Source organism: Anopheles cruzii, chromosome 2 (assembly GCF_943734635.1).
Source record: "Anopheles cruzii chromosome 2, idAnoCruzAS_RS32_06, whole genome shotgun sequence".
NCBI lineage: Eukaryota > Metazoa > Arthropoda > Insecta > Diptera > Culicidae > Anopheles > Anopheles cruzii.
In genome coordinates, this window is record NC_069144.1 from 61,585,961 (window position 1) to 61,653,780 (window position 67,820).

General features: G+C 48.7%; 9 protein-coding genes across 11 annotated transcripts; 4 read left to right on the plus strand and 5 right to left on the minus strand.

Moving 5' to 3' along the window:
- Positions 1-16,465: 16,465 nt before the first annotated feature.
- On the minus strand, positions 16,466-21,719 carry LOC128267197 (TBC1 domain family member 31). The gene is made up of 9 exons (XM_053003987.1): positions 21,646-21,719; positions 21,459-21,578; positions 21,255-21,403; positions 20,054-21,174; positions 18,643-19,786; positions 17,467-17,669; positions 17,031-17,261; positions 16,638-16,829; positions 16,466-16,567 (listed from the first exon to the last, which is right to left on the minus strand). Exons 1-9 carry the CDS (start codon positions 21,717-21,719, stop codon positions 16,466-16,468), a joined length of 3,336 nt encoding a protein of 1,111 aa, XP_052859947.1.
- A 372-nt stretch (positions 21,720-22,091) lies between these two features.
- LOC128278250 (uncharacterized) lies at positions 22,092-25,048 on the minus strand. Its single transcript, XM_053016933.1, has 5 exons — positions 24,543-25,048; positions 23,663-23,790; positions 23,310-23,597; positions 23,113-23,236; positions 22,092-23,042 (listed from the first exon to the last, which is right to left on the minus strand). Exons 1-5 carry the CDS (start codon positions 24,583-24,585, stop codon positions 22,897-22,899), a joined length of 729 nt encoding a protein of 242 aa, XP_052872893.1. The 5' UTR covers positions 24,586-25,048; the 3' UTR covers positions 22,092-22,896.
- A 242-nt stretch (positions 25,049-25,290) lies between these two features.
- LOC128268519 (protein SGT1 homolog) lies at positions 25,291-26,375 on the plus strand. Of its 2 annotated transcripts, XM_053005639.1 has the most exons (3): positions 25,291-25,373; positions 25,532-26,017; positions 26,108-26,375. In XM_053005639.1, exons 2-3 carry the CDS (start codon positions 25,655-25,657, stop codon positions 26,294-26,296), a joined length of 552 nt encoding a protein of 183 aa, XP_052861599.1. In that variant the 5' UTR covers positions 25,291-25,373; positions 25,532-25,654; the 3' UTR covers positions 26,297-26,375. The 2 variants fall into 2 exon arrangements, with proteins under 2 accessions (XP_052861599.1, XP_052861598.1); XM_053005638.1 differs by lacking the exon at positions 25,291-25,373 and having other exon boundaries at positions 25,499-26,017.
- Positions 26,376-26,416: 41 nt separating this feature from the next.
- On the minus strand, positions 26,417-27,590 carry LOC128268516 (deoxyribonuclease TATDN1). The gene is made up of 4 exons (XM_053005635.1): positions 27,542-27,590; positions 27,292-27,471; positions 26,637-27,234; positions 26,417-26,553 (listed from the first exon to the last, which is right to left on the minus strand). The coding sequence occupies exons 1-4, from the start codon at positions 27,588-27,590 to the stop codon at positions 26,454-26,456; spliced, it is 927 nt and encodes a 308-aa protein (XP_052861595.1). The 3' UTR covers positions 26,417-26,453.
- Positions 27,591-27,904: 314 nt separating this feature from the next.
- LOC128268517 (uncharacterized) lies at positions 27,905-28,744 on the plus strand. 2 transcript variants are annotated; one of them, XM_053005636.1, is made up of 2 exons: positions 27,905-28,062; positions 28,137-28,744. In XM_053005636.1, the coding sequence occupies exons 1-2, from the start codon at positions 27,941-27,943 to the stop codon at positions 28,585-28,587; spliced, it is 573 nt and encodes a 190-aa protein (XP_052861596.1). In that variant the 5' UTR covers positions 27,905-27,940; the 3' UTR covers positions 28,588-28,744. The 2 variants fall into 2 exon arrangements, with proteins under 2 accessions (XP_052861596.1, XP_052861597.1); XM_053005637.1 differs by having other exon boundaries at positions 28,140-28,744.
- Positions 28,638-29,748, minus strand: LOC128268515 (DNA repair protein RAD51 homolog 4). The gene has a single exon (XM_053005634.1). The coding sequence runs from the start codon at positions 29,746-29,748 to the stop codon at positions 28,747-28,749; it is 1,002 nt and encodes a 333-aa protein (XP_052861594.1). The 3' UTR covers positions 28,638-28,746.
- Positions 29,749-31,305: 1,557 nt separating this feature from the next.
- Positions 31,306-50,618, plus strand: LOC128267198 (helicase domino). The gene is made up of 17 exons (XM_053003988.1): positions 31,306-31,404; positions 31,476-32,205; positions 32,269-32,395; positions 32,457-32,628; positions 32,712-32,922; positions 33,320-33,421; positions 34,119-35,458; positions 35,541-36,508; positions 36,928-37,114; positions 37,521-37,657; positions 37,722-37,908; positions 37,993-39,459; positions 39,751-40,677; positions 40,984-41,208; positions 46,264-46,299; positions 46,508-49,753; positions 49,821-50,618. The coding sequence occupies exons 1-17, from the start codon at positions 31,306-31,308 to the stop codon at positions 50,616-50,618; spliced, it is 10,959 nt and encodes a 3,652-aa protein (XP_052859948.1).
- A 1,343-nt stretch (positions 50,619-51,961) lies between these two features.
- LOC128267199 (protein PTHB1) lies at positions 51,962-55,104 on the minus strand. Its single transcript, XM_053003989.1, has 6 exons — positions 54,770-55,104; positions 54,234-54,707; positions 54,028-54,161; positions 52,851-53,953; positions 52,605-52,780; positions 51,962-52,547 (listed from the first exon to the last, which is right to left on the minus strand). The coding sequence occupies exons 1-6, from the start codon at positions 55,102-55,104 to the stop codon at positions 51,962-51,964; spliced, it is 2,808 nt and encodes a 935-aa protein (XP_052859949.1).
- A 2,965-nt stretch (positions 55,105-58,069) lies between these two features.
- Positions 58,070-60,216, plus strand: LOC128267200 (odorant receptor 4-like). The gene is made up of 7 exons (XM_053003990.1): positions 58,070-58,420; positions 58,483-58,761; positions 58,831-58,991; positions 59,043-59,139; positions 59,691-59,792; positions 59,863-60,018; positions 60,117-60,216. The coding sequence occupies exons 1-7, from the start codon at positions 58,070-58,072 to the stop codon at positions 60,174-60,176; spliced, it is 1,206 nt and encodes a 401-aa protein (XP_052859950.1). The 3' UTR covers positions 60,177-60,216.
- The last annotated feature ends 7,604 nt before the right edge of the window (positions 60,217-67,820 follow it).

Below are 67,820 nucleotides of genomic sequence, written 5' to 3' on the forward strand. Positions count from 1 at the left end.
GAATGCTGCTCGCAGAGGTGAAAAACACTAATATTAAAAGATTACCAGATACTTCATTAAGATGTGGTAATCCAAAAACCATTAGTAAAATATGCATAAGGTTCTCGTCTGAGCAAAATATGCAAACGTCAATCCTCCTTTGGCCATCGTTCCGTTGACCTTTTCACTGTTGCTAATATTGCATTTTTAATGAGGCAGTCACTTCTACCGACAAAAGTCCGCTTGTTTCCAGCGATCAAAAACTCAAGAGCATACGCAACGAATGCAAACGACCATCGCCCATTCTTAGCTATTGTTCCACATTCTCCGGTAACTCAATTTCAGCACTGCATACCTCATTAAGACGAATATTAAACCGTGCAGCTCGACCAGAGAGAGATCTCGGTCTCGGGCTGGGCCCTAGTTTCCTCTGGACCAATCACACGAACAAAGCCACACTGGCGTCAATTTGAGGACTGTCAGACGCAAATCCAATTACTGCAGCCCACGGTACATTCACTCCGGAAAAAGATGACACCGGGATTCATTTCGGAGCCGCGAGAGTTCTTATGCTGGGCGGCAGCGGTCCAAATTGTACATTAAAAACATCCCGTCATCTATCTCTTCTTGGTCTCCAGGGGTCATCAATGGACTGGAAACTAGAGACGGAAAAAGTGGAATTTGAAGTGCAAAACCCGCGTAGCTTCGGCATTCTGGAGGACGTTCTGTGGTTGGCGCTGAACACACTTCAGTGGCGGCTTCGCTTTCGGGCATCTCTTCACAAAAATGGCGCGTACCAACTTGAGTGTTTCTCTGGCCTCGAAGCGCCGATCTCCTGAGAATTACGCAAAACGCAAAGTAGCGCGGAACGAATTTATTTTCACGCCACTACATTCCGCTGGTACCACATGCCTGCGATGGAGGGCTGGTTGTTTGACACTTCACTCCAGCTTGTCCGCCAAAGTAACTGACAGTTCGCGAAGGTTTCGCTTTTTGGCCAACACTTCCGGAGTATGGAAGGCGACGGCCGTTGAAATTAGCCTCTAAGATATACGCTTTTTTGTTTTACAGTTTCGGTTCTTACGGTCCCAAGGATATGAATCTTGCACCATTAGCACCAACCAACCCCGGTAGGTCCAAACGTGCTCCATAACCTAACTTGCGTTGCGTTGTAGTTTTTATTTCAAATACATCCAGCACCAGGTAGCGACGCCTTAACACAATGCCGCAATGGCATGAAAGCAGTTTTTGGCCTTGGCAATGAGCTTTAGCCCCGCGAGCCACCATAAACCGGCACTGATTGAACCAACCTAAAGATCTCTTATCGCCCAGGACACACCGCTAGTGTTCGAAATTAGCGTGTGGTTCTTACCCGTCACAGGACAACCAAGGGCAGCTTGGTCGCTTTAATTCCCTCTGTCAGCAGCGGTGGAACCAGGAGTTCCCGGCGAAGTGTCTTGATGCCACGAAGCGGATCGGTAGGCCAGATATTGAGCATTCGCGCGCTGTATATGTTAAAATTGAAAGTCCCCACCCTCATCATAGCTGTCACCCCGATGCCATTAATCATGGTTATGCTGGACGAACGTGTCGAGCATACTGCCTGGAACCGCGACAACGATTTCCCACGACATCTCGCGGAAGTGGTGACAAATGAGTGTGGAGTCGTTTATCATGCTCCATACCTATTCTGCCCCACGTGTTCCGCCACTCGCATTGGCGGATCAGGACCGGAAGACGTCGTGGGGCGAAGTCGTGACTCCAGCGGAACGTTTGGCGGATGGCTTCCGCTTGACTTCCAATATGCTAAATGACACGATGACGGAACTACCTTTGCAGTTGCGGCATCGGAATGCAAATTTATTTCGTCCGGAGCGGGCAGTGAAATCCAGTGCATGATAATTAAGTCAACGTGCACTCGCTTCCGGTTTTCGCGAACCGTGACTTGGTTACCGGGTCCTGGAGGACAGGGGTCCCCGTGAAGATGAAAAAGTAGTCCAGAATACGCATAGTACATTTACCGCACTTAAAGCCAGCTCATCTTATAGTTTATACATCTTGTTTACAGTCCAAGAAGGCGTTGGCAATAATCACTGTGACTTTTTATGGTGCATGGGGTCGATGGCTCAGAAAGACATCAAAAGATCAAAACCTTTAACGATAAGCTTGTTGAATGCCGCTGCCGGTTTGAATTAACATGCGTGACCAGCCTGTTTTCTCAGTAAGTACATCCGGCTTCTCGATGGATCGAATGTTGCTCTCCAGGTCCGGCACTTTGCGCCGGAAGCTACTGTCACGCCGCAGAAATTGTCCCAGTTTTGGAAAGCTCGCCAACGACAGTGCGGCGCACGCATCTGACACGTGGCATAGGGCCACACTCGTTTGTGCCAAATGTTGGCTGTGATTTATTGCTAATGAAGTAGGAGAGCTGCAGGCACCAGCCTGTACCCATTAGAGACTCTGCAGCCACGTGTAACATTGTCCTGGGACATTCCGGCCCGCGATGATGGGAGCTAGTGGACCAAAAAGGAAATGGATAAAAAATCGTTTAACTTTCCTTTGGCGACGCTCCACAACCGGGCTGGGCCACTCAAAACCAGCTCAGGTGGTCAGGAATGCTGATGCTGCTGCTGCTGTGCCCAAAACGTATCCTCCATGATACTATCCGGGTCTCTCCTGGATGAGGAAATCCCCAAGCAACGCCGGACCCAGTGCATGTGGCGTGAAAAAACCAACCGCCCCACGGTGGGCAGTATCCGGCCATTACAGCAAAACGATTCTTGCGCGAGGCAGGTGCAATGGTCTAGTCGACATCCGTTCTAGACCAAAAACTACACCAACATCTAACTCTCGACGGAGTTGACCTATTTCCTCTCCCACAACGCTACAAGTTTTCTATTTTGTTTTAATTCATTATCTCTTCTGGAAGACAAATTTTACACCCCTTTTGCACAGTAGCCAAATTCTTTGCTTTCTATTGTGAATTAATTGTTAATTAGCGAACAATGATACGTTCTGCTTATGTGGCTATAGATGTTCTCGTAATGTGAAATGGATTATAGTCGTTTCAATGCTTTTTTTTGTCAAAACATGTATTCAAATAACTATTAAATCTCCGTTTGCAATTTATTTTCCTTTCTCAAGCTCATGCGGCGACTTTCCTACTTGTAGTTGTTCCATACCATCCATTTTTCTTATGTTTCCCCAATTTATTTAACATTTGTGTATGGGACAAGTTTTTAGTAGCCTTGAGAATGCTTTTCAAATACACATTAAATTCGTGATGTCTTTCACCAGCACAGTACACTACCGTACTATATCTATAAATTCATTTTTCTTCTCGAGGTACGGTACGCTGTAACAGGTTACAAAAACTTCTCTCGTCCTAAACCGACATGAAAGCATCAAACATGGTGTCCGAATTCAAATTTGCTGTTTCCGCCGAATGTGTCACGCGCGTCCTATCGGTTGATGATAAATGAACGTATTCATCACCTTCCGCGAAACGGAACATCGTGGCCCCGTGCGCGTACATCAGGTGCGAGACGAATATATGCAATAATCCACGATTTGAATCGTTGATGCCCTCGTCTACGTAGTGCGCGGGGCCAGCCGTTCTCGTCCGTCGAGTTTTTCGTTTGCGGTTGCAAGGGATGGCTTCGAGCAGAGGTTTCACGCGTGACGGCCCCGGTTGCGGTGCTTCATCTTGTTTGACGGGCGAATGACAGACGAAATCCATCACACGGCGCCGCTGCTAACATGGAAACTATGGTCAGTACCTGTTGCCAGGAAGGACGTGTAGTATCGACGGCGGTCCCTTCAGATGCTCGAAAATTGGCAAACCCGTAATGGTGTTTGGATTGCCAGCACTGTAACTTGGCCTCGGACAGCTGAGGCGAGTTTGCTGTTTATCTTGCTACGTTCGCCACAACGAACTAGAACTTTCAGCTCCAGTTTGAGCAGATCTGCGGAGTACAAGCGATGCTGTGATGCTGATTTCGTCTTTTGCGTTGACTAGTACAAGTATGTCCGGTTGATAATATTAGAGTTTGTTGGCAGTAACTTGGGTAGAAAATTCGTTATTGATGGCTTAGACACGCCCGTTTCGGTGTGACATTAATGAATATTACCGCGCGGTGTTTAATTCGTTGCCGATCGACCGTAATCGTATTATTCCTGGCAATCCGCAACCCAGGCCAATAAAACCGGTTTCTCGATTAATCTGTTTGCTCCGGCCAGGCGTAAAGCGCGTATCCGTTTATCTCCTGTGAGTCGACACCTGCCGTACCGTAATTAAACCGCACACCAAATTAGGGGTGCGGCCACCAGGTAACCCGCTCAGCGCGGCATTAATGCCACTCGACTTCCTGGTCGGGTGTCACCGCCTTTTCGATTCGCCTTTGTCAAAACTATCGAGAAAAAAGCGCACCCTGTGTAATGGTAGGAAGGTGTTTGCCCGTGAACCGTGTCAAACCGAGTCATTCATGTCCTCCAACAGCCGGTAATCTAATTGACTTCCGACGGGCTCGATAGTTGCTCCACTGCATCGCATCTGGCCCGAGCAAAAGAAGAGCACAAAACGAAAAAGGAAAAAATGTTGCGCCCAGTTTTCTCGCAGTTTCCACAGTGACGATAAAAACAGGAAACTTCTGTCACAGTTAACTTACCGGAATCTCCAGTCCTTGGAACAGGTCCGAGCGATGTAGCGAAGAATAACAAGAGGCAGAGTGGAAACCCTCCGTCATCAAGAACAGCTTCTGACCGTATGCGCCAGCTGGCTGGATGCCAATCCGGAAGGGCCAAGATTAAAATTACCTTGCTCCGTTGCTCTCTCTCTCTCTTTCTCTGCGGTGCAACACATTGCTGAGCGGATTCAAATCAAAAGTTTTTCCCATCAAAACATCTTTTCTCGATCCGTCGGCCCCGGGCCCAGTTCCGGTGTAGAAAGTTTTGCACAGTGCCAGTGCTAAAGAGTTGACCCCTCGGTGGCGTCGGTTGTTGACAACATCTTTTTTACCACGATCTTACACTCCGGCGAGCATTGAACGCATGAAACATGATGCGTATCCGTTTAAATCGAAAAGAATTGAACCGTTCACCAGGGGACGGTTCATGTGATTCGCCGGGAAGTGCCACGGTTTAGTGGCGGAAATCGGACAACGCCCGTTGACCCGTGCTGCTACGCGCGACCCTTTGTGGGTGTTTGGAAAAGTTTCTCAGGAACTTGGATCCCTTCCGACTACCGTTTGTGCGTTTCGCACCATACACCAGGCGTCTCCATCGATTTTCCCTCGCAAAGTTGCGACAAATCCGTGCAAAAAAGCGAACCAAACCGAGCACACTCGAGTGAAAAGTTGAGTCGTAAATTGTTTTTTACGGGACAAATATTACTTTTCCCGGCGGTTTGCGGTGGTAGCCTGTTCCGCAATCCGTTTCCGGCGACCGGTCGGACCGTTTGCGTTGCAAACTGGCACGAAACCTTCTCTGGGTCTGGCTCGGGGTTCTGGTGGTTGATTACGATTTGAATTTATTGAATTGACCTCATTACTGCATCCGACAGTAGAACTGAGCGATTTCGGACATTCATTTCTCCATAAAAGCTTCATATGGAAAAAAGACCCATTAGCCTGTGGCATTCCAATTCCCGGAAACGACCACTTAAGTCACTGCCAATATTGCTGTTTTCGTTTCCATTTTTTAAAGGCACTTTAGAGGGCAACAAACCCACGCACCTGGCGTAAATGGATCACAAAGCGTTTGCGGTTTTAATGTTAATAAATCATCTTATTATCGCCGCCCAATCAAGCGCGGTGCAAATGAAACAAATTTAATTTAATCGCTCATTAACGCCCATTAAATGTCAATTAGTTGACCGATTCAGTGACCCCACTCGGCGAATGGCGCGAGTTGCAGACCAACGGCTTGCCGTACTTGATTTCCGTTACGAAGTAAAACGCATAAAATCACAATACTAAAGATTGCCACGCCAAAACTTAGTTTCCGGTAAACAAATTAACGAACGCGAAAGGGATCAATTCGCAATCTAATTACAAGTTTCGCTTTTTCGTTCTCTAAAAATCGCTTCTGACAGCGAGAGGCTTACAGCGTTTTTTCCAATCATCCATCGATCCCACGAGGAACTCGATCGAGCTCCGAGCTGCCGGCTGCTGGAACCCTGGAAGCGGATGCCAGGTTTTTCCCCGGTTATCCGTTTACGAGTGTAATGCAATTTTCTTAGGTGTACCTGGCAGACCGCCATCAGGTGCTCAACAATCCCCGGGCGGGGCAGAACTACCATCCTTCCGGTCAATTTTCAATTTCCGACCGCAGCTGGTGTGCCAGCCAGTTGACCGGCGACGGTTAGTTGCCAAAGCTAATATGGGAACGAGGCGCACCGTGGACACCAGTGGAAGCGATATTCAAATGCCGCAAAAAATGTTGTCGAGCTCTACATCATAAAAGGGCTACTGGAAGTGGAGTGCCCAGCGTGGATGTTTTATGTATACCTTTTCTTCGACGCCCGGTGCGATGAGGATGAAATATTAATCAGATAATAGCATATCTATTGGCTCAGTAGACACCATCGTCATTCGATGGGCTGGAAAATTGACACTTTGCTCATAACGACGCTGGATCCCATGACAAGATAATTGATGTTCTGCATTGGCGTTTACCAGTTGCCAATGTGTGACTGAAAGTTGCTTGTGATGTAACAAGATCCGATTTGGATATTGCTCAAACTAACTACTGTTTACATTAGTACAACCAGTGCTGCCATCCGCTTACAGGCGGCTCAAGCAGACCTGACATCCGGAAGGAAATATGTAGTCCGACAGAGCGGAAAACCCAAGAAACCTCCCCAGGGTGTTTTCCATTATTGGCCCCATATGACGAAGCAGGATGTGTCTGGCGCTCACTGGCCGATTACTCAGTGCACACGATAGTCTTCCGCGTACAATCAATTCCATTTCCGTAACTCTATCGTTGTGCACCGTCGGCACGATTTTCCCACGACCCGCTGGCCACGACCTCGAAGGACCGGTGGTGGGGCGAATCGAAAGAAATTGAATTTCCTTTCGGATTAATCTCAGACAGTAAATCTCGTTTCCCGCCAACCCGTACGGATTGTTCGCAAGATGGACAATAAATTTCCCATTGTTTCGTGCCCGAGCCATTGCGCCACTGCTCGGACAGCGAGATGAGCCATCAGTGCAACGTCGAATGCAACGTCCGAGGCGATCATTGATCGACCGGGTGAGTATTCCCAGGCCAGATCTGTGGGAGATATCCAAGAACCCACCAGCTTCTGACTGACATCGCGGCATCGGTGCATCGGTCGGTTTGGAAGGCAGTGCCTGAAGCAAATTCGAGATAGACCGTCGGTTATTACAAAGTTTCCCGTCTTTCAATCAACTCCATCAATCTGACAATTTACAGCTTCTCGGTTCCAGGCAATCTCGCCTTCGTCTAGTCGTTCGACAGCTGTGCGTAAAATTAGGGACAGGATACACGCCATCCGGCTATGATTAATCGCGAAACATGTCTTAGATGCAACGAAGACAAAAAGGAGCTCTTCCAGTCAAGCCAACGGGATCGGGACCATAATTGACGGAATTGATTGCACTCAGATGATGTCTTGCTTAGCGCGGCCCATAAATGCAACCCAGAACCGAACCGCGGGAAAAGAACTTCACTGAAGCCGCGGCCTCGGTCGGGGCTTTCAGTCCGAGCATCTATTGAGACCTCTGGCCCACCAGACCCGCTTTCGGATCGGTTCCATTAGATCTAAATCAATCAAACGAACCCGTGCCAACAGAGCAGCGTCTCTGTTGCGCTGCCCGGAACGTTATGCATTTGAGCCATTTTTATTCTCGCCAGCCGTACGGTGCCTTATCAAGACAAATCGGTTTCATGCCACGCGCACCGCTGGCCCAGCAGCACCGAGTTGCAGCTCCGAGCTGTACCGCTCTCGTTTTTCATCAAATATGCCCCGACAGATGTTCTTCGTTTTTCTTTACATTAAACCCTTTCATCGAACATTTGTTTATCTTTCCCCATTTCGAGGGATTTCCATCGGGGTTTTCGAGGGATTGTTGGAGTGAAATTCAAAGCGACACTTTTTCTAAAACCCGGACCTAGGTTATCAATACGTTTTGCAGAGCCCAAAAAGGTCGCACAATCTGGCAATGTTGGGCCCCACAGGCCCAGACCGTGGGGCCTCGTCAGCAACATTGTCCCCACGGCCAAGTGTACGTTGTGACATCATTACTGTCAGCTTAACGGAGAGCCGCTGCTAAATCAAGCGATGATTCTTTTTCTCGCACAAATCCGTCCAATCAGCCAATCCAATTTTATGCGATCATCCGCTCCGGATTCCTCGGATTTGATAACGCGGAGCGTGTGAAGGAACCGAGTAAAAAGGGCAACGTGTGTGCAAAATGTGAAACCATCTACCGTCGATTGACGGGCGCATTACCCTGGAGCGGGTTACGAACCGCCCCAAAGCTAGCACACAAGTTAGGCCCATGAACAGCCGAGCATGTCAACTTATGAGCCCCCGTCGCTTATGTAAACGTTCTCGAGATAGATGAGATAAATAAATGTTGCCCGGCAACAAACGACGTCGGAGAGTGTTTCGGTAAATATTTGCAAATAAAATAAAAATTTAATTATTCGCACATTAGACACCGCAAACACCGTTCAGTGCATCTTGCGGCGGATGGCGAACAGTTTAAAAGCTCTCAAATAACGGATTTCGAATGCTTCCCTCGGAAGCTTATCATCTTTAATACTGCCTAGCAAAGAGTCATGAATGTTAAAGAAACACAAACACACGGCCGCGAACTAGTTGTTCCTGTAAACGCAAACAAGGACAACGGTTGTGGGGCATCGTCTTGCTCGTGGTCGCCATCCATCTTCTACGTGCTTTCCTTCGACTGGCGGCAAGTATAAATATTCTGCAAACGTATCGTAAAACTTGCCAAACACAAACAGTGCCTCACCAAGACACAGCACCGGGCGCTCCCCGGCATCGGCCTTCACCAGAGTAACATTGTTTAGCACACCGAGCGGAACGTCATTTGCATACGCGCGACATAAGAAAGAAAGTATGCAATTATGCGAACTCCGGGCAAGTCGATGGCAGTAAACGATAGCGACAAACTCACGCCCGCTCGCCAAGATCAGCGCTCAAGGTGGCTGATCCTATGGCTGAGCCCCCGCAAGGCTACCAAAGCAAGTCAAACAAATTCCCTTAACCTAATGGCTGGTTAACGGTAGGACTTCATCAATGTTGGCCCTAGACAAGTAGTGTCTTCGTAGCCTTAAAGTCGTCGTTCACGTTTTGGTGATAGACACGTGTCCGTATAAATGTACGGATGTAAAGCGTTTTTTGTACAGAAAAACTTCTAATTAGTGTTTCACTATGGAAACCTGAAAAGGTAAAAGGAAACTCAATAACACATTGGCCAAAAAGGGAGCATTTTGCCAGGATGCGAATTGCTTACCTTTACAGTTAATTCGCTTTTACCTTCCGATCTTTGATGTTCCCTGGTTGGTGTTTTACATTTTGAGCTACTTTTTATGGTCACTCTCACCACGAAGGTACCGTCCGTGGCACGACAGCAACAATTAATGTAAATTGTAATGAAAAATTCCCTACGCCGTGCCTGGACGCACCGAAATTTGATCAGGAATTTGATTGGGTCCACGGATCACTTTACTTTTGTTCGAATACAATATGCATCGGAATTCAATTTGCAGAGCGCAAGGTCCTGACCAAAGTTGTAAGTTTTAACAGCCGCGAGAGCCTCGGTTGGGGCTCAAGACCATCGGTACTTCCCATAGAACCGAGCCCTTCAAATTATTCAAATTCAAATTATTTTGCATCACTTTACATTTTCATTCTCAACGCAAAACAGAACGGGGAACGTTCTTTTAATTAGTGTTTTAAACTGGTTCAACCACACAATTAACAAAGTAGATGCATTATTTACTTTGTCCATTCTGCGCAAATGAATTTGTTTTTTCCCCCAAAAAAACGAGACAAATCGATAGCAAAATCCAAATGGAGCGTCCACTTTGCCTTGCCGTAACCATTACCGAAACGTGGCAGCATTTTAGTATAAACGTTTTCTGCTGGACCCTCTTCTATATTAATGTCCATATTTCACGGATACGAGGAGTTCTAAATTTGATAGACAAAACATCAAGTCCGCTCATCAACCAATTTGGACGAGTAAGGCCACAGGCTGGCGTGCATAAGAAAAAGATTCTCTCATATTACTAACAGCTAGTGTATGTTTGCATCCTACCTGGTCAGTACATGAAGCAATGAATTGACCGTGCTGTGCCAGAGTTATGCAGCACAACGAACTAAGGGGATTCATTTGGAAGCTTTCGCGAAAACTATCCCACCAACTCCGGTAAACTTTGCGGACAACAGCGAGCCAGAAACCCCGCCACAGAATCCTTCGCGTTCCCACGTTTCATTTTGAAACCCATTTCAATGCGAACGAAACGATAAACTTCTCTCAACGTGCTCCGAGCTGTATACATAACGCGTTACAACCCTGGACGAATTTAATTACTTTTTGATGCTGCGACGATTTCATAATTTCGACACTCGTCCTACGCTCATCGCACTCCTTGGCCACGGAGCACGTAATATTTTATGCCATTGCCGCCGCCCCACGCAACTAATTGACTACGGAATCGGAACCTTTCACGTTTAAGGCCGCTTTCGACGCATCCAAGGGATTTTGCAAGATTGTGCAGTCAAACTTTGTACACTAAAGTTTTGGGCACCCACCTGCGTCACCTAACGTCACCCATATGGTAACGATATTAACTTGAATGCGGGAACTAAATTCAATTTATCGTCTTAAGTCTCTCCAGCCAAGGCCTGGGCGACACAATCCAAGAAAGCCGGATTTGCATCAACAACCCAATCATAGAATCGTATGTCAAGCAGGCGGGGTCAAAACAATATTGCCATGGTAATACATTTCAGTAAGTTTCCAGTCGCTTCGTCCATGAATCCCGACAGTATGGTGAAAAGTTATCTCATTGCACCACGGAAGACACGTCTCTAGGCCAACGTACAAGACGTGACAAACGAAAGTTGTCACGTTTTAATCCTAACTTTAAATCCGAAATAGTTCTTATAATAGCACAGTTATGGAAACGAATGAAAGTAAAACAAAATAAAAGAATGTTTACCAAATTACTGACAAATAGAAAAGCCAAAATTAGACGTAAGCATTCTCCCGATGGTCATAGTTTACGCTGAATTCCTTCATGTGACAATTTTTTGGCTTAGTTTTTCTTAACACTTCGCTTATTCGGGGCACGAAGGGCTCTCTAGCAGTTACGAACTTCGCCACACCCGACGCAAGCTACACCAAAGTTCCGCTGCTCTCAGAAGCAAAGCGTTTACTGCGAAACTCCCACGGTATCTTGGCCCGTTTTATGCAATGTCTCGACCAACGGCAAAAAACGCTCCGAAACTTTCACCAAATGCAAGTCCTCGCGCACTAGTAACCGAAGCAAAACCGCCCTGCGCAAGGAATTGCATCGCTCATAATTAAACGCCGGTTGAATACGTCCGAAAGTACGTACAGAGTACGAGCACACAGTGCGGCACGGTCCTCGGTCGTTTCTGCATGATGAAGGGCAACTATCAACTAACTGCTTGGTACGCCACATGCTAGCATAGGTCAACTTGTGATTTATGGTAAACGTGTCTTGCACTTTTTTGCTGCTGCGGCCCGCGTTTTCGGTCGCTACAGTTCCTCATTTTTTACGCTCGGAATTTCGGACCGAACGACTGCAGCAAAAAGCCCCGCCCTCGCCTACAAGCGAAATCATTTCAAATCCTTCGTACGAGAGCAAAGCTTAATTTGTTGATCCTTGGTACCGTCGTCACCGTGATTAATTGGTCAACAAGTTTCGGTCGGAGCAAATCGGAGCATAATTAGGTAAACTTTACCTAGACGGGCCGGCTGCTGGTCATGGGTACGTGGAAGGCCAACTGCAAAAGTTACGCCATCCGCCCAGCGAGCAACGCAGCAGTTTTCGATTGAACAATTTAAATGAGGACCATCAATAAAGCAAAAAATGCAATCCCCACGTGCAAACTTTTGATGCATTACCGAACGCTGTTCTTATGCCCCGTGGCTTACAGGTGCTGCAGCGGAGGACATTTTGTGTGTGCAACTCTCACCGCGAAGGTTAGACGTCGAAAAGAAAAGTTCCGCTGTCCGTGAGTTTGTGACCAACCTCGTTAGGGTGCATTGTTGACGTTTTACTGGCAACTGTTGATAAGGTAAAACTCTTCCTGCTGCAATTTTGCAGTTTTCCGCTTCGCTGAAAAGTTTTTCGTCCACAAAAAGGGATTATATGTTGTGTTTTGTGTAGCGCAAATTAATGAACTGAATTAGTCATAAATTAGGGAAACTGAAGCTTGCGTGATTCGTGCAAAGTTTCACGATGTTTTCAAAATTTCGCGTTGTATTTTGATGAATATACTTTTACAATAACTATTTTGGTTTTTAAGGTTCCGCTACCAATTTGTGCCGAGATGCAAAATAACTAACAAACTAACGACCCTGCTACTCCCTAGTGCAGTGCTCGATTCCTTGTTATTCCGATCCCTCGGCCGGCAAGCACGGTTGCACACCTCATTATTGTACCTCGCAACAGCAACTCTACGGCTGGTACTTCTCAATTTGTGACCGTGAAGCATACAGTTCCATTTCTTCCTCTAACCACACCACCCACCGGCCCGTGGCGGCATTTAGATTGAATTGCATTCCGTGCACATCCTTTTGCCGAGGTTTTATGCTGCCACTTTCGCTCGACGGACAAACGCAGTGTCTGAGCATCTCCTGCAACGCAACATCCAGCCTCAAAACACACATTGAGGGAAACGGTCCATGTTTTGCATACAAATCGATGATTTTACTGTGGACCAGCGCCATAAATTTAACGATAATGTGGCAGTGATTAGCGCCTGCAACGGGTGCAACACTCTTTCGGACTGATCATACACAAATGGTTTCGCTTTAAAATGCATAACTGGAACGGTTGGCTCCTGTTGGCCCACTCGTGCCATTTATAGATTTGCATAATATTTTGCCATTCGTTTATTGCCCCGGGATCGTTGTTTGGCATTTTCGGACGCAGATGATAGCCTTGCAGAATCGACGACACGATGAAATGCATAACTTCAGCTTTCATAGCATTGCAAACTCCCTTATAGCAAATGCTTTGAATATTCGAATATTCGACAAGCAATTAGCATTCCGTGAAGGGGAATTTCCGATCTGTTGCCAACGCTATCGAAAGCTAGTTCTCGTTCTGATTACGTATCCCGATCTTCGGCTTAGCTTTGAGGTGTCTCCGTGCGCAAATAGCGAGCCTAGTGCCTCTGTCAGTAAGCGGCTTACGCCCGGTCGCTTGGCCGGCCATGGTGTCTAGTTCGGTCCCGTCTTTCTCATTATCAATCCGCTTATCAGTGGACAAGATCATTTTTCGGCTTTTTCTCCCAGTTCATCGGTCTGTGTCCTCGAACGCAGCTCCTCCAAGATAACAGTGTACCGGAGAGAAATAATGGGGACGCAAAAAGCAAACGGAATTGCAAATGATGTGCTGAAAACTGAGACAACCCCCAAAGTTGGTCCAATCCCGGTGTTACTCGTTGGCCAGGTGCTGTGGTTCATTCATTATGCATAGCTTTTATGGCATTAATCAGTGTGTATGTGAGACGGGCCAATGAATTTTTATTACACAGTCAACGGCACTTTCAACGCCGGCAGCAACGATTTCTGCCATCAAGGCAAAGGGTTCGCTATGCCGCACAGCGAGAAAGCGCTGATATAGTAAACACAGCGTCCCGTCCTCCGGGGACTCATTAGTGGCTGGCCCGATGAGACGCGGTTGTCCACGGCTAGTTGCCTGGCGGGAGTGTAATCTTCTCGATAAAGAACGATACTGGTGTCTCACGATGCAGTGCTTGGAGTAAACAAAGGTCCAATTAACATTTTGCGGTTATTTTCTTGGAGCTCAAGTGCCTTCAACAAAGTACTGTCCTCAATTCCCCGATAATGAAAGGTACTACAGATTAAAGATGAAAAACCAATATGTCCGTTAATCAGAAAATACTCTGTGCTGTTATTGTACAATCTTCTAACGGTAGTCAATGAAAGCGATCCCTTTTGCCACCAGTTCATTTAACACAATCAGAGCAAAAGTACCGCAAAGTAATCAACAGTCTTTTCCAACGGAGTGTGGTGCAGTTTATTGATCAAAGAACTTTCGTAGTCGTCCCTGGTAGGAGGCAGCCGATAAAGAATCTTAAATCAACTGCGTATCATCCATACCAGCTAGTATTTGTGGAAGAGGCTTTTGGCATTGGACTCTTTTGTTGTAGGTATTACAACCGTTCAGAAGGTGCCTGGAAGGTACCTGCACCTTGTTTGGATTATAGCTGAACGAAAAAATGAACGATCACACGATTACTCCTGCACCGAGGGAGCAAAGGGAATCCCAGGGAACGGCCATCCATCATGCCGTAGACGTCGTTACGTTGACTTTTCCTTTTGCCATGCAAAACGGAGGCCAATAGGATGGACCCTCCAAGGTTCGAGATTTGTTTCAATTTACACAGCTGTTGCTGTTGCTTCCATTTACAGCTTCATACGGATACGCCAATCGACGACAAGGACACTTGTGCTGCCGGGCCGAGGATAGAAAAGCTTTCAACCGGCGAGCTACTGGACAAATAGGAAGCCCGACAACATGTCCAGGCCAAAGGGCACTCTAGCGTTATTAAATTACGTGATTGAAGTTCAAATGATATAATCACAAGCACCCATCGCAACGAGAACCAACCGACGTGGAGAACACTCTCGACGACTTCTGCCCTGCTGCAGATTTATGTACCTACCTTGGCGGACGAAAAAAAAACGCAAAGACAGGACATCACCGAATGACCGAATGACGCTGGCTGGATCACCGAATGATGACGAGAAGAAAAAAATTAAAGCACATAACACTCACACGGCTGCCGCTATGAGGGCGTGCCAATGTGCATCCAATGTGATGCTAATAATTTTGCACATGTAGCTACGGCGAGAGAGTTCTAACGATGGTAGTGGCCGTGTGTCACAGGATCCTGGGTACAATCACCACGGAAAACATCATGCCGATCGTGCCCGGCGGAGTGCAAAAAACCAGTTCGCAGATAAATTGCAGGCAAATAGCAGTGAAAACGGCACCAAGCGGCACGTGCCCATCGTTAGATTGTTATCAGACCGTAATGCTTGGCCCAAAATGTCCGACGCCATCTGGTGGGACCCAGCGCATGGTTCAGAGAAACTCAGTAAGCCCTGGCTGACCAGCTTAGAAGGTAATGATTTGCAGAGAGGAACGCGCTCTCCATGGCTTTTCGGCCACAGCCGTTCCCGGACGGTATAAATCATCGCCCAAAAGGAGGTGACGCGTATAGTCCAACCGGTTCGCCGCGGGGCTCGCTCGTGATGTTCGAAGGTGGATTTATCTGCCCACGCTCTCCAATAAATTCCCAGCATACATCATCTACGTTGCGACTGGCGCGTTGGTGGTAAAAAACTATAAAAGCGAGCCCCAAGAAACAACGGAGCCCGACATAGAGCTGCTTCAAATGGCGTAGAAAGTGTCATCGTGCAAGATCCATTGTCGCGAAAGAAAGGAAACAACTGGCGCGGAGCAAGGGAGAAAGTAAAATAAAAAAACAAAGGGTTTTCGGTCCGGACAAAGCCAAAGCGTTGCGAGGCGCCCAACCCAGCGCAAGGATAGAATATGCACCAGATCACACCGGATTCAAATAGGTACTCAGCGTGTAATAAATCTCTATTGTTGGGTGCACTACTTTCCCTTTTGCTTTTTCGTCCACTATTTCCACTGACTGCACAATCCCAAATCCATCCCATCGTTTGTCAGGTCCGCATGGAAGCGAACCACCCCGGGATGGACGCAGCAGATGGGATGAAATATGAGAAACATAATACTTGGAGTCATTCCGATACGCCATTACTGGATGAGTTGCATTTTTCATCGTTCGCTCCGACTGCTCGGTACGACGTACGTGTCCGCAACTCACCCTTACACGGCAAATGATCTCTTCATCCTGGTCTGGATTGCATGGCGCCGCGAACGGTGCACTGGGAGCCTGTACTTTCGGACTCGGCCACGGGCGCCGATCGAACCACTCACGCGCGGGGTCATAAAAACGCACAGACAGCGATGCAGCGTCCCTGATGCAATTCCGGCGCTTTTTATTATTGACAAGCGGAAGGAAGCATGAAGACACTGCGCTCCGTAAGAGCTTTTCTTTGTTATTCGTTCGTTAGGTGTGCTTTGGTTCTTGTTTTATTGAACTCAACGCAGAACAACACACTTCGACGCACTCCTCCGGCACGGTACCTGGCGTGTACTTCGACCCGTTTTAAGGACTCAGTTTAGTGGAAGTTTTGTGCGTCCTGTCTTGTTTCAACCGCTGCAGGATCTTTACTTGTTCCTCAACTTTTCGAATCTTGTCTTCATATAGCTGCAGGAAGAAGATGTGACGAAAGTTACAAAAAACGACCACCCCACCGCACGGCTGAAGTTAACCAAACCTTAAGCTGACTGGTGGCGGCCACCAGATCCGGCTTTTTCACAGCTGATGCTGATTGTTCCTTGGATTCGCTCGCTTCCGCCTTTGGCGGGTATCGTTCATTACTGGCGATGGTGGCCACCTTTCGCAACTCCGACACAGTGCGGTAGGTGTACTCGTTAGCCCCAGGTTGCAGCCCCAGGCTGGAGTAAGTCTAGTGCAGGCGATGCAACGGGAGCGAGAGAGAGATCGAAGAGACAACCATTTACTTTCCAAACTTTGGAGGCAAAACTTTCCCCCGTATCGTTACAGTAATCCGTAGTGGATGGGAACATGATCGGATTTAGGTTTCCGTTTTTTCTTTTGCCTACAGGATGAGGATGGTTATGGTGCAATGGCCACAGGGTCAACTTACCCGATCGATTTCGTCGTAAAGTTTCTGCTTCTGCACTGCCAGCTGCTCGAGAGCGGCGTGGTAACGATGTTCCATGTGTCCCCGGCTAGACTCTGGCCATCCGGAGGAATCTGCAGTGTGCAATCGGGACGCCTCCACCGCAAGGCCGCTCCTGTACCGACCGACCAGTTCCAGCTCTTTCAGTTTGATATCCTCTTCAGCGAACAGTAGATCGGTCTCCTCGCGTTGTTTCTGCCGCGTTGCAAGACGACGAAAAGCAAATACGACCGAGGCCCCGGCGGAACCAGCGGGCGACGTTCGCGAAGGAAATGAAAGAAAACCTAATTTTAAGGCGAATCCATTTCGAGGTGCCCGGTGCAAGTCCGAGCCAATCGCGCACAATGGCGGGTGTTGTGTATTGGCGGCTGGGGCCCCAGGGCGAGCCACTGCTTCTTACCTCGCGGTCGAGTTTCTTGAGCAAAGTTTCGAGATCCCGCTCGCGAACCGAGGCGTCACTGACGAGTTTGGCATTGTGCAGATCGAGCGACAGTTCGCTCTCTCGTTCGCGCAGCTGCTTCCGGTGCAGCAGCAGCAATTTCCGCTGCATCTCCAGCCGCTGCTCTTCCCGGCTGATTGCATCTTCAAACTTGCGCTCCACTTCTGTCGAAGCCCGGAACGGAAGTGCAGGGAGAAAAATTGTTAGTCATCTTTCTTGAACCACACTGCGGAACGTGCTAGACGCGCGAGAACTAAAGTTCCAACAGGACCCCAATGGTAAGGCACAGGACCGTGGCCTGTTAGAAGTTGTGTGCAGCATATGATGCCAGTCGTGTCGTGCTGCTCGCGTTCCATTATTTATCCAACTATCAAAGCAATGTTGCTGTTCCTGAACAAATCGGAAGTTTGTGCCCTTCGATGTGTTCGGATACATTTGTCGAAGCAAGTTCCCACGAGTTGTCTCACGCTACGTGATTCCAAAATGAATTCAACTCCCTTCGACTCGGAACAAAAGCCTAGCTATACCGTAAAGTTGTGGAAAGTGAACGAACGCAGCATTAAAATTCATCCGAAACCACCCGAAACTATTCATTATCAATTCCAAAATGTTTGTAAAGCAAACTTTCACCGCCGCGATTTGACTTCTATTGGGTAAGAAACGGGCCACAATTGCAAGAAACCAATTTGCATTCCGTTCTTAACGCCGAACTGCCTACGACGTTTAATTTTGGATTTTTTAGCTACTTTTCGTATTTTCAAGGTAGCACCAAGGATGTGCTGATAAACACGGGAAAAGTTAGACGTAATCCTCTTAGTTTGGTGCAATATGCTTAGTTTTACAATGCGCTTCACCTTCGGCCGACGATTTTAATGCGATTAAAAGGATCCATCCGATGCACGCCGTATAGTGAGTTGGTTTTTAAACCCCTCGGCCAGCGGGTGACGGTGTACCAAGGAACCGAAGCCAAGGGCGCATCATAAGAGGATTGTGCTGCACTCTCTTTGCACAGCGCGCAAGCACCGATGAACTCACGCACTAAGCTGTGACTTAGTGGACCACGAAAAAAAGCGAAAGACATGCCATCTGATACCTAGACCCCGCAGGCGGTGGTCGTTGCAATCGCTCATTACTTACCCTGCAAGCGCTGCTCGTGTTCCTGTCGGATCAAATTATTCACCATCCGGTCCTGTAGCGAGTGCTCCAGCTTTTCCAGCCCTATAATTTTCGCTTCAAGCCGTTGCTGCTCCGCCTGAAGTGCCCCAACCTGGACACACCGAGCTTCGGTGAGTTTTTTGGGAAAATTGCTAAAACACGCGTACGTCCTCGACGGGCCGTCGCCGACACATACGGACGTATCGGACGCTGTCGAAGGACTTGACGATTCGCAATCCGCAGCACTCTCCCCTGAATTGGGACGACCAGCGCCGGGCCGGAATGCTGCCCCCGCCGACGACGATGAGCCGATCGCGTTCAGTGGAACGAATGATTTAATGTAATGCTGAGGATGGATGGATCCGGTGCCTTGCCGGTCCATTAGATCGTGCGCACGGCGTATCAGACGCCGCACATCGATGGCGGCGTCTGGCAAATGACGGAAGAAGTTTTCGATCTCTGCCGCAGTCTGAAGAGCCATCAACACGCCACGCTGCACACTGCTGTAGGCCACAATTAGAAACACCGGAAAGTACGGCTCGTTCGATAGCACATGATCCCACAGACACTGCCAGTGGTGCGAGTCCGGGCAGCAGGCGGCAAAGGCACTCTCCATCAGCGGCAGGGCGTAGGTGCGGGCCTCTATGTTGTGTCGACGATAAAAATGCATCAACCGTGGCTCACACTCGGCCAGCACGTTCGTAACCATCGCCAGGTAGTTGAACGGTTCGAGAGGAGCGAACTCGAACCACAGCTGGCACTGGTTCAACAGTATCGTGGCCACCGTTTCGAACAGCGTCAGGGCATCGTTCGGCAGGGTCCGGGCGAAAGGCAGCACGAAACTTGGTACGTAATCGACCAGCCCGAACACGGGGCACCAGTGCGCCAGACAGGAAACAATTTTCTTCAGACTACGAACGGTCCGCTGGTCAGCGACCTCGGCGAACCGTTTGTCGTAATCTACGACGCAAGGATGCTGGCCACGCTGCAGGAACGCACCGAAGCTTTCCGCATCGCCCGGCAACTCGAGGACGCCACGCCAGATGGTGGGCCGATGTTTGGCCGGATACTCACCATACTCTTTCAATATCGGAAGCAGTCGATCTTTCGGTAGATTGTGCGCTATCTGCCAATAAAGAAAGGGAACAAAAAAGTGTTTCGAGGGGTAAAAAAAGGGGAAAACAATTACGATGCGACCAGTGAGGAAACAGAAAAAAAGTTCCGCCAATGAGGTCATCCAAAACGGCGGCCCAACAGGACAAACATGCCAAGAAACCAGAACGACACACTCGCAAGAGCGTAATTAGAGAGGCAATAAATTGTGGTCCAAAAACTTCGGCGGCGGAACAAAGAAATAGAAACTAAAACTGCTCTCGGAGATGCGTAGCCCTACCTGCGACTGAACAGCGTCCATTTGGCGGTCGTTTTTAATTCGACGCCAGCTCCGGAGTTGAGTGCTACCACGGTATTCGGAACGGTCGCTCGACTTCACGGCGCAGTAATGGGCCGGTGAGCGTGTCGTTGGACCGAATGTGGGTTCGGTGGCATCTTCCGGTTCACTACCGATCTGCATTGCGTAGCGCTGCAAATTGTGTAGTCGTACTTCGCCACTTTTAAGCACACTCGCCAGCATTCTTCCGTTGTTGGCCAAAGCAAATTTATAGCATCTCGTGCCGGTTGGTCGGCCCATCTCAGCGTCCAGTAGCGAACGGACCACCGCCAGGCGGCTAGTACGGTGACCAAAATTCACCAGCACTAAATCATTGTCAATGGTGTGCGCGGCCAGCGCAATCGCCGTCGTTGACCAATGACGGTGGCGGTTCAAGCCGGTACCGGTTACACCGGAGGCGGACTTTACTAATGGTGCCGCAACGGTTGGTGGTTCGGCAGGTGGAACGAAGGCAAAGCGCTGGATAAACAAATTGGAAAGCACCACTAGTCGCCAGATCAGCCACGAGTCGAGCGCTAGAAATGCCAGAGTGCCATTGCTGCAGAACATCGCATAGTGGCGACCGTCGCTGGTCACTTGCGCTCCGCGTAAGTAGCCCTCGTGGCGTTTAGCTGTAATGCGCCCAATCAGCATTCTAATTTGGTCGTTCGCAAAAGTTGAATCTTGATTGGTTCCGGTCAGCTCTTTTGTTTGCTGCAGCGCACAGTCCACCACTTCCGCCGGTCGACCCTTAAGGTGCAGCTCGATGAGCTTTACGGCGTTCAGTTCCTTAATCGGTTTGAAGTTCATTCGATAGACTTTCAGTATGCCGGAGGTGGTGTGACCAATCAAAGCGGGGCCTTGAGCACTGCTAAACCAATGAGTTTGATCCAGCGACACTGAATCACTCGATGAAAGATTGTAGTCCAGACGAGACACTTCCGCGAAGCTATCGATGGCATAGATTTTGGAACCGTTCACTGTCGTGACGAGCACATAGGAGCTTCCGGATCCAGCGGGCGATTTCTTTAAGCTTAACACCCTTCCTGCATGAACCTGCAGTTTCACCCGGCATTGTTCTGTGTCTGGAGGGAAGAGGGAGGGAAACAATCAGTTTTAATTGTAAATCGAAAAACATGATTATAAGTTCTTCTAAACAACTCACCCAAATCAACGACAAACAGCATCCCATCCCTACTGCCCAATGCCACGAGATGGCTTCCCAACAAGCCTTCAACAACGGTCACCTTTTCCACCAGCTCCGATAGATACCAATAGGTTTGATGAACCAGATCAAACACGAACAGGTTGTCCCTGGAAACATAATCATAGTGTGATGTTCGAAGTTGGGATATCGAAAGATGCTTACCTATGATCGGCGGCGATCAACCGGTCGTTGTTGGCAGTGAATCCTGCCGCCGTGAAACGGACCCGCAGCACGGTTGCGTCGTTGTGATTGCGCACGGTGTGGTGAATGTTTAATAATATTCTTAAATGGGAGATTCTTATCAATTCCTTTTGTTCAAAGGTAAACGCTACGGCCAATACGAACGTACCCTTCATCGCTGGATGTGCTAAACTTAAAATCCGTTTTCCTTGTTGCCTTACGTATGCCCGCATTCACTTCCATTATTTGCTATTAATGATCAATTATGTAACAGTTATGCAGACTTTTACAATGATCTTTCCTAGATCTTTTCGAAGATCACGCACTTGTCCCGTGAGATGTTTACCCTTTCCTCGCATTGTTTGTCAACGCGTTGAAGCGATGGCAATGTGTGCGTCACCATGGCAACAGGTGGTTACACACGCATGCCGAATTGTAGAATGCTGACACCAATACCAATTCACACACAACAGCTGGCAATGCAGGATTCCGACCCTTTTTCGCTATCGTCCTTTTTCGGATGCGTGAAACCTCTTTTCATGCTTAAAAAATACAGGAGTATGAAACGATTTTACTGGTCGGTTTCTTATTATTCATGTAAACCGTGCACACCCTGTCATCATCGATCACTTTGCACAAATGTTACTACGCACTAATGTTGTCCCACAGCTTGAATGACTCAATATGTACCGGCAGACAAACATTTGTAAAGCTCTTCAAAAGTGGTTTATTAAAAAAAGACAACAAGAATAGGCTGGAAAACGAAAGTATGTATGAAAATGCAAACAATACATGATGTCCATGATGGGCCGAGAGATGTTCGGATTAATTGACTTTCGCTTAAAGAAGTATATGTAAATATGTATATGCAAATCGTCCTTATATCATAGATGAGTTCGATGAATCCGTTCACGTGAGTTCGATATCTCTACAGCTGATAACAGGTATTAGTCGGACCCGCAAGGTTTCCGCAAATCGGCTAGTAATCGCAGAAGATCGTACGAAATCGAGTCAGAACTTGATCGTTCAACGTGTGCGAAAGAGATCGTGTCAAGAGTCACAGCGTTATTGCTTATAGAAGAACCAACCCTACCCGCCCCATAGATATTTTCCTTATATTTGCTCTACTATATAGTTGAACGCTTCCTGCGGTAGAGAGCTATAACGAAAGGAAAATGCCATGGAAATGCCGAAAAAATGCTTACAACCAGTCATTCGAAGCACGAGCAACTTGCGACTGTGTGTGACTGGAGAAAGGGAGGTTCAGCGTCGGGTTTGTATCGTCTGATATAAATATAAAAAAGCTATCACAAATCTCTCAATTCTTGAGCTTGTCCTGCAATCCGCCCCGCTGGTTCGGTGGCCGGGATTGATCGGAAAAAAGTGTTCAAAAAAGAATAGAAATACGAGTCTGCGTTTTCTAGTAACAGCACCAACCGACGCGCTGTTCGTCGCCGTGCGCTATGTGGTCTCTGCTCCAAGACGGTGTTTCGAGTCGACCCGTGCCGTCGCTAAGTATGCTATCGTTTTCCACTGGAATGCCCATTTGTACCACGCCGTTAACGCCTGCAAACCAGATAAGAGGGAAACCATTTTACCGCCCTTCGGAACACCAAATGAAGTGGGATGTTCTTACGTGTGGAATAGCCTGAAAGGACGAGTGAATCGTTGGACTCGTATCGCTTCAACGAAGAGCACATGTCTTCGCCAGAGAGTTTTATTAATCCTACCGCTATTGATATGAATACTTGCTCGATACCCTGCATGAAAAGGCACAAGAGAAGTAAAGTAATCATTAGGGCACCTCCCAAGGGGCTTTCCACCCAAACTCACCTGATCGTGTAGGGCAGAGGTCTCGAAGTAGTTGCCACCGATCGAGTTTGCGTACAACATAGCTTCTTCCCGGGAGACAGCACGTTTCGCTTCCAGGTCGAGCTTGTTGCCTACCAGTGACAGTACCATCGGTTCCTGCACGTTGCGCTGCAGTTCCTGTACCCAGCCCTTGATTTCGTTGAAGGAATTGTATTGCGTGAGGTCGAACACTAGCAGTGCCGCGTTTGCGTTGCGATAGTACAGTGGCGCCATGGCCTTAAATCTTTCCTGACCGGCCGTATCCCAAACCTGCAGAGAAACGTTCTTGCATCGTAAACCCCTTTTCAACGCCACATGTCCCATGGTAAGCTCACCTGCATCTTTACTTTGAAATCTTCCAAGTTTACTTTGCACGTGAAGAACGATGCTCCGATGGTGGGCGAAATTTCTTTGGTGTACACATTGGAAACGTAACGCACCACCAAACTCGTTTTACCAACACCTGCGAAATAGAATTAAGCAATAAGATAAGTCCCACCGTTTGTTGACACAAACCGCATTGAGTGTCTGCTGTTGGCAAACAGGGCAATACTGGAGCCTGAACGAAATCTATTGTTCACTAGAGCTAAGATAAAAGCTTATCACATTTTGTGTTGGGCTCGGGTTCTTATGTTTTGAATGCTATAGTCACGGCTATTTGATCAACAATTATCTGCCACGCCACTGAACCCGACAAGAAATGCACATGACAACAAAGATTCCTAGCAAAAGATTCGTTTTTTTTCTGAAGGATTAGAAGTGCGGTCAACTTGCATGCAGATAAGGAAAGCTGAGAGATTTGCTCGAAATAAAAGTGGATAAAATGAAGAGAAATAGAAAACACAAAGCAAAACGCTTAGCGATCGCTTCTACGGGTGGACCAGCCTACTGAGCCTTTCTGCACTGATAAGCACAGCTGCGATTTGTGCGGGCTGGCAATGATGCATAAGTAAGACAAACCCCTTTATGCACATACAATCTGCAACTGGCTAAAGAATGTGGAGCAGATAAATGGAGGGAAAAATCCCATCGTTTTCATTAGGCTAAGAAATGCGCAGTACTGTTGAAGACGGCGAAGGAAAAAACCATGAAGACGAGAGTCACAATCTTGCTTCTTTGGGCTATGAAAGTTTACCAGCCGTGGCCGATTTTCCTCAAGGTAAAGGTCACTAGACGGAAGCGTGTCCGAAGCAGAGCTTGCTGCGAAATACTCACCTTGCGATCCGAGCACGACTATCTTTGCTTCAATCGCTTTCATGTTTTATGTTATATCTTATTCGCCTTGCTTTTCACGATGTTGACGAGTATCTTCGCGTTTCTCTTTGCGCTGGTGTTACAGTTAGTTGATTAATTGAATTACAGTCCCGTTGTTTTGGCCCACGTTCCCGTCTGAACTCCGTTGAAATGGTCGTCCTAAAGCCGAATTTTGACCTTGCCACCAAGTTGCGGTGACCTAACTTTGGAGAATCTCCAATTTTTCCACTTCTTACAACAGCTCCAGTCCTTGATATTGTTTCTTCGAGCGACACGTTTGGCTGTGGACCATGAGCTTTCACTCATGTTCCGCACCATTAGTCCGGGAACTGCGCACCATCCTCACAAGAGCGCACACTTTCGGTCAAATGCAACAAAGTTCGATCAAGTAAGGGTAAACAAGGAGCGGCTGAGTTTCGAGTAATTTACTTTCCACAAACGGCTGAGTTCGCTGCTTTTCTTTGGACACGTTCGCTTTCCACTTGGAAAATGCGTTGACAACCGTCGGAAATAATGTTGCTCCGTTGCATTCATTTGTAAACAAAGGACTCGCAAAAGTGACAGTTAAACGGCCAATTTGGATGGTTTTTTACCTTTTCTCCTTAATAAGGACAAGAAAAGGCAATTTGACTCCAACACGAAAAATCACGAACATTCGTGATTTTCATGGAAAAATATCAAATAAAATGTCGTGTGCGAAAGCTAATAGTTTGATCATATATTGCTACGCAAAACAAAGTAGCCGTCGACGCTTCAACCAATAAAAACCAGCAGAAAACCCGTGAAAATTCGGTAGGTAAATTGCTTAACTGCGATCGAACAGGAAACACTTTATCATTGTTTACTATTGTCTGATCGTTTTAACGTCACTTTTGTCAATGGCAACAATTTAATGTCACTGGTGGGACTCGCAAATGTCGTAGTTTCTAGAAAACACATTTCCATTTCAGCAGTCGCAGCGTCCCGTTCAATCCCGCGTGGAACGTGAATTTGCTAAAAAGTATCTATCATTTCCTGTTTCTGTGGAAGAAACATAGTTCAGTGCCACGGTCGGCCATTGTAGATAGCGAGCAATGGCGAGCAAGGTTAAATACGATTGGTATCAAACGGAGACGGCCGTCACGGTGACGGTGTTATTGAAAAACGCTGCAGAAAAGAACTATTCCGTTCAGCTGGAGCAAAATACGCTGCGGTTGCAGGCGGACGATGTCGAACCGATTGTGTTGCACCTATGGAATCCGATCAACACCGAACAGAGCAGCCACAAGGCCACTCCGAGCAAGGTCGAAATCAAGCTCGCCAAGATGATCGGCCATCGGTGGGATGCGCTAGAACGCCAGGAACAGGTCGACGAGCAACCGTCCACTGCCGTTGCTCCGGCCAAACAAAAGCACGATTGGGATAAAATTTCCAAACAAATCGAAAAGGATGACCCTGTAAGTGCGTTTGTGCGGCGATCTTCCGGTATCATCACATCCCTGTCACCTTCCGCATTGCTCAATACGGTTCCTTGATTCTAATTTTAGGAAAAGGACGATGTAAGCGATCTCTTTCGGAAAATCTACGCCGATGCGAACGAAGACACCAAGAAAGCGATGATGAAGTCGTACTATGAGTCGGGCGGTACCGTTCTCAGCACTAACTGGTCCGAGGTTGGCGCCAAGCAGGTGCAGGTTCAACCGCCGGATGGTTGCGAGTACAAGAAATGGAAATAATTCTCTCCCGCCCCGTGCACCGTGAACATGAATAGTGCTATGGCCAATACATGTGTTTTCGTATTATTTAAATAGTGATTTTTTTTTTAATTCAACTTCTTTCTTAGTGCAACATTGGATTTATTTTCTATGCCAAATCAATGCTTTCAAGAGTGTCTTAAACAGAAAAAAACATTTTCATCGTGTTGTTGTAGTACTGCGCAGCAAGTTCCGAAATTGATTTTTTTTTCACACCAGCTAACACTTCGAGAACTTGGCTAAAAATAAATATTTTGAGGAAATTAAAACGATTCCTATGTTACGTTTTTCTTCCCAACGACGGCAGTGCATGTCAACTCACCAAATCATAACCGGCTCACAGCGTCCAGCAATGAGGGAGTTGGGGTCCCATTTTTCTTTTTTCTTCACGGTCGGAAACTTGCTTTTCACGTACTTCGATCCGGCATGGGACGGCCGAATCTCGCACCATGGGCTATCGGTTTCTATCATAATCCATTCGTCTGGTATACTAGCCACAACCGCAAGATTATCCTCCGTCTTTAGTGAACACCCGTTGAGACCGATGTAGAATCCTGCCGCTATCAATGTCTCAGCCGCAACCAACGGTCCGTCAAACGAGTGCACCACCCCACGCTTCGGAAGTCGTTGGAGATTGCGCTGCAAAATCGCAATGAAATCATCGTGTGCATTGCGACAGTGTAGAAACAGTGGCAGATTGTATTTTTCCGCCAAATCCAGCTGCTTCTCGAAGAAACGTTGCTGAACGTCCTTTTCGCAGAAATGCAATCGATCGTAGTCCAAGCCGCACTCACCAACAGCGATCACCTTATCGCGATGGCTCTCAATCTCATGGCACAAGGATGCGAAATATGCATCCGGATCTGTCTCGCACTGTCCGCAATAAGTAGGATGGACTCCAACAGTGCAGTAAAGTCGCTCTAGAAAAGTAAACTAAGCAAATAAATGCAAGCACGGCACGTGGTTGACATGCTTACCATCATTTTTTACAATATCAAATGCGGAGCCACAGTCCGAAAGCGTTCCCACGGTAACAATAATTTTATCTAAGCCACCGGACCACCCACGATTCAGCACGTGCGAAAGATCCGGTCCGTGTTTCGCATTGCCGTTATAAATCCCTTGAAACATTGGGTCTGTGAGGTTTGCTCCAATGTCTGTAATTACGAAAATGATTGACCGTCTGATACAACATAATCCGCTTGACCTAACCGTTGCGTCGCTTACCTATCATTTTCATCATTTTATCCCCGAGAGCGAATCCGAATCGTCGCATACAACTTTGCAGGTGGAAAGAAACCCTTGGAAGGTTTATTTACAAAATTATGACAACAGAGCGACATTTTCGGCCAGATGCCAAGGTTGTTACAGGAAATTTTTTTTTTTGCTTGTCGTCGGCAAACTTTGGAAATCTAGTACTTCTTTTAATTGTTGACGTTTACCGCATGATAAATCTGAAGCTTTCTAGATCAGATTGTTTGCACAAATAATCAAAGAAATTGTGAGCTTTGTAGTTTTGTTTATCATCATAATCGCGAAAACCCAGTTTAGTTTACCGTCGAGCCCGATGCTCTCTAGATTATCGTACACAAAGGAAGTATTGCTGCAAATGAGCTACGGAACGTTATGTTTTCGCTGGTAGCAGATTATGGCGACAGTGAGGGATCGTCTCTGTCCGATTTGGCAGAGGCAGACACCAAGGATGAACCGTTAACCGATGAAAGATCCGGCAGCCATCCGATTAACACGTAAATTTGGGACCTACCAGTGGGATCAACAAGAACCGTCAGGTGTTCTACAAATGTCGTTATCCTGTTTTCAGTAGTGCGGTCTCATCGCTTCCCCTACCGAGTGCCAGCGATATGCTGCAGTCGGGTACGCATCGCGTAATACCAGGCAGTGTTTTTAGTAACCCTTTCCGCGAGGCGGAAGAAGCCAAATTGGCCAGTCTCGAGAAGCACGTGAAGATGGTCGATCCCGAGGCGAACGTTTCGGAGCAGAAACGTAAAGTATGTTGGAGCTATAAAAAGGGCCGCTGTCGGTTCGGAAGCAAGTGCAACTTTGCGCACGATTCCGACCTGATACTACGCAAGGAGCTGCCGAGCAGCGAGCACGAACCAGAAGAAGGCCCAAGCACCACAGAAGTATCGTTGGTGCCGACACAGCAAACGACGCCGAATAAAAAGAAACGTCCCGGATTGAGCCGGGAACTCGTGCCTCCGAGGAAGGTGCTTAAAATGTATCACAGGGAAAAATACGGGATGCTCAAGTAGCCGTAGCCCCCGGTGCGCGACACTTGCGGTGTACGTAGTGGTATTTCTTTATTAGCCATCTGTAAGATACGCGTTAGGGAAACGAGATATATGTTTTATTTACAGCCGACAAGTTCATCAGTAATGCGATTAGAAATAGACGCTTCTATCATTCTCCTTTTAATTGTCTTCAGTTGCGTTAGACACAAAACCAGCATCAGTTATCCGAACCTCTTTATGGGCCTTCGAGCGAAGGTAGCTACTTTTCCACACACGAATCAAGACTTTGTTCTCGTTCTTCTGCAGCAAAAGCCTTGTTCCGGGAGCGTTTCTCCAGTGTTTGCCCAGAGCGGGATGGAAACCTGCCGAGGCAAGCCGAGGTCCAACCTGCCGAGGTCTTCTTCGTCTTTCCTTTCCATATGCTTGAACCACTATATTAACGAGCACTACTGAAACTAACTGCTGCGCCGCGAACTTACGCAAGTAGCACAGAAGCTTCGTCAGCAAACCCGCAGGTTGGGAATAGCTTTTCGAGTCATGAAACAGAAACCAGAGCGCCGGTAGTGAATCGATGATGAGCAACATTGGTGTGGCCATTACTTTCGAGGCATCAGTATTGGCCAGATCTGCTACTACTTGTACTAGCTGTTCCGGCGAGAAGACACGCTCTACTTTGATTCGATTCATAACGTGTGCAAGATCGCGCCCCATTAACCCGCGGTGCTGCTGCTCGAGCAAGTGCTGGATTTTGGTAGCGGAAAAGTCACACTTGGTGTCGATGTAGTACACCATCCGACGATGTGTGTAGGCTACGTGTGCAGCAATAGACAGGCAAAGTTCGGTCTTTCCTGTGAACGATTCACCACATAATTCGTAGATATGGCCTGGCCGAAGACCGCCTTGTAGTAATTTATCCACATCCGACGTTCCGGTCGTTATGACGCTCGCTGCTCCTCTTTTGATCAATGCAGCTTTAGAGATTAGAGATCCAGAGAAGCGCTTTGCTAGACTTCTTTTAATGTCGACGATGCTTCTCCCGTTCAGGTTGGTGATTTTCGATAGCCGGTCGCTATCGATTTGAACAAAGCTGTACACGGTCGTTATGCGACTTTGCCGCAACAGCTTTATTACATACTCAGTGAGTGTTGGATGTAAAGATGCTGTTAACGGAGTGGCCGCCATTGCTTAGTATTGCGCCAATTTACGGTTTTACGTTATTCGGCTTACGAACCAAATGTTCCGAGGCGGAGCTTGTTTTGAAACCCACTTACTGCCAAGGTTTATAGATGTACATGGTGTACGTGACGTAAAAAGAGTATACGAAACCCTTACAACAACGATTGATCTCAATAAAGTCGAAATGGTTTTTAGATATTCATTTATGTTGAACAGATTAAATTTAGCATAAATAATTGAAATATTCAACTCACGTATTGACGTTTTTGAAAGTTTGTCTCAAACTGGCTGCGTTCGTTTCGTGGGCCTTTGAGCGCATCGAGTTCGCTCATGTTGGCAGCGCGTCGTCCTAGCACAAGCTCGGGCAAATCACTCATTCTCTTTCCGGCAGCCAAGAAGAAAGAAGCATTTTTCGTGACCCTTGCGCGCGTTCGCAATCGGAGTGGGAAGAAAATTACCTTCTGCCTCACTGCTCCGACTAGACAAAGAAAGTGCGAATATCCGAAAAGAGTGCGCGAATGCGGTGCAGTGCTTCATTACGACGTGCAAGTGCGAAAATCTGCGCGATGAGTGTGCTTATCGTCCGCGTAGGATCGAAATCGCCCTCCAGTTGAGGTACAAACCCAATGTTCGCTTCGCAGCGCACCCGGGACTCGCCCGAATAATCTTCAAAAGCAAGATGGCTGCCGCAAGGGCTTTTTCAACTGTGTCGTTCACAGAATGGCAGAACGCTGACTTTCGCACGGTCTAGCGTGCGATGTGGGCAATCTTGAATGAATTAATGGCGTAATTTTCTGTGGTGGAAAAACGTGAAATATTTTTTTGCTTCGTTTTTCTGTCACGATTTGTTGAAAATAAGTGAGTGGTAATGCGAAGCAAGCTTGAAACCGGTAAATTTGGTAACCTCCATCCACCACGGAGGGGATTTATTTGAGACTCAAGGATGGGAAAAAATCCAACGAGTGAGGACACAAACAGGATGGCAACGAACGTTCTCTGATGTCATCTGGAGGCGGATAAGCGGATGAAAAGATTCGATTCATTCGAGATCCATTGCTCTGCTCTCCACGCCGCTTGCTCGGCTTCGTTCGTCCAGAGTAGGCTGCGTCTTTGAAAGGCTATGTACCTTGGTTGCCAAAGAGGAAGAAGGAGAAGTGTGTCGAAGTTGGCGCGATCCGTTGTTTGACAGCTGCCAGTATTTCCATCGTTAGATTTGTTTACAAAAGCACTGGAAGATGCGTTCTCGCTGGTGCGATTCTCGGTGCGGATTATGTTTAGTTTCGTATTCTTTTTAGCAGCCCTGGACTAACCTGAATGATGAAAATCTATTCTAATTTACATTGGCCCTTGCATTGAAGATTCCAACATGATGATAAACTCTACTTTTATGTGTAATGAACGGTTCATGTTTCTATTTTGGAAGCATTTACTGTTAATAAGATTACAATTGAGGCATTTGTCTGATTGATCATACTTCCCGCAAAATTCGTAACAAGCTTTTTCATTAAGACACCTCATTTTGATAGAATATCGTTTTCTGTTCTTCTGGTAGATGCGTAAAAAATGAATGAAGCCGATACGGCGGGAGGGCAACGGGGTTGTAACCAAGTCCTTCCTGCTGGAACAGATGCGAAAGTACTCAAGGTCTTAAACACTGGCCAGGTAGGAGAGCACGCTGCGTTGGCACATCATGGCAAGGCGTGAATTCCTAATTTATGTCCTTTTGCTTGCAGTTGAGTACTGGCTCTCGCGCTGGCGTCTCACCAATGTCGCGTTCCCTACACGAGAATAAACAGAATCTAGAACACCAGCAACAACAACAGCAAGCACTGACAGGCCCTCGGCAGCAAGAGCAGCAAAAGCTTCAGCAAATGCAGCCCGCCGGAACGCCGACGTCATCGTCACTGTCCGTTGCATCTAGTAAAAGTTTTCCACAACAGCAACACCACCAGCAGCAGCAGCAGCCGCCAAGTCAGTCCACATCACATCCACCATCTTCGCTGGGCATTAGCAGTGGTAACAGTAACAGTGTTACAAGCCATGTAAATACCGTGACGAATGTGTGTATTGTTCAGCAACAGCCAACCCAGGGTATCGGTTTTAGAGCCTCCTTGACGGCGAGCTGCAGTGACGCTAAAAATGCCGTCGTCGGCGGTACCGCGAGTGATGGACGAACAGAAAGTTTTCAGAGTATTTGTGGAAGCGGTAACAGCAATAGTGATGCTGCTGGCATCGATGGAATCACAGATGATAGTGAAGTGCTTACGGCAGTTGACACCAGTGCAGGAATAAGTGAACTACCAGCAGGAAGTACGTTCCACGCTAGTGCCGACGGTGGCTGTGGTTCCGTCGCAAACTTGTACATAAAAACTGACACCATCTCCCTACCGTCCGTTGGAGTCACTGCCGGTGGTCTAGAGACGGTAGAAGCTGCTGCTGCTGCTGCTGTTGCTGGTAGTGGAAGTAGTGGCGAAAGTGCGTCGTCGACAGATCGCATCGGAATTTCGGTGCCACAAACCAGTGTAGTTTCCCCGAACGCGAGCCGCAAACGTATCAAACTTGAAGCGGGGGCTGACGTTGAACATGACATCAGTGCGCTCAAGAAGCTTATCCTCGAACAAAAGTATATGCGACTAAGGAGTATCAAGGAGAGGTAAGTGATCACGACTTACAAGGTTTCACTGCAGTGAAATAATGCTTTTCCCGATCAACAGATACTCTGAACATGTAGCAGAGCTTTTTTTTCTTCAAACTGGCGGAAGTATGATGGAGTATCCTGTATGGAGAAAGAAACCTGCTACACCGGCGTTTACTAACTTTATACGCACGTATAAGTTGGAACCTTTGTCCAGCAATCTGGAAGAGGCCGGCGAAGCGTTGAAACAGGTAAGATGACGGTTGATCATATCACTTTTGTGATTCAGCTTTCTGATGACGGAGCAATTCTCTTTTCCTCATGGACCATGTAGCAGTCAACACGAGCAATAGCGTCCCCCGTCGGTAGTGGTGTAAGTGTGTCGAGTAGCATCAGCCTTGCGAGTGGTCATGGCAACAATAGCAGCAGTACTTTGTCGGGAAGTTTACCACAGGGAGCGGAAATAAAAATACCCGGAGTCGGTGTTACTCCGGTGGCAGTGTCCACCACGCTACCTGCGGCCGTTGCACAGCTCAGTCAACAAGGTAAGGGAAATTACACGTTCTTTTCGATAATCGTATGCGAAATTGCTACACTTGTGAAGAGACATAATTTTGTGTTACAAACATTTGGTTTTTGAACGTGGAAAGCAAAGTTGCACATTTTGTATTCCACAAGAGAAGAATGATGTGTGGTTAAAGCTTTCTTTTTCATGATTTTGTTCAATGCGGGTGTTTGAGTATGATTTTCAAGAGAAATGACTCCGCTTTTTTGCCTACTCCTATTGTTCGAAAGTCGACAGTTTGAAAACAATATCTCTTATTCTCTCTTATTCTCCCTTTTTACAATCAAACACCGGCCCCGTCCTATCACTCACCACATCATCTTCCTTGGCACAACAATATTCTTCTCCCTTCGGTCGTGTTTCCACTTTCGGAGCAGGACACATACCCGGTAGACCGCAGGGTGGTCGTCATGGGATGGTATTTGGGCAAATAACTGTGTCGTCCGCGTTAGGAAACTCTTCACAGCCTCTGGTGCCAGGTAGCGCACCCATTTTCTTTGACGCTTTACTAGTTGGCTAATCTTTGTTTTATGATTTAACATTCCAATTATTTATTATTGTTTATTTGGACAAATTTCCACTAATTATTCCATGCAATGTTATAGCAAATATGATGAGACGGTTCTTTCTCGACCGATGTGCTGTGGTTTAAAAAAAGAGTCGTTTAATTGGTGTAAAGCATGGTTTTGTGAGAAACATTGCTTTTATGATTTGATTTTTTACAGAGTTTGGAGCAGTTAATTTGAAGCTTTTTTAATGTATTAAGTTTTTGTACATTTTTCCTAGGCAAGATGTGTAGATATTGTTTTGGGGAGAAAAAAAAACTGTTGCGTTACGCTATTTGCGCATCATTTTGCTGGATAGTTTTGCATTTGCTCCCTTCACATAAAACCGCATGAACGAGGTGTACTATCTTCTTTCAGCATTGTTAATTTTTTCGTTTGTAGTATTATTATAGTAAAACTGTGGCTCAAATAGTAGCTTTTGCTTCATGATTACTGACGCCTTCTTGGCCGGTTTTTTGTTTTTGTTACTGTAATAATTAAAGTTAACATTGGATGGCGAATTAAACTTCCTTTGCTTTTTGAATGAATGTTGACTTTATTTTGCACTAAGTTGTTTACTTTACCTTTTTTCTTGTTTCTCGTTTTCCGGCAATCTGTGCGTTGCATCCAGGCGGTACCCCTATTATCCCTGACCCGATAGGAATTGGTGCCATCGGAACGACAGGTACGACGCTTGAAAGGAAAAAGTACGCCTTGTCGTCGACCGCAGGTGGAGCTACAATTGGCGAACAAGAAACGGTTGGCAGTGCGTCTCCACGTACTTTGCACGCCTCAAACGGCTCACTCATAGGAAACACTCGCTCGGGGGCTGTTGGCGTTTCCAGCACGATTGGCAACGATCGCGGTACCAGTGGCACTAGTTGTGCCCGAGTCCAAGGGCTGCTACTGAATAGTGTTCAGCGGCAGAATGGGACAATGGGTTATGGGAACGGTGGTAGTTCAGCTGGCTCCGGAAGTTCTGGTGGCAATAGCAATGGTTCCGATCAGTATACCAACAAAGCAAAGCAGGAAGTGTACGTTATGCAACGAGTGCAGGAACTGCAGAAGGAGGGCCTGTGGACGGAGAGACGGTTGCCAAAAGTTCAAGAACCACCGCGACCGAAAGCCCACTGGGACTACCTGCTGGAGGAAATGGTTTGGTTGGCGGCCGATTTCGCGCAGGAGCGGAAGTGGAAGAAAGCCGCGGCTAAAAAGTGTGCCCGAATGGTGCAGAAGCACTTCCAAGATAAGGCACTGGCAGCGCAGCGTGCGGAGAAGGCACAGGAGCTTCAGCTGAAGCGGATAGCGGCATTTGTGGCGAAAGAGATTAAAATGTTCTGGTCCAACGTTGAGAAGCTGGTCGAGTACAAACAGCAGACGAAGCTTGATGAGAAGCGGAAGAAAGCGCTCGATCAGCAGCTGAGCTTCATTGTCGATCAAACAGAGAAATATTCGCAGCAACTGGTCGAAGGGATGAATAAGACGGTTCTTCCCTCGGCGATAACTGCACCACCGACCGCTGCGAGTAGTAAGGCAGAAAGCTTGAATTCCTCCCGCATATCGTCGCCTCTGCCCGGACGGGCGGCGCCAGCCGTTGGGTCCGATGACGAGTTCTGTCCGGAGGCGGAAAGCTCCGATGATGATGAGGAGACGATAGCAAAAGCTGAAGCCGAAGCGGAAGAAGGAACCAAAGATGAAGTTGCCGCTCTACAGAAGGAATCGGAGATGGATTTGGATGATTTCTTGCGCGACCTTCCGAAGGGTTATTTGGAGAACCGCGATAAAATAGTGTTGTCCGAGCGGAAAGATTCTTCCGAAGCAGAGGAAGGGCAGCACAGCAGGGAAGCGGACGACGACGCAGACAAGGACTTCAGCGCCGATGAGGACAGCACGGACGATGAACAGACGATACGGGAGCAGGAGAAGAAGGAAAAGCACGAGGACCATAAACGGGAAATCGACGAGTTGAATGTAAGCATATCATTTAAGGGGGGTTGAATTGAGGCTTTCCATTCTCACTAATGTTTTCGGCTTTCTCCACCGCGCGCTGCAGGCCGACAACGAGATGAGCATCGACGAATTGATAGCGAAGTACAAAAATCGCCCTCCACCAGAGCAAGCCATGGATGTCGATTCCGATGACGACGAGGAGCCCGATCGGCAGGGTAACGAAGTGAACGATCGTACGCGAAGGAGGCAATCACGGAAACGAACCCCATCGGATTCGATGTCTACGGAGGAAGAGGACGACGAAGAGGAAGACGATGAGGAGGAACTTGGTAGTGGCAGTGAAGAAGGGCTAACTGGGTCGGATGACGACGAAGAGGAGACCGAAGAGGACGAAACGGATGTGGAAGACGATCAAGCGGCGATCAAGGGAGACCGGGAGGATTCCATCGGTTTGAAGAACCTATTGGACGACGGAACGACCACTACCAAAAGTCAGAGTGAGAAGGATGACATGCTGAACGATGCGGCAGCGATCGCTGAGAGCATTCAGCCCAAGGGCAACACGCTATCGTCGACGAGTGTGGTGACACCGATTCCGTTTTTGTTGAAACATTCATTACGAGAGTATCAGCACATTGGCCTTGACTGGCTGGTGACGATGCATGATCGGAAGCTGAACGGTATTTTGGCAGACGAAATGGGTCTGGGGAAGACAATCCAAACGATTTCGCTGTTGGCCCACTTGGCGTGCGTTAAGGGCAACTGGGGACCGCATTTGATCATCGTACCCTCGTCGGTGATGCTAAACTGGGAGATGGAGTTCAAGAAGTGGTGTCCAGGATTTAAAATACTCACCTACTACGGCACACCGAAGGAGCGCAAGCTGAAACGCACCGGCTGGACGAAAGTGAACGCGTTCCACGTGTGCATCACGTCCTATAAGCTCGTGATTCAGGACCATCAGAGTTTCCGGCGGAAGAAATGGAAGTACCTCATACTGGACGAAGCGCAAAACATCAAAAACTTCAAATCTCAGCGCTGGCAGCTGTTATTGAACTTCCAGACGGAACAGTGAGTATGCAAAAGCAATCAGAACATTATGATAGATCTCGATCTTTGTAGCGTGTTAATGATGATAACCTTACACCATATTGTGAACTGATTGGAACGGGTATTCTGTTTTAGAGCACCCGATCCATTAGTCGGATGACAGTAGGAGGCATTTGTCTGATCCTTCAAATTCCAGGGAAGGGATTTTTCTTATCGGAACTTAGCGTCTTTACTCGTGAACTGAACAGCGCACTTATTCAATCATGGCACATACTTATCTCTTATCGGAAACATGCTAAGTTAATGACAAAATCCCTTCCCAGAATCAATTATGGGCACGCAAGCACAACGCAGCGAATGAGTGCCGAGTTCCTCCACCGTGTATCAATGTGAAAGGTGTTATACAATGTCGTTTTTGTTCGTTTGTGCTTTGTTTCTAGGCGATTGCTGCTGACCGGAACACCTCTGCAGAACAATCTTATGGAGCTATGGTCACTGATGCACTTCCTGATGCCGCACGTCTTTCAGTCGCACCGCGAGTTCAAGGAGTGGTTTTCGAACCCGATGACGGGCATGATTGAAGGCAACTCTGAGTACAATGACACGATCATTAAGCGCCTTCACAAGGTCTGTACTCTGTACGTAATGTAATATTATGATTATTTTCCGCATCGTTTTCTGCGCCATCATCCCATCGTCAGTTTGTGTCACTCTCTTGTTTCGTTCACTTCGTCCTGCTAAATTTATCATTGTACACACATTTTGTTTGCTTTTGTTTTCTTGTGACGTCAACTGGTGGAGAAAGTCTGCAAAGGTTGTTTGTTCTTTTGTAACACAATGGTCGTCCGGGTCAATAATTTCGTTTTCTGTAATTTTGTTTGTGGTTCGTTATACTTTTTTTTTCTAAATTTCTCACATTTGCATACGTTTTGTGGTGGTGAATAATCATAATGTTATAGGGTACTTTGGCTTCTTCGACGTCTGGACAGTGGACCTAATGGATTCGTTTTTGGGCGTTATTTTGTTTCTCCAGGTGCTACGGCCGTTCTTACTTCGTCGACTGAAATCCGAGGTTGAGAAGCAGATGCCCAAGAAGTATGAACACGTGGTAATGTGCAGGCTTTCGAAGCGCCAACGATTCCTCTACGACGACTTTATGAGTCGGGCAAAGTATGTTCACTTCTTCTTAAATTATGCAAAACACAAAACACATGAACCGATCTTTTTGCCTCAGGACAAGGGAAACGCTCGCTTCCGGAAACTTGCTTAGCGTTATCAACGTGTTGATGCAACTGCGCAAGGTTTGCAATCATCCCAACATGTTTGAGGAACGTCCTACGATATCACCCTTCCGGATGGAGGGTATTAGCTTCAAAACGGCCTCGCTTGTGTACAATATGCTCAACTACGATCCGTTCACTGTGAGTCTTAAAATGCAGCGTCACCATTTTATATTCGCTTGAATTCGCTAACTTTGTTTCGTATCTCTGTTTACTCTCCGATAGCAAATTGATCTGTCTTCCGTAAATTTAGTTTTAATACAACTGGAACTCTTGCTGTCCGCTTACGTAGCACATCGCTCTCAGCGGCTTTGTATGCCCCGGCGTCTGATCGAAGAGATCGACTCCACACCCATGCCTCCGCCTCGGTGTCCGACCGGAAAACTGCGGCTACACGTTCGCATACCGCACCAATGGGTGCAGGAATCAATCAGTGGCGGTCCGCGAAGTACGGGCGTACGAGTCGGCACTAGCCCGGCCATGAAGACTGATGGGACGATACTCGTTCCGCTTGTAAATGCATCATCGGCGTTAGATAAAAAATCGTCCCTGCTCGCCACCGGCTTTGATGAAGCGCGATGGAGACGTTCCTCAACGGTACTGGGGACGGCGGCAGTTGCGGACTCTAGCGCCGGAAACAATAATAGCAGGAGTGTTTCGCCCAGCGTTATCTTGCGAAAGCGTTGTGATATTGGTAGCAGTAGTGTGTTGTCCCCGAATGCCGCATCTCAGCAGCACCAGACTAAACTGAGCAGCGGGCAGGTTTTACACTTCATTCCTCAGGCGTCCTCGACCGGCGCTTCCACGTCTTCTCCTGCCTCCTACATCATAACCGGGCGTGTGCCGGTTGGGACAGCTGGCGTCAGCAACCGACAGTTCGGCACGGTACAGCGTACCTTCACACCAACGGCTGCGGGTTTGGTGCAACGCCTGGTGACAAATCACCAGTCGTCGCTGGCGCCATCGCCAGCGCCAGGAACAGCATCCCGCCTAGTGCAAAACGTTGGCCAACAGACACAGATTTCGTCAACGCTCGCGGCGACAATCATGCAGCAGTTGAAGCACCATTCGTATTCCTCGAAATCTTTTCCCGCACCCAGCATTAGCGGTGGTGTGATGAGCGCCGCCGACAGTAATGGTGGGGACGAGTCCGAAGAACAGCGGAGGGCTCGCGAACGAACAGAATTCTATCTGGCGCGCATCGAAGCATCGCGAAAAGAGCGACGAAGCCAAATACTGGAACTGCTCGGTGGAATCAACACGAAGCGATGCGATGCGGTACCGATCTATGGAGAGGATTTGCGAGAATCGCTCTGTGCGCTGTTTGCCGAAGAGTTTCACACCCGGCCAGAGCTGATACCTTTCGGAGTGGCAGGAGCGTACTACATCCGCAAGGCGATGGTGTTGCGAACTTCTGTCAATGCGACGCAGCCCAACGACCCTGCCGTCTCGCAATGGACTTTGTCGGCCACTATCAAGACGATCGAACAACGAGCCCAAGGGCTACGCTCCACTATCTCAAACTTCGTCATTTTCGTACCTGCCGTGTGCGCGCCTGCACCCTGTTTACTCGTTTCTCATCCTCATCCGTCTCGGTTGAACGGCGAAAAGCAGTGGGAAGCTGCAATATCGGAGAAAATTCAACCCGCCATGGAACTGCTGCATCCAATCATATCGGCCATGAGTACGCAGGTTAGTATCCTTCTGAGCGGCAAGTGCGTAAATCTGTACGGAATTGCTCCCAAAATCGATCGTCTTGAACAGTGCCTTTTAATACGATTTTTGCAATGGAGCAAAAGCAATACGGCGGCGCGAGCTGAACCTTTTACGAATCTTCTACTAGAAATCTTCCAAATAGAAGCAACTTTCGCTTTTCGCTACATCGAGTTTTGCACCCTTTTTGATGCGAAAGATTGCGTGCAGTTGTTCCCATTAATGCAACCCATTTTCTGAGACGAACGTTCCGTTTTTTCGTTTTTACAGTTCCCTGATCCACGCTTGATTCAATACGACTGTGGCAAGCTGCAAACCATGGCTCGGTTGCTGAAAAAGTTAAAATCAGAAAACCATCGCGTCCTCATATTCACCCAGATGACCCGGATGCTAGATGTGCTGGAGGCGTTCCTGAACTTCCACGGTCACATTTATTTGCGGCTAGACGGTACGACCAAGGTTGAGCAGCGGCAAGTGCTGATGGAGCGCTTCAATAACGACAAGCGCATGTTTGCGTTCATTCTGTCCACCCGTTCCGGTGGCGTCGGTATCAATCTGACCGGTGCCGATACTGTGATATTCTATGATTCTGACTGGAACCCCACCATGGATGCTCAAGCGCAGGATCGCTGCCATCGAATTGGCCAAACACGGGACGTGCACATTTATCGCCTCGTGAGCGAAAAGACGATCGAAGAAAACATCCTCAAAAAGGCAAACCAGAAGCGCATCCTTGGCGATTTGGCCATCGAAGGCGGGAACTTTACGACGGCGTACTTCAAGAGCTCGACTACCGTGACGGACCTTTTCGCGGTCGATACCGCCGAAAATGATGCGTCGACCCGGTTGGCCGAGGTGCTGGATCGCGATCGTGAACGCAAAGAGCGCTTGAATGCGAACTCTTCGGTGACGGCTGCTGCTGCTGCTGGCTCGTCATCCGCGACAGCCGTGGGTACGCCCGAAGCTGTGGACAACAGCAAGTCAGCAATTAATGTTTTCGAGTGTGCGCTGGCCGCAGCCGAAGACGACCAAGACGTGCAGGCGGCCAAGTTTGCCAAGGCGGAAGCCTCCGCCGATTTGGATGAGTTTGATGAGAACATTCCAATCGATGAGGAGAAAATGGTTGTGGGTGGCGAGGGCGTCAAAGAGCCGGAGTTGAGTAAAGCTGAAAAAGAGGTGCAGAATCTTATCAAACAGGTACGTGTACTATTCAGAGGGTTTTTCTTCTTCCTTTTACCAGCTGCTGCAACTTGATGTTTAGAAGAGTTGGACTTTACCATTGGTACCAATTCGACGTTGCTAGTTGGGAAACCGAACCGAAGATCCAGACCGCGCTCGAATCAACCCTGCACGTGTGGGCGAGTGCTATCAAGATTTTCGTACAAAGTTTTTTCGTATCCAAATTATAATCAACAACAGTACTGGAAAATTACTGGGACTAAGCACATTGTAACATCCGGCTACCTGTACTCATACAGCTTGTTTCTTTTTTTGTTTTCCCAGCTAAGTCCAATCGAGCGATACGCAATGCGATTCGTTGAGGACACGGAAGGTACCTGGACTGCGGTGCAGTTGAAAGCGATGGAACAGGAGTTTGAGCAGAAGAAGCGTGACTGGGAAGCAAATCAGTTGGCGGAGCAGAGGCGCAACGAAGAGGCCGCACGGCAGCGCGAAGCCGAGGAGCATGCCGACCTGCTGACCTTCTCCCGCGAGGATGCCAAAAATCAGGTTAATAAAACTCATCCTACTAATAGGGGCAGTAGGAGGGCTGGTAGAGCTGGTAGTAAGGGGTTACGCAGGTTGCAAAAGCGTGACGCAACGAACAGGATGACGAACACGACGAACACGACCGGGGCTGTACTTTCCGGACCAAGACTAGTGAAAAGGATGAAGGATGGGCTTAGGGACAAAATGAGGACGAAGCGGCCCGGTGGCCGCGACACATCGACGACTATGACAACAGCCAACGCTGACCCAAATGGACGGGGTACTCGTGTAGCTAACCGTCGAGCCCAGTTATCTGTTGACTACAGTTCAAGCGGTCGGCGAAGATTCGACGGATTGGTGGCAGGTCGAGGTACCAGAAACGCTGATGATGGTGGCAGCATGGGTAAACGGCAACCGTTGGAAAATGATAGAAAAACGGGAAAATTTAATGTATTACAATCGAGTGACGAAGGGCAAGCCAAACGTCTTCGTAGTAACCGTTTGGTGGCGTTTGGGAGAGGAGCATCATCTTCACAGGGGAAGCGAACAAGGCTGTCTAACGTAGTGGCGAAGGAAGATAACGAAGAGTCTTTGGAGGACTCAGATAACGAAGAAGACTTCACTGGCATCACAACACAGCCCGATGGCTTCGACGATGATGCTGGTGATGGTTTTATAGAAGAGAACCGGGAAAGTCCCTTGAATCAGGAGGATCAGCCGGATTCGTCGATACTAGCAGATGAAGTAACTAATGATTCCGCTGGAAGTGTAAAGAAGCGTATACAAAGTGTTAAAAGTATCTCGCCTCGTGGCAGCAACAAAACTGCAAGTACATCAAGCATGGAGATTGCGGCCACGAAAACGATCACCTCAAAACCAAGAAGACCTCCGGTGGGCGTGAAAATTGTTCTTACGTCGCAACCTAATAGAAGTAATCACATTATCAAACAGCCGACGGTCGCTCTGTCGAACGCCCATTCAAACCGAGCAAAGATCTTGCGTCGAAGCCCCGCGAGACCGAAGCCTACTTGTTCTGATGCGATAGGTGGTGCGTCAACCCATGCCGATGTTCAGCCACCGAATGAGCGAGGGGCTACTGAGGTGGCTACCCCTAAGATGGTCGATGAGTTTGATAGTGAATGTAGTTTGGACGTGATGATCGATTCCAATGATGCCCCGGATTCGGATTCGAATCAAATGAATGTGTATTACAACAACTCAAACGTACCGCAGGATGATGAAGACGCTACCAGCAGTGAAACCACTGAGGTGGGGCAGCAATCGCAGCCAAGCATACGACCCACATCACGAGCAGGACGTTCGAGAGATGGTCGGAGCAAAACGCCGGTTGCTGCTGCTGCTGGTGTCCTGGGGAATGCTTCGATTGAACATGATACGGGTGATGAAGACGAACAGGCATGTACACCGCGTACAACTCGTTCGCGCGGAACGGTTAAAATTAACCTTTGGACACTGGACGATAGTCCAATGTTGCCGGTATATAAGAGAATTCGATCCAAAACTCCGCAGCAACAACCAGCGGGTGTTGATCGCAAAAGTGGTTGTAACCACCGGGAGGCAGGCGAAGAGAAGGAACAACATTCGACTGGAGAAGATGATGCATCAATTGTATCGCACAGCGAACGAAACCCACCAAAGGCTGCTAAGATCGCTGGTTGTGAAAAGAACCACGTCGAGGAGAATAACAGTGGCACAAACGAACCGCTAGTAATGGTTGCCAAGGCTCAGCGGTTGAAAGATGCCGCCCTTTCGCAATCGGCGTTTGCACTAAGGGAGCTCAAAATTGTAGTTAGTGATGTGAAGCAAAAATCATCAACGATGGCAGTGGTGGGCGATGGCTTCCGGACACCAACGCCTACTCCACCGAAGCTACGAAGATTTAGACGATTATCCCAGGTTGGATCCGCTCCTTCGCCTAGCTCACCAACGGCCACCACTCGCACATTAGATTCATGGTTGGAAAAGGGAACAAAAGCAGTAGCCGTGCAAGAGGGCGAATTATCTTTTGCGAGCAACAACGATCGGGGTGCTCAGGATTCTGCGGTGGAAAACCATCATTTTTCCGGTGTTGCTACGGGCAACATTGTTCATGCAGCAAAAGAATCTAACCATCTTCAGGCAAGAATGGCGGAATGTGGCACCGTAGTAGCAAAGTGCAGTTTGCCCCAACCGACGGTCACTTCAGGTGGTGACACTTCCGCAGTAACTATCGAAAATGGCGAAAACTGATGGATGACTGTGTGTCGCTCGTGCATTTGAAATTCACATCGTCGCGATTGTGTATATATATGAGTTGACGCAGAGTATGTCATATTTTAACGGAAAGCCCTGCTTCTGACACGTGAAACGCGTTCGGTTGATGAGCGCGGTTGAATGAACAATGAACACAGCAAGATGGTTGAATTTTCAGACCTCTGCTTGACGGAACAAGATCGTATGCAGATAATGTAAATAGATTTTTAAGCTTGTGTTTTAAATTAAAAAAACACCATTTCGATTTTGGTTTTTGACTGTTTCCGCCCTTGAATTCCACATCGCAAAAGTTAACTTTGCCGAAGGATAAACCCGGTGATTGTGTTACTCATCGACATTGGCATACGGATCTAACGAATGTACGCCAACATTGTATTCTACCCCACAACATGCTCTTCGTGCTCCAGTTATATCTCGGTTAGGTGAAAGTTCGACCATAACTAGCGCCTTGCCCCAGGATCAGACGCTCTCTTTGTCACTCTCAGCGTGGACTGGGTGTGCTTGGCCTCTTGTGATAGTGTTTATTTGTAAATTATGAACGAATATTTATTTCCATCATTACATTTATTTTCTCGTCCGCCTCACACGAACCCGTTCTAGTTTACTAATCATGCGTTTGTTTGCTGTGCCCTCGGGGTTCGAAAAGCGTTGATTTCCCATTTTGGAAAAAGTTGAACGAATTCGACTAATTTCAATACGATATGAATCATTCATTTGTGTCAATTTAAAACATGTCTACCTTCGTCTGCTTTGAAACGCTTTGCGGCTTGTGGCGAAAAATTACAAATCTTCGGTTATTGTACATAAAAATGTATAACTGGATAAATGTCTGGACTAATAGACGAGATCTGCCGGGGAGATTTGTTTTGCCAGAACCTCTCTCCAATAGTGTGGTGCCTTTAGCGATTATTACGAACCAGACGGAATATTCCACTAAGTTTTTGGTAATTGTTTGACGTGATCCTTCCCATCAAATGTGTTCTTCATTCCTTTAAATTATTCGACGCATTTCTTGAAAACAGTCTATGGTTGATCGTCATCCAAATTCAACCTTTTTTACGAACAAGAAATATTTTATTTCAGCGACATCTACAACTTAGTTTTGAAACGGACTCACACAGAAACATTGACAAACCTGTTATGAGAAGCTAACATTTGTGTATAGAGCGAACGATGTGTATAAAACACTTTCGATTAATACACTTTGCATAGAGGACTCTCTAAAGGAAAGCGGTGAAGCGCGACTGTTGTAATATCATGAAAGTAATTATTAATATTCTAATAAAATGAGAATAGAAGGATCGAACATGGAACATACCTAACGGGGAAAAAGCAGATTAGGGGAAAAAAACACTCGGCGCAGTTGGTCACACTGTGCTCTGTTGTATGCAAAAAAGTGGTAGAATGATGTAAATCAAGAAACTAAAACAAAATGAAAGCCAGAGAAAGTAACAAAAGAGACCAGAAGCTCGTGCATATAAGCGAAGAAAGCGTAACATAAAAGCGAAAAATAGCAACCGCCAGTTTGCGAGAAAAAATTAATAGAATAAAAAATTGTCCTTGCTGAGTAATTGCTGAGTTGATGAATCATTCAAGTACCTTGAACCGTTACGTGGAAATGGTTGTTACCGGATGAAAATTGTTTGCGAAACTTGTTGGTGTCACAAAAAAGATCATTCATTTCCTTAACACCGTCGAATCGAATGACTTTTCGATAGCCAAACCGCAGATTTCACAATTTTTGATGTACTACCATGGCGTGAGAAGAGTTTGTCGGAAAGAAAGATTGAAGCATGAACGAAGCAACAATCAAATGACGGTGGTGGTATCAATATCCTAATATCTAGAGCAACCAAATGCGAAAGGAAAAAAGTGTAGTCAATGTGCAGTAAAAGCAAAGAGCAGAGAATGAGCGAGAGAGAAAAATCACCCAATAGAGACAAAGATGAAAAGAACAAAAATCCTAAAAGTACTTGCTGTTTATTGTGCGTTCCGATTGAACTGCAAACTGCTACGCAGAATTGACCCAGTCGATTAAGGATTGATAGAGCTGACAGGATTTTGCTTTGACAAAATTTAACAAAAATCCAGCTATTTTCTGGCACCAAAAATAAGTCGCACAAAAAGCGTTTACCGATATCCCACTGGAATTGATAATTTGCAATAGAGTTTCAATGCTTCGACGGAAATATGAAGCTTTATCTCAAATTAAACGTTGGGTCAACGAACGAAGGCAGCAGCACAATCACGAAACAAGTAACAGCTCTTTCGAACGTACCAAAAAGTAAACAAAACGCTATTCAGACAACTCAACAAAAACAGCAAGGGGATAATTTATTTTGTTAATTTTTTCTTGTAATTTTCTGATGCATTCGAATGATGGATTATGAATAATGTGTGAAAAATTGACCGCTTTTTCGAACAGAAGGCGAAAGAGGATCGCAGTAAAGGTAAAGTCAAACACAGAGAGCCCGTAAAAGTACTTACGAAACATGAAATGATGAAAAATTACTAAAAGAAATCATAGACCATCGTTTAATGTAACTTTGTTGCAAAAAGATTCAGAAACAAATCATACACTGCCAAAGATGGAAGTAGTGCGCGGATCGTGCTTACAAAAGTCAGTGTTCGAAGGCATCAGAAAATAGGAAAAAAATTGGCGCACATTGGCGAATGAAACAAAATTAACAAAATCGATTGTAGGGATTATCCGTTCGCTCTTTTCATGTTCTCTCTATCTCTCTTCCTCTCTCTGTTTCTGCCCTTTTCGTTCACTCTCGGTGTATCGCGGAAATGCTCTAGATATGGATATCGGATAGTACGATGGAGAAAATGCCGGTGAGTACGAGAAGAGTTTGGCCACACACACAGAAGCGGTTTGCACTTAGAAACAAGCTTCCGGCATCAGAATCTTGTAATCCCAAACGAATAGGAATCATTGTAGTGCGTCCGGCTCCATTTTTTTGTTTGATCCCGAAGCTTGTTTCTCGTGTGACGCAAAATCACAATTTTCCAATACTAACGCCCGTGATGACCAATTCCCTAGATGTGGTGTCCACCGACGCCTCCGCAAGATGATAACGATCTGTATGTGGACTATTCGCTTTCGTTCCTGTACGATACGACTAACCTTATACCGGAAACCGAGCTTCCGACGGTTTACGTGAAGAAGGCGGATAAGCGTAGCCGTTCGGAGGCCGGCTTCTACCCGGATGGGCGTCGCCCGGCAAAGGTTCGTCGCGAGGACACTTACTACGCGCCCCGCTCCCTGTTCGACCGGCCCACGGCACAGATTGCGAAGATCCGCAAGGAGTACAAGCTGCAGCGCTACAAAGGCATCATCAACCCGTTCCCACCGATGCCGGCGCAAAAACCTACCACGGTGCCGATGAAAACCAAAACCGAATCGGAGGGTGTCCCCGAATGGATGGTGTACGAGGATATGGCCATACTGAACGTGGTGCAAAACTTGCAAGGATTGCCGCTAAATTTGATGCTTATCTCTCCGGGCCATACGGCAAACTGGGATTTGGTTTCGGACATTGTGAACCAAACGTCGCGAACGTACCGCCTGCCGAAGCAATGCCGGAATCGCTACGAGAATATCATTCTGCCGCGGGAAGAGGGCAAACTGATCGAGAGCCCTAAAAAGCCCAAGAAGAACAAAAACCCGCTCAAGCAACCGTCGTCGGGGTCGTCGCCGCCACACCCATCGTCCCCACCGAAGCAGATCCGTTCGATGCGCACGGCCCTGCTCTATACGAGCGATGCAAACACCTCCTTCATCAAGTTGATGCGTCAGAAGTTCGATAACATTCGGGCGGCGTACGGGAAACGGACACTGCAGGTGAAGCATCCGCTCTCGAGCGGCATGCCCACGTCGTCGATGAAGAACCTCAAACACGCTCAAGTGCTGGCGAAGCACGGCGTGTCTGACTACGATACGCCTCTGACGCCGGGAGAGATTGCTAAGAATCGCGCGGAACGTTTTTCGAAGGAGAAACTGAAGCAAACTGCCGCTCAGGAGCAAGGCGCCCAGCAGCAGCAACAGGCACAGCCGCAACCGGCGACAGTACAAGGTACGACGCAAAAGATTCATATTGTGGCGGTTGCGTCGCAGACGCCAACAACGGCATCGGTTGTCACTACCAGCAACCAACAACAGCCTCAATTGACTACGGCTGCGGGCGTGCAAACACTGGCGGTGGCTCAGCAACAACAGCAGCCGCCGCAGCAGCAGCAACTCCAGTTACAGCAAGGACCAAATGGTCAACAAATTGTCCAGCTATACACACCGAACTCAGGGCAGTCCTTGGCGGCGACCCTCGTGAATGCCGCCATGGTATCGTCGCAGGTGTCGCAGCCTTCGGTGATGTCCCCTCTGCAACCACAGCACCTTTTGCAGCAACAGCTGCAACTGCAGGCGCACCCGATTGCCCAGCAACAGCAGCAGCAGCAGCAGGCTACGATTGTCGTCTGTGGAGTACCTACGAATGCAACGTCAACGGTTGCTACGATTGTGCAGGCTTCTCCGCTGCAGGCGGCCCGTGTTACTAGCGCCACCGGTAACCAGCCGCAGGTTGTTAATATTTGCTCCAGCAACGGCCAGCAGCAGATCGTGAAGGCGATCGTGGCTAGTCCAGCCACACAGAATCTTCTCTCTCAGCAACTAGCGCAGGCTGCCCAGCAGCAGCAGCAGCAAAGCAACAACAACGGTTCGCAGCAACAGCAGACGCAACCCGCACAGCAACAGCACCAGGTATCGGTTGTCCTGACAACACCCGTTTCAACGCTATCCGCGACGAACTCGGTCCAGCTGCAGTCTCAGCCTCAGATTGTTTCGATCCACCAGCCGGTGTCGGCTCAGCAGCAGCAGCAGCTTCTATCGACTAGTTCCACGGTCACACAAGCTTCCTCCACCTCGCTAGTGCAAACGCTCTCCAGCCAATCGATTCCGCAGGTCGTTTCCGTTGCGCAGCTCGCCTCGGTTGGGTCAGCCATGACGACGGGGAGCAGTGCGGCCACCATTCAGCCGTCGCAGGTCACTACCCTTACGACGTCAGCGTTGCGCGCCCAACGGATCGTAGCACCGCCGGGTACACTGCAGGAGGTGGTTCTCCATCAGCGGACCGGCTCCCAGAGCCCAACCGTCGTCAGTGTGAGCAGTTTGGGCGGTGGCTTAACGCCAGCCCAGTTGCAGACTACTCAGCTGCGCCTTTCAATGGCTGGTGCGCAGCAGATGTCCGGTGTGGTCGGCAAGTCGATTGTCGGAACGGTGACGAGTGCCGGGAAACCGGTGAACACGTCCCAGATTCAGTTCTACCGACAGCAACCGGTCCGCCAGCAGCTGAAGGTGCTGCACCCGGGGACGGCGACGGCACCGGGTGGTGCGGGTACAACGACCACAGTTCTACAGTCTGCCGGCCAACCAACCCTCGTCAGTCCGGCCATCATTCAGGGCAACATTATTCAAACAGGAACGGTCGGTGGCCAGACGGTCCAGGTGCAACAGGCAACGGTCGGCACGGGTGCAGTTACAACGGGCCAGAAAGTGGCCGTAACGGGTGGGGCCGCCGTAACGCAGGTGGTATCCACGACAGGAGTTAGTGGCACCGTGACACAATCTACCACCAACGTGGCCAACGTATCGTCTGCCGCTGGCAACACCATTGCCACGGTGCAGGTGCAGGGACAGTCGCGAATGCAGTACATTAAGCAAATGGCCACCAAGCACATGATAACGCGCCCGGTGACGGAGAATGAGATGCAGCTGATGGTGAAACGGCAGATTATTGGCCAGCAGCACAAACAGCAACTCATCCCACAAACCCAAACGATCTTTGCGCCGGCCAATCTGCAGATGCAGCAAGCCGGGACTTCCGGACAACAGATTGCGACGCTGGTGAAAACATCCAGCGGAACGGTGGCAACCACCGGAATGACACTGTCGCAGGTGAAAGCAGGACAGCTGAAGACGATCGGTAATCAGAATCAGGTGCGGCAGTTGCACTTGCAGCAGCAAATACTGGCGCAGCAGCGCAAGGCGGGCGGCAAACTCACGCAGATCACACAGATGGCGGGCAAGGCAGGCCAACCGACGCAGCTGTTCGTGCAGGGTCCCAAGAACCTTCCGGCGGGCACGGTAACCGTGCAGCAGATACAGCAGGTCATACGGCACGCACAGCCCGGCACCCTGGCTAGCGGTGGACAGATTGTGCTAGGCAAGGCGGGTGTTAGCCGAATGATTCCGGTTTCGGTTTCGCAACAGGCCAACCAGCGGCAAACGATTCAGGTACATTAGTGCCCTCCATGGTCAGTACGAAAAACGCAAACTAACGGAGGACTTTTTCACCACACAGGTTGTAACGGCGACTTCGGCAGCACAGGCGATAGCAGCAGGAAACATTAGAGCGCACGTCCCGGGCCAGAACATTGGCACGATAAAGGTGGCCACTGGCGGTGGGACATCGGCCCAGCAGCAGCAGGTCATACTGAACGCAATACAAAGCCAACAAGCTCAGCGCTCGAATGCTAGCCCGGTGCGTCTGCAAACCACGTCCAGTGGCTCGTTGGTCGCCGTAACGGTGCAACAAGCAGGGCAACCGCAACAGCAGATAATCGGTGCCAGTTTACCCTCATCCAACATACCCAACAGTAGTGCGACCGGCGCCACCAGCAACAGTGGCGGCGGCAACAATGTGGCGGTGGGCACTGGGACGGCGGTAGAGATTGTGTCTTCTCAGGGAGCTCAGTCCCAGGGTGGCGTTCTTGCAGGTGGGCAACAGGTTGTCTCTAGCGCACCGCAAGTCCTGGCACTACAGCAGCAGACGGCACAAATCATCACTACCACATCCGCCATGGTACAGGCCGGAAGCGGAGGTCCCAGTGGAGCATTGGCGACGACCGATAGTAGTGGCAACATGGTAGCCGGAAGTGGCACCGTCACTTCGACGGTGGTCAGTCAGGCAAGCCAGTCGACGGTGTCGGGATCTGCCTCGGCAGCCGGTGCGGCGGTTACTGTTGCTGGCGGTGCTGGTACGGCCTTGTCAACGATGGCTTCACAGCAATCCCAAGCGTCGCAACCTCCACCACAGCAGCAGCAGCAGTCGCAGGTAAGTATGATCAAGAAAAAACAATCACCGAACGTTGCAAAGTAAGATAATGATAAGTTTTAAGGATAGGGAACGTAAGATAGGGTTAGGAAGAGTGAAGAGAGGCGCGCGACCATGTACTGTATATGTGTGTGTGATAAAAAGCAGAAACACTGAAGCCTGCCCGTTCCGGAGAGCCGTGTCCTGTCGTGTGTGTCGCTGGCTGAATGACGTTAGCTTTACTATAAAGGAATTAGGATTAAAACGGTGGTGTATGGACACATGGGGTGGATGGGAGTGTTGGAAATGTATTTCCCGTAGTTTTTGAATGAGATTCCCATGAATTAACACGATGATATGGAATTCTTTTCACCTTGCATTAACCGGACAATCCTCCTGCGTGCGCGTATCATTCAAATGCATTTTTCAGTCATCAAACAACAACCCCGTCTATAAAAACACATTGTTACACTAAGCAACAGAGATTAACATTGTCTCTGATGCCGGTCCAGGCCGCTCGGCGATTGTAATCGACGGAATAAGAATAGAGGCTGTAACACAGAACTCTGGACAGTAAATGGCAGACGCGAGGGTCAAAACGTTTTTATTTTTCCGATTTTCCGTCTCCTCACACACCACTTGCATGTAAAATGTTTTACTTAAATTCGAAACAGCTATTTATCTTTTTGTTCAGCATTGCGTTTCTCTCATTGCTACTGTGTAAATATAGATAAGCGAAGTAAATGTTATCGAATCTATTCGGATAGTTAACGGACGGCAAGGAGTTCTATGGTATAGAGTAAGAAAGAGAATTCGCTCCAGGAAGGATCTCAATTAGTGCGAAGAAAGAGAGAGAGAGAGGCGTAATGAATTAGTCAATGGCCAACAGTAAAAGGCAAACAGTATAAATGTCATAAGATAATGGTGGAAATTAAAAAGTAATATTTCCAGAGAACACACACCGTAACGAGACCTTAGTAAAGACACGCGTGTTGAAACAGCCAGAGGTCGGGAATATGTTTGAGACCATGTTTATTCAGTGTTCGGTTATAAATTTTACCATCAAATTTTGTTTACAGTTTTGAAATTCTGTTCGCTTTTTCAACTCAACATCAGGTGGCGTTTGGTGAGTAACACAAAAGGGTGGGACTGTGTTCGAGAGGGCCTGCTCACCAAACCTTGACCTTCACCTTGACTCTCCATCCTATCATATTCCCGGGACATCTTCGGTCGGGACATGTATGCACACATAATGTGTAGTATTATTAGGATCGAGGAACGGGGAACATAAATTCACACGGCAGTGGCACCTTATCCGTGGCCGGTGGGGTTGATTGTGTACACATAAAATAAAATGAAAAATAAAGAGAAACCTCCAGATCTCGTCAATTGTGCGTTTTGTGTGACTTTTAAAGCGGTAAGTCGGATACGTTTTCGTAGTTCACCCACTCGCTGACGGGGGCGTTAGTGGCACTGGAAGCAGGGTGTTTCGTTGTCTCGTTGTCCTCCGTGTCCTTTCGGTCTGCACTTTCGTCCTCCTCCTCGTTTGGTGCTTCCGGCAGGGGTTGATCCTCAAAATCGACACTATTTCGGCCACTACCACTGGCGGATTTCGCCGCGGTTGCGACACGACCATTCACACGCTCCAGCAGCCGCCGAAGCCATCGCTGCACCAGCTCATGGAGCTGTGCTGCGCGAGCTACATCATTCACAGTTCTTTCCGCGTCCCGATCGGTGTCAGTACAATCGAACAGGTAGTTCTCGTCCTCCTCCGTTCCGTCGTTACTTGTGTTTCGCAGCGGTCCCGTTTGCTCTAGGAATCGTAAAACGGGTAGTAACATCTCTTCGAAGCTCTGTTCGCTGCTGTCGGCAACGGTGCTGGTGAGCAGTGATCGAAGATGTTCCGTGCATTTGGCGCCACCCTCACGCGCAAGTGCCGAGTAGGAGTAGCACAAGCCGAACAGGTGCAAGACCGCGCCCAGATGTATCTTGGAGCTGCAAAACGAAAAACAAGGATGACCTTGACCGCTACGCCACGCCACGAGCACTTACAGCTTCACCGCTTGACGCATTGTCTTAAGCATCTGGCAAAGTTTGGCCACGTTCGCGTGATTTCGCTTGAGCAACATCAGGACACCGTCCAGGGCGCGCAGCGACCGGTCCTGTAGCTTTACGACGAAACGCCGCTCAAAGAGCCGCATCTGTCCGGTGGCAATTTCCAGTTCAGTCTGCAATGGGATGTGTACGGAACTTGCTTAAATGAACCAATGCCGCACATTCCCGCTTGGCCCATCTTACCTCGAGTTGTTTTAGGTCAATCCGTAAGTCGTGATGTATTCGGAAATAGTTTAAAAGTTCGCCCACCGGAGGAATACTGCTTACGGTGACTCGGGATTTCGGAGTTTTCGCCATTTCCGCAACCTCGCCAATGGTCGATGCTGAGCCGAGCCGGGTTAGGACACACTCCAGGACTGTAGCAAGCAGCGGCAGCTCGTCGGACTGAAGGCGGAACCGATTGGTGGTTTTGGCCGCTACGATCGTCACCCGACGGCCATCGATGAGCGATTGAAGTCCCAGTGCGCTTGGGCTTGCTTCGGCACACAGCTCGGGAAACAGTGGCCGCAATCCGGCGCCACCACTACTCGGAGCGGTCAGCGTAATCTTGTACAAGGATTCTTTCGACGGTGGACAACTTTTGACGAAGAGCGCCAAAGGAAGGTAGGCCACCCGTTGAAGAACCCTCGTGATGCTGTGCTTGTTGGTGTACGAGCAGGACACGGTTACCGCCAGCGATCCCGGCGTGGCCGCTTCGCACGGGTACAGCCACGTCTCGAACCGTTCGGTATTGTTTGGCGTCACGTCACGGAAGAGGAACGACTCCGTTGTGCACTGAACGGACGGATCGACCCCAACGGTCACTTGCAGCATTTCGAGGTTCAGAGTTGCCCGAACTGCAACACTTAGTTGACACATCTCCAGCTGACCACCACCATCCCGTGGTGGAATGTTGGTCGGGTGCACACAAGCCGTGGGACTGTCGATCACAAGCTCCATCGTAACGTCCTGTTCCACGTTGGCAATGCTGGCATCACTCGGATCGACTCCGACGCGAATTTCACGCTCCAGACCTAAGAGTTCGCGCTGGCACCGCTCGAGATCGAGCGGTGCCAGATTCATGGCAGGAACTTTGAAGAGCTGTGGCTCCGAGCCGAGGTACCCGATGAGGAGCGATCCAGTTGGACCAAGGGACACCAGAGCGCCGGGAAGTCCACGTACGTTTGCCCGCCCAATGGCCACCGGGATCTCTGGGAGCTGAGCACACCACAGTATCCGGTCGTTTTCGTAGAGCAAGAGCGAACCGCTTTCCGACACCACCGCCACTATTAACCGCGCATCAGGTTCTGTACGAGGGCCGAGGAGTGAAGAGGATTCAAACATTGATGCCCTTGTCCTAGCTTTCGCGCCCTGTCCTTACCCCAATACCAGCCGACAACGAATGTGTGAAAACAGATCGGCGAGTAGTCGAGCTTCTTGATAAATCGCACCTGGCCAGTGTCGGACACGCACAGCAGATTGTTTTCGCCCAGCACAACGATGACCGATTCGGTGCTGCCGAAAGGAAGACGAAGCAAAATTAACTTCAGTTCCGGTGTTAAGGAGCAACAAATTCGGGGAACTTACTTCGAAATCTGCTGGACACTCAAATCCAGCGCATATTCACCGATGCACAGTGACCAGATGGGATCGTGCCGCCGCAAGGACTCGATTGGCTCGGAGATGTCCTGGTACCGGTAGCACTCGAGCACCCAGCTCGGGGCCACCGTTACGAAGCAGTCAACCCGTGGCAGATAGTGCACCGGCGACAGGAGATGCCGGTCGGTGGCCAGCGTGTGCTCGTGGTTGATGCCGTCTTGCTCGAAGAACCGCAACGAACTGTCCAGATGCTGCACACACAGGAACTCGCGTCCTTTAACTCCCCCGAAAGGACCCTGGCACATGGAGAAGGCCGGTTTTACCAGCGAGTGGTCATACAGCGGAATAAGCTTCGTGTAGTCTCCGTGCTCGGCGATACCATCGACGGTTACGATCTGAAAAATGCACAGCCTCATCGGATGCAGGACGGCCAGCTGTAGACGGGGATCATTTTTGCTTGCCCTAGAAAAAGGACACTTGCTACAGAAACCTGTTCGAGCCTGCAGAAAAGCAAATGCACTTACGTGGTGAACTTGCCACTCGAAACACCAATCACTGGAAGCGGGAGCATCACCTCCAGAATGACGTCCGCGTGCTGGAACGCGTTCTCGAAAGGACCCATCTCCTTCGATGCCTGCTGTGGATGCTGCTGGTCGTCCGTGTCCAGGTCGAGATCGGAGGCTCGCTCACCCGATGGCTGATAAATGCACAGCTGACCGGAGTGGCACCCGACCACAATGCTGTCCTTCTCGCCCTCCTCCAAGCATAGCCGGGAGCAGTGCAACGAAAACGAATCATACGATGGCTCCACCGTTGGGCACTGGGTTTTCCACCAATTTCGCAGCTTAAACAGTGACATCTTATGACGACCACTACTACGACTACGCTGGCCTAGCGCTCCGACGGGCTCCGACGGGTAAGCGCCAACTGTTTTGTTGTGGCCGCCGTTCATTCCGTTGCCATGGCGGCGGAAATGGCGGACGTTCTCGTGACTTCAACAGACTGACACCGCTTATTGGAAGCGTTTATTGATTAAATAAAATAAATTGATTTTTGAGTGCATTATTTAGATGGTTTATTTGATCAGTGATGCTTCTTCTTCTTCTTCTCGCAGGACATCATCACGGAGGGCAAGTGCCTGTGCGGCCACTACGTGCACCACCTGACCTGACGCGTTTCGGGCGCGGCGAGCTGAAGACGCCGGAAACCGCTCCGGTGCTGCTGAGTACGATCTCTCTGGACCTCTTCGAGGTGGCCATCACGTGGAGCAAGGTAGTGACCCTGTTTGCCATCGTCGGCGGTCTCTCGGTCGACTGCATTCGTCAGGGCCACCCGGACTATCCGCCAAACCTAGTGGAGGGCGTAGCTGACGAGATCGAGGACGAACAGGATGCGGCCACCGCAGGAGAAGATCACCTTTACGGCCTGGTGGGGCCAGCTTTGTGATAGGGCAGTTCATTCTAGTGTTTATCCTTAAGACCCTTGGCCTGTACTCTGTGACCGTGGAAATAAATTTCAAACATTTTGTCTTTAAACCGCAAAAGCCGTCTTTAGAATTTTTTTATTTCCGCTGGAATTGGAAAGAAATTGACCACCGAAAGAAATGTTTTAGGAAAGTAAAGTAAGATACGCAGCAACGCACGAAAGAAAAACAGTTTCCGTCGGAATCTTCAGGGAAAGCTTCAGGGAAAACTTTTGGGAAAACGCTTTTCGCGCTTTTCTTCTCGGCCTAACGTAAAGGTTTTCGCATGCTGCGCCACTTCTTAGCCATTTCAGTATCTTGGGCGGTGTCCGCTGCCAGCGTGTGGTCATTTTTTTTATATCGGAAAAATCCGCTTGAAAAATTCTTCAAAACATCGCTGTTACAGTGAATACAGGACAGTGTGACCCTCCCACACCTTCAGGGAGGGTGGTCCCCGTACAAACGTAACATAAAATAACATAATTCGGTACGATCCACCATGGTTAGCGATCCTTAATCGCTGATCCTTCGGATTTTCCCAGCCAGTGGTATACAGTAGCTATCCCCCAGGGTTGGTTAGTTACTCATAATTTAATCCAAGTATTTTGTTCAACTAGCATCGGCGCACACTGAAATGAACGAGGCTGTTAAATATTCACACGCTGACAGGGAATAGATAATACCAGGTGCGTCGGTATTTAAATGCTCTGCAATTGCGTCACGGACGAGCAAGGCCAGATACCGACCATATCGATTACGCAACCATCATAAACCACCTACGTATCGACTGGCGGGTTGAGTGCTCTCCCGGTTTTCCCGATGGCGATGACATTTATTTTGTGAAAACCAAAACCAGGAACCTGCTTCGGGCTTGGTTTTTCGTTGAATGATGGTCGCATATTAATCCGCCAGCACCGTCGGATACATTTTTAAATTATGATACACCCTACATTAGCGTGCCGGTTTGGCTCGTGCGGAGCAAGTAGGACCGTTTTCACTCGTTTTGCTCGACCAGATCTGCGGTGCAGGCCCCACGAACGTGATCCGATTGGGGTTGGCTAGAAACGGCCAACGAAAGGGGAGACGATCAAACGAGGGTGAGGATGATTTATGCGCTTCGCGACACACTTGTGTTTCACAAATCATGGCTTGCTCAGATCGCCTCGGATGGGGAAAATTCATTTCAGAAATGTACCCGTTTTTCAATGCCCAAAAAAATCGTTCGAGAAAACAGAGCAACCCGCAGTGTGTCATGGTAACGGTGGTTCTTCTCCATTTTCGCGCGGTGTTTGCAGAACGTGAAAAGACGATCCTAAGGTGCTTAGCAGCGAGAGCGTATCCAGCAACTGGATGTTTGGGTGTGATGAAGATATAGTGCCGTTCTTGGGGACTGGGCCACTATTCCCGAGCGAATGCTCGGCAACCGATATGGCAAGCCGTGCGCGACCAGAAGACAGGTTGTAATTATTCTCATAAATAATCAACCCTACCAAACCGAAGACTGGTGCAGAAGGGGCATATGAACGTGTGCTCGTCTCTCAGCTGGTCCCGAAAAATGGCCTTGCTTCCTAAGCGACCGCCAGCAGCCGCTGCATGGGCACCGTTGCGCGCGCCCGAAAGGAGTTGCATTCCCACGCGCGCAAAAAAAACTGAAACTCTCGGCATGATTAATGTCTGCTTACAGGAAGGTTGGCACACAGGGTTGGCACACGGGGTTGGCTGGTATTTGGAAACGGATTGCATGCATTGCACACTAACCGCAGATGCACGAGATGCATCGAATTGCAACACTCACTCAGGGGCGGCATTCCGTACCAGTCGTGGCGGGTTGGCTGCGGTGGGCTTCTGCTCACATTAGCGATAAATTACTTTTAATGGCGTCATCTGCAGTTATGTAAACAGCGAAACAATACGCGCGACCTCGCCGGCCTCGCTAATGGGTTGCGAGGCGAAGGGAGCCACGGTCTTGGCAGGTCATCCGTGTTTGGGAGGCTCAATGAGTCTAGGTTATCATGATTGAGTGTCTTAGCTCAATTTGAATATTTAGTAAGCTTCATTTCCTATTAACAAATTTCTCAAAAGCTAAAGTCTACTGCATTCAACTGAAACGAACTGACGAAGGAATTGGTTGGCTCGGGCGCGGGCAAATTACCGTCACACACACCGTGATTTTGCGGTCAATAAATCATGCTGGTCAGTGAAGTTATGAATTTTTGATAGCACATGAACAAACTGTTAAATCGTTCCCACCTTTATCCCTGAGTCCTTGAGTCCTTCGAGGAACGGACTCCTATAAAAAGCTCCACGCTTAAGGCAGATATCCTGCAGAATCGTTCTTCGCACGTTTGTACGCTAGCTGATCATGGCCAGCTGGACTATTACTTTTGAGGAGACATTGAGAAACACCAATCGAATGTTTCTAATGATCGGTGTACCGCCCTGTCAGGATTACTACCCAGCAACGGTGCTGGCTGCCGTGCGTAGGAACGCACTGTTCATTGCATCGTTTGTGACGCTCTTCTACACCACAATCGGAGAGCTATTGTATCTTGGCCAGATGTTTCAAAGCGAGGTAAACTTCCTAGAAGTGACGTTCCAGGCTCCCTGCATCGGATACTGTACGATCGGTGTGCTAAAGATGGTGATCCTCGCCGTGCGCCGCAACACGATCGCCGAGCTCGTGGCGCTGTTCAACGCGAAATGGAAACGCGCGGTAAGTTTTCCACATCGCGTCGGTCTCCGGTTTTCCCAGAGCGCCACTCTTCCCGTTACCAGATTGTCAGCGACCTACACAAGGCGGTGAGTGAGGAGACAATGCGGCCAGCAATAACGGTAACCACGGTGACCGCGGTCGTGAATATTGTGATGGGAATCGCCTTCACGATTCTACCCATCGCGGAAATGATCTACCACCACCATCACACCGGCGCCTGGGTTCGGAAGCTGCCCTTCAACATCTGGTGGCCGTTCGATCCGTACGGCGGCTCAAAGTTCGTCTGGTTCGTCTATCCCCTGTACTTCATTATTGGATTTACAGGAATCATCATACACATGGTGTGCAAACGAAATTCTATGTCCAACCTTCATCGGTTGAGAAGGTTAACTTTCTTTTTTGGCTTTTAGGCATTCGATTGTCTGTTTTGTATTTTGGCCGCCCACCTCTGCATGCACTTTCGCATTCTGAAGCTCAACATCGCCCAGGTGGTGACGAGTGGGGAGCGGAAGCGGGACGTCAATCGGGCCCGGTTGTACGACGCCATCGTTACTCATCAGGACCTTATGGGGTAGGTGGAAATATTAATCGGCCTGCAAAAAATCACACACATCATTTTCAGATGCAGCGTCTTCATGCAGAACGTGTTCAGCGTGGCACTGTTCATCAACTTTTTCGGCAGTTCCATCATCATTTGCATCCAGGCGTTTATGATAACGGTGGGTAATGAGTTTTCCGGCGGCTAGAGGCGGGTCTGAAATGCGATTCCATAGACGATGTGCTGGCCAGCAGGAAGCGGAAATGCACGGACTCGCAATAATGACGTGGCGGGTACCAAATTGCATCGTGCGCATTTTTGTGAGGCTCTTTTTTGCGCTTCACCATCATAAATATTTTAGATGCTATCTTAGCACGTGCGGCTCCGCGACAACGTTTTATACGACCCCACTAGACTCTGGCCGCCACGGGAGTCTATCTTATCTTATCGCAAATGATTCTCGGTGCTATTTGCGTGTCCGTACCAGCGAGACCACTGCTCCAAATAAGGGGTTTCGTGCTCATGCATGCGTTATGCTGGCGATTGAATGGACAATCGATTGCACCGCGATACGGAGGCACGTGCTTTTCGCACGGCCTGTGACGCAATGGCCTGCGGTGAGCTTCCTATTGCGCACCGAATCTGTCTTTGAAGGGCGTAGGGAAACGGAATTGATTCGGAGCGTAGGAAACACTTTGCTTTATTTTTTATTTCCAAAATACGCTTCCGCAGACCGTCACGGGCTATACGCTTAGTAAGTTCGTGCTATTTATGCTGTGCTTTCTGATCGAACTGCTGATGCTGTGTGCCTACGGGGAGGATATTGTGCAGTCGGTAGGTAGCATGGAAGCGTGGGTAGCTCTCCTGTTGGCAATATCTCTACTAAAGCTGACCCCATCCGCAGAGCGGTGACATCGCGGATGCGACCTACAACTGCCTGTGGTACGAGGAGAACAAATCGTTTCGCATGTCCGTTTCGCAAATAATGCTGAAGAGCCAGGAGCCGATGATCTTGACTGCTTGGAAGATCTGGCCCATCCAAATCAAGACGTTCAGCAGCGTGAGTGTCGGCGGGGTGATGCAATTCGGCGAACTTATTTCACCCCGAACCGAATGTAAATGATACAAACTCGTGCGCGCGTTTATCTCTCGTTTTAGATACTACAAGCTTCCTGGTCATACTTTACCTTGCTGAAGACGGTTTATGGCGAAAAGTGAAGATAAAAAAGCGTGACTCAGCGTTCATCCACTTTGGGGCACAATCAACATTCTCAACTGGGTGGCACCGTTCGATTTCACCATGCACGCGACACCAGACACGGCCATCGGATACGATGAGCCCGCCGTAATCCACTGGCTACCTTGGCGTAATAAAACAATTCCTCGACTGGCCAACATAGATCGTAAATCATGCGATAATGACTCATCGCTTCGCGAATTGTGAAAGATTGCACGTATTTTGTTGCGTTCCCGAAAGCCACACCGTTGTTTGGTTTCCATTGCGTGCGCCACAGCCAGCTGGTAAGGGCCGGCCTCTGGCATCCGCCGTGAAAGGTTTCCTTATCGCGGGCCCAGAACCGACCGAGTCCCCCCCGGGTACCGGCAGAAACACGGATGACCGAATGCGAGAAGCATTCGAGCTTACCTGCCACGGCTCCCATGCTCCTCCGGGCTTCTAAGGCGTCCCGTTTGCTTTCGTCATTCGGTTGCTCAAAGTCACGAGTTAGCGCGTTATCATTGTCGGCGACGGCAATCGAGAAACGGCCACCGGTTGAGATTCCCCAGTCGGAGGTATGGTCGACGTTGGATCTAATCACTGGCCAGGGGCTGCAGTTTGCGCGGGAAGCTAAGTACGTCAATCATCGTCTCGATCGAAGGCTCCGAAAGAGAGCGACGCGACACGCGTCCTGGAAACTGCAAGCTGAAGAAAACCAAGAAGGAACGAACGTTCTCGTGCCGACATCTCCGGGGGAGGAATGTTTAATCGCGACATGTCTTACATCATTTTCAAGAGCCGGCACTGCACTTATCATTCGATCACCGGCAAGACACTTTGGCACCCTCGCTTCACCGGAACGCATTCCATCGGTTCGCAGCATTCGTTCCGTGCAGTCTTTATCTTGGTACGGATTGAACGATTTTGGGCCCCATTTGGGGGCGGCGTTATTATCAATGGAGCCTGAGCCTGTCTGCCTGTCTGTCTGCAAGAATGTTACATTTATTATCGTTTATTATCAGTAAGTGCGTTTTCGGGAGTCGGCGTAATTTCGGCTAAATGTGAAACAAAGACGTTGTGTAGTTCAATGTCAAATTTGACCACGTGAGGGTTGTTGTTTTATTTTGTTGTGAGACGCGTATTTGTTTGTTGTTCTTTGTGTGATTCAGCTCAAAACCGGGCGAATTGGTTGGTCGCAACATTGTCTAGCAAATCAACGGGAGATCGTGTGTCTGTATTCGGCTGGGGTTAGGCCTTTCATTAATCGGTGCACGGCAATTGCCAAGTATTGTGAAACACGGCACCCACACATGGGAGTAGCTTCTTTGTTTTTTCCTCACTCATTAAATTAGTGTACTTCAGCATACGCGACCGCGATAGGCATCTTCCTTATCGGGGGTCGGTGGTTCAAAGTCGGTAGTGCTGTTATCGATAACCGTACAGGGGCTACCGCATTTCGTGCCGCCCTCGAGTGGCCCTCGAGGGGACATACCGTTCCGATGTCGTCAGCCTGGCTGGCTGGCAAGGCCGAAGGAATTCCCGTGCTCACCGATGATGAGAAGCCGGAATGCTTGGAAGGAAGGCAATTTAATGGTGGTACCCAAATGCTGGAGTTAACCAAACCGATTCCTTGGGCGACGCCTTTCTAATGCAGGACGCAAAGGTAAACTTCTAAACGGATGGCATTAAAATAGGCTGGAACGTTTGCATGATTCAGTTCGCGCTCTTATCTGCAATTAGATTAGATCTGTCGTCGATAGAGCTGCGGCCATTCTTTGCGGGGTCGACTTTTCCAAAATACCGTTTATCAAAACGGTCACAAAAAGTAAATAAGACAATTGCTCAACGGAGCGGTGCCTTCGAAGGGGGTTGAGGTGTTGGCCGAATTCCAACGGCATGTCATCACGATCCTAAGACCTCTGTCGGGACCAGGCCCGGCAAGGTGTTTCAGGCATCTTGAAGTGTAGGCGACCGCACTGATTGCGCACTGATAATGGTTGATCGTATCGAAGTAGACGACATTCCAGAACACTGGTCACCACTGGACAGAATGCCCCGGGATGCCCCGGGGCTCGGAGGAAGCGAAATTCCATTCTGAAAGGGGGGAAAATCTTTTACGACACCTTTCGAATGGAGCGCCCTCGACGATGATGGGTATTGGAATTGCGTAATTTAAATCAATACACCGCACTGGGATTGTTTTCGTGGCAACCGAACCCGGGGTTGGCCAATTAAAGCCTGCGAGCCGCGGGTTGCGAGTTGTAGAATGTTTATTTCCAGATCGGCTCATAACTCATAAAGCCCGGTCCGGGAAGGTACAAGGTGGCAGTTGCGCGCTGCGTCTAACGGGGCGCGAGGCTGAACCGGAAATTGCACTGTCCACGACGGGCGAACGAAACGGTCGGGTCGTAAATCAAGCCCCGAACGATGTTGAGCTATTAATGTTTGAAACTGTCGTATTTTTTTCCCGTCCATTTTAAGGCACACCATTTTCTGTAACGTCGCCGTCAGCTTTATGCATGCTGCCAGCCCAGGGCTTGGTCATTTCCATCGCTGCAATTGGAGCTACTTTCCGTTGGCGACGAGTCGTAAAACTAATTGGTAATACGTATTCCCTGGTCTCCCATTGCCAGCTAGCCGGAGTGCCGCCTGTAACGGATCGGCTCCAGTGCATTAAATATTAATAGTATATTCGATATCGGCATTTGTGTGTTAACTGGTGTCTTAAGATAACGCGTGGCGGTGCATAAAATTGCTCCGGTATTCGAATCAGCTTACGCTGGGCAAAGTTCATAAAACAGACGAAAGCCAGCCACGAAAGATTGGAGGGCAGTGGCCAACAAACTCGTGTTATTTGCTCTAGAGCCGGGTCCCTAATTGAACTTTTAAAACACCCATTTCTAGCGACGTAACAATCGGCTGGCTGTCTCTGTCAACTCCGAGTGACCAGTTGCGGCAGTGGACTATTTTAGTATGTTATTAATAATCGATCGAGCAATTTGAATACAAATGTTCCACTTGCAACTTCTCATGCCAATCCGCACCGGAGCATTTTACACACCCGGCCTTCACCGGCCCGTTTGATTTGTCCGACGGGGACAAACGGTTAAATTAAATTATTATTCCACAAGCCAGCCGCGGCACGGCCCGGCAGTACCCCGTTCTCCACTCCCGCCGGCGTCGGTGCCTTTCCCGTGACGACGCGAGCCGATTAGTATACATCTTTATATTCAAATCAATCAAATTTACTGCACATGAAATAAATAATTCCATTTGTTCCGCTTCGCACTTGACCAATCATCGCCCGCCGGTGCCATGCTGTCCGCCGGCGGGAACCTGATAGGCCACGGCGGTTGTGGTTGGCATGATTTGCTGCCGACCCCGAGGACACCAACGCCTTCAACGCCGGCAGGCGGGGTGAGGACGGAGGACGTGAGGGCGGATGCGTGTTTGGCTTTTTTCTAGTCCACGCCATTTGACTGCCCACCAGTTGATATGACGCTCACGTGGTCAACATAAATTGGTTTTTACCTTTTCGTCGTGCGAACCTCGACAGGCTTTGTACGCGCCGCGCTCGGGGGGAGGTTGGCAAAAGGTTCCTGTACCGCTCGCTCGCTCCTGGCCGGATAATTAATGTGGCGTAATCTGGAGTGTCCAGCGCCGCATTGCGCATTCCGCTACGCGCGTCCGTCATAAAAATGTACAACATACAGCGGCAGCCCGAAAACGAACAGATAAATAAAAGACACACTTCAAACGGCGGAGAAATGATTAACATTTCAGCCAAGTACCGATGCGCGATCGGAAACGACTTCGGTGCCGGGCTACAACCATTTTGAGGTGGCTTAGTTACAAATAATTAAACTATCAACAGGGTCCAGGTGGTAAACAATGAACGTATGCGTATCATAAATAGTGCCACGGCCATCTACCGAGTGCCCTTGAAAAGCGGGCGCTCGAAGGTTCGTGGGGCACCGCAACTACTAGAAAACCTATTAAATCGGTTCGCGGTGAGTTGTTTCGTTCCAAGATCAGTATGCACGTCAGGGCAAGAAGCTGTACCATCCACCGGCTCAACGGGTTGTTGTTCGAAGTCGAAATTGTTCTGAAAACGGTGGGCAGAAAATATTGAAGTGGAAACCTATCGATTATGTATTCATGTTAATGCACGCTTCTATCGAACGGGTCAAGCTGCGAAAGCTGTCCAAAGTTGCTACCCATTTTGACAATCAGATTAAAGCGACTTCGTCGTCGTCGTGCCATGCGGGTAATTCGCGATCCGCAGGGCGTTTGACATTTTCCCGATTTCATACGTATACTAGTTGGATCCAGGACGTTCAGGACGGCGCGGATGGGGCGGAATAATCGATGCGCTGCAATCGACGATCAATCGTGCGCCTCGCCTAGCACCATTCACTTCAGAAGCTGCCGAGGAAGGAGCGCAAAAAACGGTTCCCTTTTGACCGTCGCATAACGTGTTCTTTCGCTGCGAAACGGCTTACGGGTCGCTCTTGAGCCGCCTGCAAGCTTCACATCATATCGTGTCAAAAGATGCATTATGGTGGCACCAAACGGCCAACCGAAGGCTGTGCAATTGTTGCGTCCCCTCTTACTCGGCCGATCGGCGCAGGTTAACAGCGTCGTGCGGCCGCGAATCACCGGGGTGCAGCACGCTTTGCATCACCGGTGCACCGGGCGATGCACATGCGCTTGCGTTCGGTGCTTTTTGTGCCGGTGCTAAAGTGCCCTGTGCTCTCTTAGGCTCTAATTCCGAGGTGTCTATACATACATTCGCGCGCGTGTGTGTGTGTAGTATTTGGAGGGCACCAGGGGTGGCTTAAAGCCGACCGTTCGATAAACGGGTCCAACGTATTGGCAGATAACATGACTGCGGATCGTCGGGTAATTGCATTTAATTGACATTTGAATGCATAATCGATGTGAGACTATCTAATTTATTGTGTTCATAATTTTGCTTTATTTAATTGATATTTTCCTTGGCGCATTTGAGGGCACAGAGCGGCTGAGGCGGTTCACGGCGTCGCCATCGCCCGCGAGTGCGTCTACTCCCTTAGTCCGGTGGGGTTGGGATTTTACTGCCGATCGCTCTGGACCAGCGACACTTGACTCCGGGCCCATAACTAACGTTTCAGGTACCGTCGTGTGCGGCGGTGCACACCAGCAACGGGCCACAATCGGAGTTGTCAAAATTTGTAAAAGTATCGGGATCCTTCATTTGTTTGCGAACTGAGTCTTTTTTATATAACACTTTTGTTAAAAGTATGTCCCGAAACAGGGCTACTAGCCACTTTGTTGACCAGCGGAGTGGTCGCGTAGCATGAAGCCAAAACGGTCCAGATAAACTGTGGCTGAATCTCAGCGCACCTTTGGTCCACACCCCAGTATGAAAGGTGGTTGCTGTTGCCGAAGAACGTTCGCCGATGGCTTATGACTGCTTGTCCCGCCTTCGCAGACGACCTTTAAGATGTCGACGTTCGACGTTCTCACCTCAGTGTGCAGGCTCAGCTCCACAGGAACAAGACGGCCGAAGAAAGACGGCGGCCTTTTAATTGGCTATGATAAGATAGTAAGCTGTTCGAAAAAACGGCCATAAAAATTGGTTCCCAAAGTAGTGATCGAGTGGATAGACTTGAAAGGATGTTAAAAGCGCGCTGGGTCTTTCAAGCTATCGATGGTTTAGGGTTTAGGGCATCAATTCACACCAAGGGTCGAAAATATACCCTAATCAAAGCTATAATTGGCTGTTTTTGTTTTCATTCTAAGCTTGACGAGCTTCTGCCTATTGACTTTACCATTGTCCAATGTTAAGTTGGTGTTGGAAGTACCGCGCGTGGAATCATTCCATCGGGCTTTACTCTGTTGCATTCACTTTCAAGTCTTATAATTTGGTTCGCTGCCAAAACTTTCCGCCAAAGGAGAAAAGAATTGTTATCTGCTACCAAAGCTTGTCTCTGGCAGCTTCTCAGCCTTTATAATCGTGAACGTGAACCAAACGTGTTGGATCGCTTGGGAGCAAAATGGCAACTTTTAACGTACAGCAGGGCACCTTTAAACAGCAGATAAAATATAAAAGAAAATTCTTTTTTTATCCAGCAACGGGCCATGCAAGAAAGCCAGAGAGAAAAAGAGAGAGAGAGACAAGCGAAGACTAAACGCTATAAATCAAGTTTCGAAAGCCATGGCACTTGCGCACTCCACGGGGACCGCCATCCGTCTCCGATCAGTCGAAAGCCGGGCTGAAGCGGGCTTACGGAGACAACGACGATGATGGCGATGCGCAGCATTGACGGAAGAGAATGTCGCAATGGAAAATGTGCGCATTGATCAGACATCCCCTTCGGTGCTGTCGGGCTTAGCGAGCGTTAGATATTTGAGAGTGGCCATCTTCACCACCCGTGTAACTGAAGAACTTGAGGGTAGCGGAACAGCAACGGAGGCAGCATCCAGCGGCGAAAGTCGTCCTGCGGTTCACTGTGTGAGGCATTTGTAGGCTGGAACAACAAGGGAAGACCAGAAGCGTGATCGTCGGCATGTAACAGCAGATGTCCAGGCTGAACGTACGCTCTCGATGTCTCTTGTGGTTTGGATTGTTGATCGAAGATCCGACTGCCCGATAGCTCGTGCCCGTGGGCCAAAGCGAACGGGAACGGGTAGGAAATAATGGGGCAGAGAGAGAGAAAGAGCAAAAAACTGGAACATCTCCCGGGGTCTTGGGCGTTCTGGGGGCCTGCAATCAGCACCGGTTTCAGGGCCTGCGGGAGTCGCTCGTGCCAACCGTCCAGCATTGCATTTTGATCAAATTGTTTCGTCCCACGGCTGGGCACGAGCTGGGCTCCATTCCAGCATCCATCCCGCGCGGTGGCTGTGGCTCGTGTGACGCGTGCTCGGGCTGCTAATGTGACACCCGAGATGACCCGTGCTGAAGGTAGCAACGAATTCCTTAAAGTTTGCACACGCCGACGACGTACCTTATCCTCAAAATGTGACAGCTGCCGTTGAAGCAGCTCCTGTTGCTAGTGTCTGCCGAGTTTTTGTAGGTTCTTAGTCGGGTTCGTCGGCAGCATTCAGTTTGCTTTGGTGTTTACGGTAAGGTTTATTTAGTTTAAAGAATAAAAATATCTTTCCGCTTTTTATTTGTTCTAACAAATGTCTAACAAGGGTGAATCGTGGCTGTTGTTATTGCTTACGTGCTGCACAAGGCACCTAAATCCGAGACAGGGCATACCCTCATGATAATGAGAGAAATTATAAACCTACGCCAACAGCACGACACGCACTGCGAAGTGCTACAGGAAACATGAATTACATCGGTCCCGGTACCATATCTGTCGCTGTGGCGCTTCGGCCAGAAATGGGCAAATTGCGGATACTGCGTGATTGCTGGCGTGGAAATCGTACAAATTCCACCTCCGGGTACCCTCATATTTTGCCCAATTCTGGATCAAGTTCAGGACCCACCGTCGGTCCCGTTGTTCAGCGCGCCAGTGCGAAGCCAAAGAACGCAGTATCCGCGCCATGCAGTCCTTTTTTCCGCATGGCGTTTTCTCGTGTCGCGCGAAGACAGCGGAAAAGAAAACGCTCGATGCCTTGCGGTGGATCAGGTGACTTGTTGAATTTAAAACAAT

What these genes read in the sequence shown, in the direction of transcription:
- LOC128267199 (XM_053003989.1), bottom strand. Translation starts at nt 55,104, where the DNA reads ATGTCACTGTTTAAGCTGCGAAATTGGTGGAAAACCCAGTGCCCAACG. An exon ending in TCGAGTGGCAAGTTCACCAC is followed by an intron (nt 54,708 to 54,769) that starts GTAAGTGCATTT and finishes TCCTTTTTCTAG; the next exon opens with GGCAAGCAAAAATGATCCCC. An exon ending in TTGACCTAAAACAACTCGAG is followed by an intron (nt 52,781 to 52,850) that starts GTAAGATGGGCC and finishes ATCCCATTGCAG; the next exon opens with ACTGAACTGGAAATTGCCAC.
- LOC128278250 (XM_053016933.1), bottom strand. Translation starts at nt 24,585, where the DNA reads ATGAAAGCGATTGAAGCAAAGATAGTCGTGCTCGGATCGCAAG. An exon ending in AGTCGTGCTCGGATCGCAAG is followed by an intron (nt 23,791 to 24,542) that starts GTGAGTATTTCG and finishes TCTATTTCGCAG; the next exon opens with GTGTTGGTAAAACGAGTTTG. An exon ending in ATTTCAAAGTAAAGATGCAG is followed by an intron (nt 23,598 to 23,662) that starts GTGAGCTTACCA and finishes GTTTCTCTGCAG; the next exon opens with GTTTGGGATACGGCCGGTCA.
- LOC128267198 (XM_053003988.1), top strand. Translation starts at nt 31,306, where the DNA reads ATGAATGAAGCCGATACGGCGGGAGGGCAACGGGGTTGTAACCAAGTC. An exon ending in TGCAGAATCTTATCAAACAG is followed by an intron (nt 40,678 to 40,983) that starts GTACGTGTACTA and finishes TTGTTTTCCCAG; the next exon opens with CTAAGTCCAATCGAGCGATA. An exon ending in GTACGATGGAGAAAATGCCG is followed by an intron (nt 46,300 to 46,507) that starts GTGAGTACGAGA and finishes CCAATTCCCTAG; the next exon opens with ATGTGGTGTCCACCGACGCC.
- LOC128268519 (XM_053005639.1), top strand. Translation starts at nt 25,655, where the DNA reads ATGGCGAGCAAGGTTAAATACGATTGGTATCAAACGGAGACGGCCGTC. An exon ending in AAATCGAAAAGGATGACCCT is followed by an intron (nt 26,018 to 26,107) that starts GTAAGTGCGTTT and finishes TTCTAATTTTAG; the next exon opens with GAAAAGGACGATGTAAGCGA.
- LOC128268517 (XM_053005636.1), top strand. Translation starts at nt 27,941, where the DNA reads ATGTTTTCGCTGGTAGCAGATTATGGCGACAGTGAGGGATCGTCTCTG. An exon ending in GGCAGCCATCCGATTAACAC is followed by an intron (nt 28,063 to 28,136) that starts GTAAATTTGGGA and finishes TCCTGTTTTCAG; the next exon opens with TAGTGCGGTCTCATCGCTTC.
- LOC128268515 (XM_053005634.1), bottom strand. Translation starts at nt 29,748, where the DNA reads ATGGCGGCCACTCCGTTAACAGCATCTTTACATCCAACACTCACTGAG.
- LOC128267197 (XM_053003987.1), bottom strand. Translation starts at nt 21,719, where the DNA reads ATGGAAGTGAATGCGGGCATACGTAAGGCAACAAGGAAAACGGATTTT. An exon ending in AGCACATCCAGCGATGAAGG is followed by an intron (nt 21,579 to 21,645) that starts GTACGTTCGTAT and finishes CTCCCATTTAAG; the next exon opens with AATATTATTAAACATTCACC. An exon ending in ACACGAGCAGCGCTTGCAGG is followed by an intron (nt 17,670 to 18,642) that starts GTAAGTAATGAG and finishes GGGCTTCGACAG; the next exon opens with AAGTGGAGCGCAAGTTTGAA.
- LOC128268516 (XM_053005635.1), bottom strand. Translation starts at nt 27,590, where the DNA reads ATGCGACGATTCGGATTCGCTCTCGGGGATAAAATGATGAAAATGATA. An exon ending in TAAAATGATGAAAATGATAG is followed by an intron (nt 27,472 to 27,541) that starts GTAAGCGACGCA and finishes TCGTAATTACAG; the next exon opens with ACATTGGAGCAAACCTCACA. An exon ending in TGTGAGCCGGTTATGATTTG is followed by an intron (nt 26,554 to 26,636) that starts GTGAGTTGACAT and finishes ATTTATTTTTAG; the next exon opens with CCAAGTTCTCGAAGTGTTAG.
- LOC128267200 (XM_053003990.1), top strand. Translation starts at nt 58,070, where the DNA reads ATGGCCAGCTGGACTATTACTTTTGAGGAGACATTGAGAAACACCAAT. An exon ending in GGGAGGATATTGTGCAGTCG is followed by an intron (nt 59,793 to 59,862) that starts GTAGGTAGCATG and finishes CCCCATCCGCAG; the next exon opens with AGCGGTGACATCGCGGATGC. An exon ending in AAATCAAGACGTTCAGCAGC is followed by an intron (nt 60,019 to 60,116) that starts GTGAGTGTCGGC and finishes CTCTCGTTTTAG; the next exon opens with ATACTACAAGCTTCCTGGTC.